This window comes from Clinocottus analis, unplaced genomic scaffold (assembly GCF_023055335.1).
Source record: "Clinocottus analis isolate CAN_PGR_092001 unplaced genomic scaffold, fCliAna1.0.p SCAF_15, whole genome shotgun sequence".
NCBI lineage: Eukaryota > Metazoa > Chordata > Actinopteri > Perciformes > Cottidae > Clinocottus > Clinocottus analis.
The window spans coordinates 3047968-3120056 of record NW_027175876.1 but is presented as its reverse complement, the minus strand read 5'-3'; the positions used below and the strand labels follow the sequence as shown (position 1 = coordinate 3120056).

General features: G+C 41.5%; 3 protein-coding genes and 1 long non-coding RNA gene across 8 annotated transcripts in view; all 4 read left to right on the top strand.

Moving 5' to 3' along the window:
- Positions 1–5650, top strand: part of LOC137785937 (triadin-like) — an 11144-nt gene extending 5494 nt beyond the window's left edge. Inside the window, exons 3-5 of the mRNA XM_068577512.1 lie at positions 965–1006; positions 5408–5437; positions 5562–5650. Of these exons, the coding sequence (XP_068433613.1) occupies positions 965–1006; positions 5408–5437; positions 5562–5650 (161 nt within the window). The remainder of the gene's footprint in view (positions 1–964; positions 1007–5407; positions 5438–5561) is intronic.
- Positions 5651–5720: 70 nt separating this feature from the next.
- On the top strand, positions 5721–7687 carry LOC137786057 (uncharacterized). Its single transcript, XR_011077546.1, has 2 exons — positions 5721–6062; positions 7221–7687. It is a non-coding gene; the product is annotated as an uncharacterized lncRNA (long non-coding RNA).
- An 11380-nt stretch (positions 7688–19067) lies between these two features.
- LOC137785728 (uncharacterized) lies at positions 19068–26413 on the top strand. Of its 5 annotated transcripts, none has more exons than XM_068577185.1 (14): positions 19068–19198; positions 19374–19442; positions 20191–20312; positions 20427–20487; positions 21054–21224; positions 22255–22332; positions 22541–22618; positions 22971–23009; positions 23483–23557; positions 23675–23752; positions 23930–23983; positions 24073–24150; positions 25058–25255; positions 25471–26413. In XM_068577185.1, exons 2-14 carry the CDS (start codon positions 19382–19384, stop codon positions 25782–25784), a joined length of 1407 nt encoding a protein of 468 aa, XP_068433286.1. In that variant the 5' UTR covers positions 19068–19198; positions 19374–19381; the 3' UTR covers positions 25785–26413. The 5 variants fall into 5 exon arrangements, with proteins under 5 accessions (XP_068433286.1, XP_068433285.1, XP_068433287.1 ...); XM_068577184.1 differs by having other exon boundaries at positions 23480–23557; XM_068577186.1 differs by lacking the exon at positions 24073–24150 and having other exon boundaries at positions 23480–23557.
- Positions 26414–26783: 370 nt separating this feature from the next.
- On the top strand, positions 26784–63455 carry LOC137785879 (A-kinase anchor protein 7-like). The gene is made up of 10 exons (XM_068577432.1): positions 26784–27211; positions 27343–27520; positions 28155–28304; positions 28383–28537; positions 29320–29456; positions 31453–31613; positions 33889–34001; positions 34886–34932; positions 35087–35187; positions 60410–63455. Exons 2-10 carry the CDS (start codon positions 27373–27375, stop codon positions 60628–60630), a joined length of 1233 nt encoding a protein of 410 aa, XP_068433533.1. The 5' UTR covers positions 26784–27211; positions 27343–27372; the 3' UTR covers positions 60631–63455.
- The last annotated feature ends 8634 nt before the right edge of the window (positions 63456–72089 follow it).

Below are 72089 nucleotides of genomic sequence, written 5' to 3'. Positions count from 1 at the left end.
ATGGGAGAAAATGAATTTCCCTTTGAACGCACGAATGCAGCAGTCAAGATCTCCTTCAAACGTGTTCAGTTCGGCCATAGACCGCTCATTCGCTGGCATCCCTGATCGGGCTTACCCGTTCATTTACATCTTAAGATAATGAGAAATGTGTGATTGTAGCACAACAGGAGAAATCAACAGAGAACGACCGCGCCGCACTCTTCAGCGCCTTGTTTTGATTTGGTAAACACAGAATCTGTGTCGTTAACGAGCCCAGAAATCCAAACACTGTACAAACATTTTTTTTTTTTTTTTTTTTACCTTTAAGTGATTATACTTTTGTTATTATTTACTTTACAGGTAAAGCACACATTTGACATTTTAGGACAAACTGAACACAAGTTATTCTCATATCTGTCTGCTAAACACAAAGGTATACAGTCAGCCAGCGGTCGGTTAGCTTAGCTTAGCATGATGACTGAAAACATGTAGTTTATAGCTAAAGCGATCTAAATGATATGTTCATTGTTTAATTAATTCATACACTAAACAATGTATACAAAATTCCATTTGGTCTACTGGACTTTTTTTTTTTTTTTTACAACTTTTGGTGATTTATTGAATTACATTTACTGAAATCATTCATAACTTGTATAGTAAAGGATTCCTTTGGTCAGAAGTGCATGATAATGCATTAGACCTGACCCTCAAAGGTCAGACTGCCGCACAGGAAATCGATCCCTTTGATTTTGGTCAAACACACAAACAGGTGAATTGACCTTTCCATCAATTCTACTCACTGCTGCGCCACATCACTCACGCCACACATCACCATGTTTTTGGACTGTCCGGCGCGAGGATTAGCCCCGCCCCACATCCAGCATCTCTCATCTTTAACTCTTCTCCTCACTCCCCCCCCCCTCCACCTACCTCTTCACCTCTTCTCCATCCTCATGCTGTCAATCACCTGCCATCCCATCCAAAGAGTACACATCATACTGTGACGACCCCGTGTGTTTATCTTCTGGTAAAAACAACAGCAACAAAACCACTAAGAGTTTGACTGCACCTGCTTGCTTAGAGCACGAGAGTGGTGTGAGACTATCAACATATACATGATTCCAGTATTTCAAATGTCTCCATTGGTTTTAAAGTTACAGTGTTTTCCACCAGCTGTCAACTTTCTGAACTTTTGTCCCTTCATTCATTGCTCGATGTAAGTTTAGAAGCTCGTTAGCTCAGTTGCTAAGTATAAATGGTAAATAACAAGCTTGTTAGCTCAGTTGCTAACGAGACAATGAATCTAAATGATCAATAACAAGCTTGTTAGCGCAGTTGCTAACGAGACAATAAGTCTAAATGCTAAATAACGAGCTTGTCAGCTCAGTTGCTAAGGAGACAATGAGTGTAAATGATAAATAACTAGTGTGTTAGCTCAGTTGTACATATATTTTGTATCAAAGTTACAGGTCAAAAGTTGAAATAGATGAAAATTTGGCGTTGTTTAGATTTAACATGACTGTTAGCTCACGTGTTCAGGGTTGTTTTTACCCGTGTGCACTTCTGGTTAATTGACATCTGTGTGGAAGCATCTGCTTTTGTTACGTTTAACTCATTTATGTCACCAGTGTGTGTGTGTTCTCAACACAGTCTGACAGCAGTTTGTGAAATAGCCACACAATTTCAATCAAGAGTTGTGCGGCCACGGATATATACGTGTACATTTTGTTTGTGTCGCTTAGTCTGCTTTTAAAACTAATTGATTTTTTTAAGTTGGAATATTTTGTTCCTGCGACACGTTTTTTTTTTCCAAGTCTGTGTGGACGACATGAAGCAATAAAACCACTTATTTTGGTTTAAGGAAAAAACATAATTATTAAAATAACGACGTCTACTATTGTGAAGGCAACACTTAAACGCTTCACTTCACTTTGGGACACTCGGTCTTGAACACAGGTGATCTTTCTCACTATTCAATATTCATTGGCATTTGTTTTCGTGCTTAGTGACGTGAAAAAAATAAATAAAGTTTGTGTATTTCTACATTTCAATTCCCCGAATATTTCACAAACCGCCGTGAGATGGTTGGTATTCTCCGACCCAGCACTTTAGGTGCATGACAATTCAAATTGTGTGCCTGTGTGACTTGTGTGGCATCGCATGTCGCCTATATCTGTGTTTCCTCTGAGCCTGCCAACAGTCGGCCATGACTAAGAAGCCTAAAATAGACATCTAGGTGTTGGGTTACGACTATTGTGTCTAATGATGGCATTAAATCTGTCGGCCTGTCGGGATTTTAAATTGAATGATTTGTGCAATTTTTGCAGATTGATTTTCTTGCGACGGCTGACATTGAAAAATATGTTCAACTTTACCATGAAAACTTAAACAGAGAATGAGATTTTAAATGTTTCATTCTATCTGAATGATAAAAAAAAAAAAGAGACTCCCAGGTTTCAACAGATGATGCCCTGCATACGTATACGTCAACTTCCGTTTTCTCAGGTAAATATTTGCAAGTTGACAATGACAAAATGCCGGGCTGCATTTTTAATCACAAAGCTTTTCTCCCATCGTGACATTTCAATAAAGGCCAGCGTGTGTAAATGAAACAGCAAGGAGACATTCACGGACAATAAAGAAGAAATGCAATACTCCCTGTCGCGAAAGAGCAGAGATAGAGCCGTGTGTGTGTGTGTGCGTCTGTGTGTGTGTGTGTGTGTGTGTGTGTGTGTGTGTGTGTGTGTGTGTGTGTGTGTGTGAGAAAGAATAGACGGAATAACACCAGAAAATTATACAGATATAGAAATGGGGAAAGAGGAGCCCACACTTAGCTACTATATAGAAAAAAAAGCATCTTATCAAACTTCTGGATGGCATGAGGCAACTTCCTAATGTATGTATGCATTAAAAAAAAGGTAAATTTATTTAGATTGAGAGACGGCTGCAAATGTTACAACCATCCAGTGTTTATTCGTTGAGATCCGACATCGGTGACGAGGGTGTTGCACTGCAAAACCACATTGTTCTCCTGTGTCATTGTGACACCGGCTGAAAGAAAGAAAGGAAGACGCAATGAAGCAAAGAGGAAAATATAATAAAAAAACTAACAAACAGAACTCTGAATCCTATTTGCTTTTGTTATCTAGCTCAGATGCATCTCTTGCAGCTACTTTATTCTTTTCTCCTGCGGGAGGTTTTTCAGAGTCCTCTGTTTCTTCTTTTATTTCTACATCTTCGTGGCCCAATTTGTATTTCTTATCTCTTTATCGCTTTATAATTGTTGATGTGGCGGCTAAACTACACATAACTAAAAGGTAGAGAGATGTAGGCGGAAGGAAAGAGTCACAAGGATGAGAACATAAAGGAAGAAAATAAAACGATAGAAAGAAGAAAGAATAACAAGGACATGGAGGGAGTAAGAGAGAGAACCAAAGAAAGAGAGGAGCGGCGTACGGAGGAGAGACTGAATGAATAAGTAAAGGCAATAAAAGGACGGGAGAGTTAGCGGGGGGGGAAATGTTAGCCTTCTATTCCTGGTGTCTCGGTCCGGAGTGCCAATCAAAGAAATGTCAGCGCATTAATCATCTGTTTATGAGGATACATTATACGACTCCTCCACACTTGGCACACACAGGCACAAGGCTTCATCCACCTGGGAGAGGGAATATTAAAAAGATCAACCATCGAGAGCAGCCGCTGGGAAGAAAGCAGAAGTGTGTTCCAATACAAACCAAAAACTTATTTTATCCCAGTTTTAAAGACGTGGTGAAGTGAAACACACGAAAACTGCTTCTGTCTTCACAACAAAAAAAAAGTACTTGATTAGCAAACACCATGGTTTTGGTTCAAAATGACTGCGAATCTGAAATAAAACTATATTTGAAAGTACCTGACTCACATGAGACAGGAACTGCGGTCTCCTGGGTGAGAGGCCATGTCTTTTTTTCACATTCCCGCCAATTTCTTTGCTATATGGGAATTTAGGGACTTTAGAATGAAGTTGTATTAGTTGTGTTTCCATTCACGTATAATTTTGTTTTATAACTGTTCTATTGTTCATTTATATTACTTGATCTTTATCTTTATTTACTGTGTAATCCTGTAATTTTCCCACTGAGGGACTAATAAAGGATCATCTAATTTTTTCTTATCTTATTCAGTCAATATGTTCATACATTCATTTATAAATTGTTCATAAGTTGTAGCTAATATTGTTAATACCATGAATACTATTTCTAGATTACTATTAAACCATTTATTAATTATTTAGATCAGTCATTGGTCTTAAATAGACAGAATTTTAGGGTTTGCAAAAAATAAAAACTCCTTCCTGGTGAGACATTTATTATCATGTTATTATTAAAATCATCAATCATGGAGTTGAGCATGTCTTTCTGAGAGGCCATCAACTCTCCAGATGTTAATGGTGTTAATAAGTCGTCAATAAGCACCACGGGCTCCTCACTGTCTAATGAGCCAACAGCAGTTAGTCAGTCATTAGTAATGTTAATGCCTTAATATTTTCATAATTATGCATTAAATCCGCAGTGTTTTAATTGTTAATAAATGGATTTCCTGCAGCTGATTCCCAGAAGAGCCCGAGGTCAAGCCGCTCGGCCTCCCTGATGTATTAGAGAGCTAAACAGACAGCTGCTGTATGAGGACAAACACAAACTCAGCATCATTACTGATCAAAACGCATTATTAAAGAATCTATTAACCATAAATAAGGAAATTAGTTACAAAGGTTGCCTAATTAGGAATTTGTTTTGTTGCAGTTTCTGTCTACTGGAGTGAAACCCAGAGAAAGTCATGACACTATGCTTTAAATGGTATAGTGTATATATTTGGCAGACAGTGGGACTACTGATAAAAGTGTCTCTGGAACGTTGAAATGTTGCTGAAAACTTGGTTGAGTCGTTGCCGTTTCTTGCCGTGTCCTCAGCCAGCATGTGTGTGATGTTTTTCTTTATTTTCATTTGCATCACGTTTGCCACGTTTGCAGCAAACCAATGACGGCTGTTGAAGGATTTTATGGATTCGCTCCTTTGTTATGTGTCTTTGCTTCTCTCTGCTTCTTTTCCCGTCCGCTCTTCTCATTCGGTGCCTCCTCGTTTCCTCCGTCCTTCTAGACTTTGACCCGGAACTAGATCTCTTGAAGGATGTCCAAGTTACTCAAATGCATCCAGAGAAGCGAGAAAGCTTGTCGCAGAAGCTCTTGCGACGTCTAAAAGAGGCGTCGCACACATCTGGAAGATACAAACATTACAAATTTACGGAAAAAAAAGTCAATATCTATGTGGTTGACACTATTATGCTCATAGCAACACAACATGCTCTATCATTGCTCGAACATGCACAGTCGTCCCATTTTGTTAACGCCTCGACTTCTCTCTCTTCCTTGCCTCCTCCGATCGCGTCTCAGGAGGGAGGGACCGCAACGCGAGGATGGAAGGTGAGGAAAGGAATCGAGGATGCGCAAACCGAGAAATGAGGAGAGCCGTTGGTCTACCTTCAACCTCTTACTGTTGGCTTCCCGTCACGCCGTCTCTGTTAACGCTGTGTCTGTCCCCCCGCAGGTCTCCCTCCGCCCTCTGCCATCGGCAAGAGAGGTTTGAGGGCAAGAGGCAAGCAGGAAGCCGTCGTACATATCACATTCACCCCTTAGCACTCAAGTTAATTTCATAATAGCAACCAATGGCGACCTGCTGTGAACTTTCAGTTTCCACATTGTGAACTTCATGTAGTATGCATGCTATTGAATACTGCAATCTTTGTATTAAGCACATTTTTTTCTGTTAAATTGTATGTGTGAACATATGGTAGTTGTCTGTAGGTAAGCGTTAAAATATCTTAAATATTTCATAATACCCTACTGTACTCTGATTTACATTTTTTAATAACCGCATTCCCTTTATTCTATTAAGGTGGGATTCGTCCAATACAATCGAGCCCCGCTGACGCCACGTCTCAGGAGAGCACTGATTGGTTGGAGGTGATGTGGACTTTCGCAGCCGGTTTGGTGGCTCCTGATGATGAGGAGGAGGAAGGTATTCACCAGCTCACTGAACCCCTCACATGTAAGAAAACATCACGCCATGCCGAGTAACCCCTTCACTGACGAAGATGACGACCATCATGACCGCACATTTCAATATTCTGTTTTCTAGAAGGACTATTAATCAGCACGGGAATGTAATGAAAAGCAAACTATATGCGCCGTGTGATAATCCACGCTGTGCAGATAATCGCATTGGTGGAGCTGTCGGAACGTAATCACTCACTGACTAACAGAGTAATAATGAATGTGACGCCCTTTTAACCCGCTAAATTGCGGGAATAAATCAGGCATAAAATAAACTTCCCATCGTCTTCTTTATTCAATTATCAGAAGCAACGGCCCGTTTAAAACGCCGCTAATTAACCGCAGTGAAAACTTGATCGAGTGCGCTTTATATTTACAAATACTTCTGTCACAGTGGGAACTGCGGGGAACGCTGCCAAATGCAGACAGTCAGATGATTTATTGTAAATGGCTTTCAGGCAGTGAGTCCACGTGGTAAACGGACAACCGGCAACCGGCAACCGGCAACAGCCTTGAAACTATGATCTGAGAGTGGAACAAAGCAAGTGGAAGTGTTGCTTTGTGTCATAAGGGAGTAGAGATACCACATCATTTGGTTTCCTTTTGATACCAAGTAATACAGGCCCAGAATCATTAATATCAATACCAATACTTTATATCATTATAAGCAGCTTAGGCTTGTATGTACTTTCATATTGCTTCCCTTTGTTAACGACTTAATCGCATGCTTGTTAAAACACAGTATGCTTCTTTTTTTTCTTTCTTCTGATTTGAAATTGAATTTACGGAGATGAAAAATATAATTATATTATTTATAAGCGAAGCAGAAAATGTGTTTTGAGAAGAGAGACAGTGAGACAACTTGAATTACACTTAAAGATGCTCTCATTCGAAAATGAGGCGCAGAAATACGTATTAGTCAGAGTTAATATAGCAGTTAATTTTGTAAAGGAAGAGGTTCAAGGCCAAAACAACGGCAGCATAACAGAAGAGGAAAAAAATAATGACGTGATGCAGGTCGCTTAATATTCATTTGTATGGTAATATCAGCCAGGAAACTGCAGTTTGGGGAAGAATATTTACACCTGCAATAACTGGGATTGATGAAGTCACTGGGACCGATGAACACCTCATTTTCTCCTCTGGCCTTCAGCTTTCCACTCCGAGGAGCTCTGAAGAGGAGGAGCGAGGAAGAGGAGCTGTGAAGAGCCGGAGAGAGGAAGAGGAGGTCTGCCTGAAGTGAAGGAGAGGAAGTAAAGAAACAGAGGGATGAGGAGGATGTACAGTTTGTTGTTTATTTCTGTTTGTCTGGAATTTGATGATTAAAACCTTTTTACAAAATTATGACACCATAAAATAGTGTAATAAAAATGCCATTATGGGCCTTAGCATATCTGTATTCTGCACATTTCTTCCTGGAGTTGCTCTTTAATAAGTACTTATATTTTAAAACCGTGTGATAATGGACTCCTCACAATGTTTCTCTGAGTTCTTCATCCCTTTTTAAAAGCTGCATCTTGTCAAATGTTGTGAAACATCATCAAATGAAAAATATCAAAACTGTAATTAAACACACAACACTGTTGTTAGACAATCATGAAAATAAAAAACTTCATCTGATTCATCTCAGTCTTCTCAATATGTTTTAGGGGATCGTTTTATTGTTCACAATTCTTTGTTTTCTTCACACATTTAATTTTATTTCCATTCCTCCCATGCTCCATTTCACATTGCCCTTACCTCATTTCCATTTTTTTTCTTCATTTTAAAGTATAAATATATTTGTATTAGTTAAACTTGTTGACTTGTCTGATAACTTTTCAATACATTTTCTTGGTTTGGGGGCTCCATAAACTGCATTAAACTTTGAACTTTACATTAATATTCTGACTAGATATACAATAACAATGTGTGTATCTGCAGAAAACATTTCCAAAAACTGTAAACCACCAAAACAAAGAAATAAAACATTTTAAAAATCACAAACACACAAAACGCAACTTCTTTTCGTAACTTTAGAAGAACTTTGCATTGACTTACATTCATCCCCTGGAGAGACTTAACTCTACAATTCGTACCACATTTTCTTTCTGCATATATGAAGCACTAATATTTTGACACATGATCTTGAGGACCTTTTTTTGTGTGTGAAAGAACTATAGCACACACTGTGAAACAATGTGGCAGCTCTTCCCTTCCTCCCTCTCCAGTATTTATATATTCGTCTGCGTCGGCGGTGGTCTGACTTGGAGATGACCAATGACTAACATCCCCCCCGGCTCCACACACAGGTGAGTGATGCGATACCGCGAGAGCAGGACGAGACGTTGAGCCGGGAGGAGAAGCAGTCGTGGACGCAGAAGAGGATCAACTCGCCTGCAGTGGCATCAGACCGGTGACCCCCGACAGCGAGCCTGAACATTAGAAGCAGGTGATGGTGGGCGACAGAGAGAAACACACACACGCACAGCGGCAAATTCATAATTCTTCTTGAAATAAAGAGGGCAGCGTGACCCCGCAGTTAAGAGGAAACAGGACTGAATGAAGGAGTGAGAACAGAAGAAAAAACAGGCTGTAAGTCTGAGCAGCAGCTCACCAAGATGTATGAATACCTCGTGTGCTGTATATAATCTACTATGAAATAAACATGGAGACTTGAAATAATGAGAGTGAGGGATTACTGCATGACAAGAAAACGTCTCTGTAAAAGCCCAGATGTGCGGTGGTATTATAATAATCTGCTTTAGGTAGCAAAAGTGGCAATACTTGTGATACAATGTAATATATCATTGGATCGTTATTTTTTGATGCCTTAACATACAAGCAGCAGTGTTCAATTTTACTGTTTGTTCAATGCATCATATTTTATGGACTGCTCATATGTTTAAATCAATGAAAATGTAAATATGAATCATTCATGGTCAGGTAAAACATAATGAAATCATGACTTGACTACAGCTGAAATGGATTTTGGCGCTGAAAAAGACCGCACGGGGGAGTTGATTCTGTCAATGTCCATCACATTACATCATCTGTTCAGACCCCACGCAGGTGATGGTTTGTTTCGCGGGCTGAGCCGCATCCAGATGATGATTTAGTACCAAATTATGGGTAAAATGATTTCATATTTTCACTTAAACTGTGTGTTTTGATTGTACAAACCAAATAAAACAAGCGATGTAGCATCGGGACACCCATGTCTACATGCGAACAAAGTCACTGTTAGCTAGTGACTTCCTGCAGCATTGTAGCTTTTTTTGAAATTCAATTCTTTATCAGACATCGCAGGTCAGTTTTCAGATAGACTCTTTCTAATATTTACAGAGACCCAACAATTGCCAGCATGGCAACCGTGACAAAATAAAAAAAAATCCTTTTGGAGAACGACCGCTGCAGCTCTTAGCGGAGCGTTCCTACTGATACTCATCTCTAATAAGCAAAAGCATCAAATTATATTTCAAAGACATTTTAGCTCACGTGTCATGGTTTCCCAAAGCGTCTGCTAGAAACATTTCTACCTTTTTTTTTACAATCGTGTCTTCGTCTGTTTACTGAAATGTGATTGCTGATGGAAATGAAAACCGCTGCGTCAGCTTTCAAACGTCGCTCGCGCTGGAATCGCTCTTTCTGATTACGGAGACGCGGCTCGGCATCCATCGTTGTGGTTTTCATTACCGGTATCAAAAAAGTAAATGGTATTCAGTTTCACCGACGAGATAATGTGATGGGATAAAGGCGGTTAATATTTGAATAATTGACCAAAAATACTGACACACACACACGCCCACTCACACAAACAAACACACCTGCCTTTAGATTCCCGGCAGTAAACTCAATGAATAATGGATCTTAGTTTTTCTTGGCCTGAGGGAGAGGCTTTTAAAAATAATTTGTTGCTTTAATTTATTTACACAACCTGGCAACCCTGGCCCCTCAGGCCACAGTAGGTGCATTACACAGCACTGAACCACCCAGGGAGGGGTATAGCACACACACACACACACACACACACACACACACACTATGACTCACACATCGTCACCAGGTATGACACACAATCTTGTCAGATTTTTATGCAAATTCAATCTCAGCGACAATTTCACAAAGAGACGACATCTTACGAGGGTGCGGCGACGACACATCACGTTTCAGAACTTTCCACAATATTTATTCAACAGAGAGTTGAGTATTGAGTCGTTTTTCTTTTTCAGTCAAGTGAAGGAGCGTCGTGCAGATGGTTAACGCCGGCCAGAACATCGCTGTTAGCCATCGACTGAGCCTCAGTGATATCAGTGAGGTGAGGTGCCCGCGCAGAACCCAAAGGACATTAAAAGACCAGAAACACCCCAAAACCGGCCTATTCACCCTGCTGCTGTCTGGCAAGCTATACAGAAGTGTCTGCTGTACCATCAGAATACAGAGCAGCTTCTTTCCTCAGGCTCAACTCATCCTCCGTACTCCACCATAAGTTTTTTTTTCTCGTTTTTTTTTTTCTTGTGTTGTGTAAAGGGACCTGCATTTGAGTTGTGCAACCCCGTGTTGTAGAATGACAATATTTCAACCTTGAATGCTCAAGCACACCTCAACATGAGTTGATCCACGCTATATGTACAAAATTAAACCGGCAAAACTCTCATTACAAGATCAGACATGCTAATAAAGTTGCCACTTAAAGCCATTTTAGCTTGTAGCATGTAGCAGGCAAACTGTCAAGAAAAAGGCACGATTTGGCAGTAAGAGGAGGATTTTATCTGGAACGGCAGGTGCTCTTGTATTTTTTAGGTTTTTTTTTACTGCAAGTGTCAGTTTTGATTATACATAGTTTGACAAAAACCTAAAAAAAAAGTGTTATATATTAACTTTACAAAAATGGATGACATTTGTTAATACCTGCTGTAGAATGCCGCCAGGGAAAAGCATGTATGACAGGATTATACTTGACAGGTGAAGAGCTAAGAACAAGTTACAAAACTCTGAAGGAAGCTGTACTAATGATCCGGCATCCTTCCTCCCCTTCTTCTTCTTCTGGGTTGCCAGATTTAGTTCTTAACCCGTCGCCCGTGCTGACAAGATTAGACAGCAGCAGCTGTGGAGGCTTGGTTGGGATGCCAGGTCCAAACTGTCTCTACAGCAGTGGAACATATGTTCAGTTTCCGTTTTATGTATCAGGAAAAGTGTGCGTGTGTGTGTGTGTGTGTGTGTGTGTGTGTGTGTGTGTGTGTGTGTGTGTGTGTGTGTGTGTGTGTGCTCTGACAGACGCCCAACAGCACAACTATCAAGATCACTGCATGAGCAGAAAATAACTGTTCAACATCCAGGACATATATCATGAAACCTCACATTTCTAGTTATGTTTAGATTTCAGGCAGCGGCCTTTTTAATATCTTGCGCCTGGAAAATCCAAAAAACAGGATCAGCAGTGCAACCAAGCTGTGATTACACTCACCCCATGATGTGTTTCATGTTGCCAAAAGTCCAGAGTGTGTTTCCTGCACCCGCCTATGATCCCGCTGAGTAATGATCATAATCACAATAAGCTGTTTACTGTACATGCCTCATCAGATCCCCAACATTAATAACTATTACAACCGGAAAAGGAATAAAAACACTAAGCACAACAGCCAACATTTGGTTGGATAATTTGTTTTTCAGGAGCTACTAGCCGGTGTTACAGTAGCACACTGCTGCTATTGTTAGCAGTAAGAATTTGGGAGATTTAAAAAAAAAATGTATATTGGGAAAATTGTTTATTTGCTTTATTGCAGAGAGTTAGATGGTAAAACCGATACCACCTTCACGTCTTAATATAGAACATGAGCTAACAGGTGGTTAGCTTAGCTGGCCTGCTTTGTCTCCACAAGTAACACAATTTACCTGCCAGCTCCTCGAAAGCTCACTGATGAACATATTGTATGGCTTTTTCTTGAACCATGTAGGATTGTGTTGAATACTGAACAGTAGAGACGCTGGCACGTGGACTTTGCGACCTTTGAACAGAGCCAGGCTAGCTGCTTCCCCCTGCATCCAGTATGTATGCTAAGCTAAGCTAACTGACTGCTGTCTCCCATTGTGAGAGAGGTTTCAATCTTCATTTCGCTCCAAAGGTATTTTCTCAATCAGTATGTGTGTGTGTGTGTGTGTGTGTGTGTGTGTGTGTGTGTGTGTGTGAGTGTCTCTGTGTGTGTGTGTGTGTGTGTGTGTGTGTGTGTGTGTGTGTGTGTGTGTGTGTGTGTGTGTGTGTGTGTGTGTGTGCGTGTGTGTCTGTTTAAGAAAGTGTTCACCACATACAACGACTTTTTAGTAAAACGCAGCACAGCATACAGGAACATTTGTAATACTCTGAATAAACTGAATTAAATGAGCTAAACTGAATATTGCTCAATACGATAATGTATCAAAGCACAGTCACGCACAGCCGATACTTTGCTGCACATGCAGGAACAACTAGCAATTTTCAACAAAAACAAGCCTCTTCCCCAATGTTTTTGGTCCGATTTTTGTAATTTTCCTGCCAACAATTCTCGCGCTATATCCATAGTTTGGGGACTCATTTGAATGTCCTCTTCTATATTTAATGTCATGGTCCAATCTTTTGAAAAGCACAACATGCAGCGGCGCAGCGCGGTATTCTCTACTCTCCCGGAAACGTAATAATAAGACAGATACTGTCAAACTATTTAGCATTATACTCACAAACAAATTCAATTCTGCTCCCCATACAGCTCCGTGTAACCCAGCGTTTGTCGGGGAAATGAGAGGGATATTAAATTTCCTCGTGGGGTTTGTCAACTTGAGAGCGCTTTTTCTGTCACACGGGCTGCGAAAGGTAATCTGTTTCTCCATGCTGCTGTCGTGATCAAAGGGATCACACTCCCATGACTATCACACACACACAACAACACGCACAGACACGCACACCTGCAGGCGTACGCACTCCGAACACACACGGACTTTGAACACAAACACCGCGGCTTACATTCGCACACACAAAGCAGATCTCACTGCCGCTTGATGTTGTGTGTTTTCTTTAAGGAGCTTGGCTCATGCTGGGAAAATGGCCATACACACACACACACACACACACATACACACACACATACACACCATACACCAGTCAAGAACACACATTTGAGCACACTCTCACGCACCAATACTCAAGGCAGCTGCACAGCAGATTCCAACAAGAGAGTGAATGATCAGTCGAAGCTCCCACGCCATTTGAAACGACATTGAGAGAGAAAATTGTTTCATTTTCTTACATGTTTTCCGCAGCCATCCCACGTCTGATACAGTACGAATAGACATGTGGAGGCAGCCGCGTGAAGACGTGTACCTCGGATGCGGCTTTTAATTCTCCCTCACTGGAAATAAATGAAGACGTGGCTCCAATATGCCGTCCAAATGTGCACGGTTGACAGCCTGAAATATTCAGTATTTCCAAAAATACTGAGTTTTCTTATCATTTAAGGCGGGAAGACTTCATTCAGCCATTTCAAAGCGCTGAAGTCGGCAGTCGAGCCGCAAGAAAATACGAGTCGAATTGCAGAAGGTGGTTGTACGCTGCCGGTGGTTTTTCGTGGATGTTGTCTGCCGGCGACGAGGCCCATGTTTGTTCCAAAGACGTACCACAGTAGATGTGCTGCTGCAGGTTTGCAGTCGACACCATCCACTGTATCAGACCCCCACCCACTCCCCCACTCCCTCTCATCTCTCACCCCCCCCCACCCCCCCACCCCTTCCTTCGCAAGGGACTCTACCCAACCCTCCTTTCATGCTTTAGTCATCCCGCCTAGGCTGCTGCAACATCCCTCCTGGCTCGACTCCCAAAGCACTCTTTAGTCCTTTACGTCCAGAATTCTCCCTCACACACACACACACACACACACACACACACACGCACACACACGTCCCGCGGTCCCCGCACTGGGCTGTTTGTATCGAATACAAAACTCTTCTGCTCAAACCTCCAGGCCGCGGTCTCGTCGCGCACGTCGGCCTGTGATCTGCATTCTGTCGTTAGCTGCCACTTAGCTTCGCTCTCCCTGCGGCACACTGGTTATCGCTCACCCTCCACTGCCCCCCCCCCCCACCCTCCCCTCTTCGTCATCATCCTCCCCTCTTCCTCTTCTTCTCTGAAAGGTGGAATAACTTTACTACGGTCAGATGAGCGGCGACACTCCCTTTCCATCATATGTAGCACATCACCTCTGACCTAGATTACATGTGTGGGGCTTGTAAAAGACAAGAACATGGCACTAACAGGTAAGACTGAAGTCATTTAACTCTTCCTCCTCACCTTCCTCTCCTGGTGACCTCAATCAAGAGGAAACAAAGAGAAGCAGGTGAGCGCATGCTGCAAGACGAGCGAGCATCAGACCAAATGAGGAAAAGGCATTAAAGAGGATTGAGACAGACGAGATGATGAGTATGAATAATGCTGCAGGCAGAGCTGCATTTTCATGCCGTTTATATCGAAGAAAATACATTTTTAAAATCGCGAGGCGTCCGTTAACTGTCAGCAGGCTCTTTATTGTGAAATTTAAACACCATGAATTATTTAACGTTTCGTTAACGTTTCAAATTTCTGTCGCAAATCTTTTATCTGCTGAGAAATCCTGTCAGAAATCTATTAGCGATCCTCTGATTTGTGATGTTGGCATTTAACTCAAAGCACTCAACAAATATGTCTCTGTTTCTTTGGATGAGAGACCGGATGAATAATTGAACATAATTAAAAAGCGTTACTGTGTTGTGTATCGGCATGTGAACAGATGGGGAAAAAAGAAGAAGAAGGAAAAAAAAAAAGCAGAGTGACAATGAGCCGCCAGTGTTTCTCTGCTGTTGCCTAATCCACCTCCCCGTCCAGCCGCCGCTCAGCAGAGCGAGGGGAGGGGCTTGCTATTTAATCAAAAAAAGTGTCACATTAATTCAGACAAATTCAAGCAATCTAGTTTTCTAATAAAGCTGTCATATTTGCATCCGGTGACTTACACTCACCATCGTTTTAGATTAATTCCCGTCACAACCTTTTGATTTATGAATGCATAATAACTGAGGGCAATGTCTGTGACTGTGAGCGAGAGAGAGAGAGAGAGAGGGTGGGGGGGGGGTTGTGTGTGTGTGTGAGTGTGTGTGTGTGTGTGTGTGTGTGTGTGTGTGTGTGTGTGTGTGTGTGTGTGTGTCTTTGAGTCTACAAAGCCCTAACTTTTAATCTAACATGTTGTCTGTGCCTCGATGAGAGAAAATCACATTTTGCAATAATTGGGCGTGTTAAGAGAGAGAGATGAGACTCCTGTGTGAAGGAGTTGCATCACTGCTTCTCTGTTTCACAGCGTCTCATCTCCCTTATCTCACTGCGGTTCATATCAGAGCATCCCAGACGCATGAGAACAACTTCTTCTTCTTCTTCTTCTTCATCATCTTCTTCTTCTTCTTCTTCTTCTTCTTCTTCTTCTTCTTCTTCTTCTTCTTCTTCTTCTTCTTCTTCTTCTTCTTCTTCTTTGTCTTCATTGCTTCTTCTTCTTCATCTTTGTCTTCTTATTTGTCTTCTTCTTTATCTTTCTCTTCTTCCTCCTCATCTTCTTCTTCTTTATCTTCTTCTTCTTCTTTTTCTTCTTCTTCTTCGTCTTCTTTGTTGTTTTTTCTTCCTCATCATCATCATCTTCTTCTTCTTTGTCTTCTTCTTTAACTTCTTCTTCATCTTTGTCGTTTTCTTCTTCCTCATCGTCTTCTTCTTTATCTTCATCCTCTTATTTGTCTTCTTCTTTATCTTCTTCTTCTTTATCTTTTTCGTCTTCTTCTTCCTCATCTTCTTCTTTGTCTTCTTTGTCATTTTCTTCTTCCTCATCATCTTCTTCTTCTTTATCTTCCTCTTCTTCCTCCTGCTCTTCTTTTTCTTCTTCTTCTTCTTCTTCTTCTTCTTCATCTTCTTCTTCTTCTTCTTCTTCTTCTCCTTCTTCTTCTTCTTCTTCTTCATCCTCCTCCTCCTCCTCACTTGACTTCAGCTTCCTATTCCTCGAGTAAAACATCCAAAGGTCAACATCGGCTCTTTCGATCATGAACACCCAGCGAGGAGGCGCATTGTTTTCTGTCGTCGTTGCTCGATAGCATTTTGTCTCTTTTCGCCAGCTGTGGGAGGAAATTGCAAAGTAATCCCTCATTTGCATAACGGTAGAGAACGGCCATTGTCTTTTTGATTTCATTGGCTGTCACATTTTTTATATATATATATATTTTGAACCAAATTTTATGGAGTTTTTGCAATAAATGGCAATAAAGACAGAATTCCTCAGCTGGTCTAGATTTCATCTTCCTTCAGTTCCTGTCGTTTTGCTTTCCTGCCACTCCATTCCACCTCGCTGAAGGAATATTATCAGATACACATTTGTCTCCTCCACTTTGTCATCTCAGGTGGTGTTTCCAAACGACTGTATCACCCTCCTCCCCCTCACCCCTTCTCCCTCACACACACACACACACACACACACACCTGTTACACTATTTGCCTCCACGCTGCTGTGTAAAATAACTGAAGAGCACACAACGGACTTCACAATGTGTAACATAATCCCGTCATCACGACTCAATCCAAACTAAACAACAGTCTGATGTCTTTCGATCACACTGTCGAAATCCTAAGCTCATCCACAAACACTTCCGCCGGTGTCAATTTGCTTTGCTGTTTACTTTTGCGTCGCAGCATTCACAGTAAACTCGGCGCAGCAGAACAGAAGATGGAGCGGGCGGAGGATATTATATCAACTTGACAAATAAAAGAGTGACACAAATAAAAGATGGATTTATGTCACCTCGCAGGACTCATGGAGGACTTGACCCAATAAGAGTAAAATTGCTGTAAAATTGCTTTTTTTTTAAGCAGGTTTTTATAATTCACTTTGAAGGCAGGATGGGTAATAATCTTGAAAAACTTTGTATTTCAATATTATTATTTTTAAATTCTCATTACTTTATGACTGCAATCAAACGCTCTGACAAAAAAAAGAGAACAATCTGGTATCTGTGTGTATCTTAATATTTATTGATTGTAATTTGTTGCTATATGTAAAACAATTTGCAACTTTGGTTTGGAAAAGCACACCATCATCATGAATGTGTTTCTCTCACTAGTACATCATCTTGTTCATATTCATTTAATAAAAATAAAAGGATGAATAATGTCCCGATTCAATCTGTGCTCTTTTCGTTTGATGTCATTACTCTTTCGTTAAATTGTATTACTCGCTTGAACGAACCAGCTATTATATTCTGGATGCTTTTATTGTGAAAAAGAAAAGCACCATAAATAGATCCTTCAGCCTCTTACTCGGAATGACACATGTTTGATATAATCTTCATAGTCGTGAACGAGATCAGAAAGTAGGACGGAGACATCTGTTTGTGTTAACCGTTGGCTCCGTCCTTAAAATCTGCCGTCGCACTGCAGAGCTGGCTTGATCTAAAAAAAAAAAAAATCAGGCTGGAGGCCAAATCATGGCCCCGGAAACTTCTCTATTAAGATTCCTCCATCAAACAGATGGACCTCTGATTTCTGATTACCATCTTCTGGCCGCTGCTCGTCACACGAATGCCACTGAACCAACAGTTGCTTCTACAACTTTTTTTGATCTATTCATTTGTGAAAGAGCGAATGATGTCACGAGGCTTCTTTTGCTGCACACGCTGCAGACGAACCTCTGACCCGCTCATGTTCGTTGTCTGTTCAAAGTTACCCCCGACCCGCATATCCAAACCATCTGTAGTGGTCACGCTCTCACCGCCTCCAACTGACTTGCACGCCATTACACGGAGAGCGCTGCGGTGCACACATTCAGATGCTCAGAAGACTTGTCTACTATTCCGCGGTCGTACATGAAGGAGACGAAGCGGAGCCACCGGGAGCCGTCTGGCCTCCAGCAGCGAGGCACACACTTCACCTACTGCCAGTGTCGCGCAACATGTCTGCTACGAGACTTCCAACCAACTGCTGACAGACACTGGACACAACAAACAAAAACACATTGGATTCTGTGTCTTTGCTTTCTGTTTTTTCTTTTTTTTTTCAGCTTTCTACACTACGGGTGACTGAAAAGAGAGAACTCGTCTGAGGCCACAACACTGAACTGCCATGTTGTTAGTGTCAGTCTGAGAGGCCCAGGGCTTCTGGTGGGGACGGAAAACAAGCAACAACAGATGTAATGTTTTATTCATTTAACTTCTATCTATCTATCTATCTATCTATCTATCTATCTATCTATCTATCTATCTATCTATCTATCTATCTATCTATCTATCTATCTATCTATCTATCTATCTATCTATAGACAAACAGATACAATGCAATGCGAATTTATTCTGTGCTGACTTTGGATGTTTTAATATATATATGTGTATATATATGTGTGTGTATATATATATATATATATATATATATATATATATATATATATATATATATATATATATATATATATATACACATATATATATATATATATATTTATTTATATATATATATATATATATATATATATATATATTTATTTATTTATTTATTAAAATACTAATCATATCATATTGTTGGTGAGCTTCAATAACACCTAAATGTCATCCTCTCATCCTCTTCAACTCTTTAAAAGCAGCAGAAAGGTCAATGTGCCAAGAGTTGATGTGAAAATGACCCCAAAATATTCATTCCCAATAGCCTTTTTTTTTTTTTTTACTGAGAATTGTTGATGTCCCATATCATCCACAGTTATTGACCCGCCCACAAAGAACATTGAGGATCAGTTTACCTAAAATCCAAACTAAAAATGAGCTGAATCACCTGAGCAGGTTCAGATTGTGCAGGTTCGGGGACAAAAGCGGGAGCGTGCTGCCCCCTGCTGGCGCAACATGAACATGCCGGGGAGTTGTTTCACTTAGTGAGAGGAGATTTCAGTTTACGTCCAGTAGGTGGCGGTAATGCAACATTTACAAAGAAGAAGAAGACGAAGACGAAGAAGAATCACTCGTTTTCTGAAAGTTTCACTTTCTGTTCACTGTAAACTGGCAGTATTACGAGGTCGGAGAGGAAACACTCCACAGACTTTTGTGTTTTAGTTGGTTAAATAACAGCTAACTAAACCACGAACGGTTGGTACTAATTTACTAATTCATCCTTTTCAGTCAAATTTCGTGTGCTCCGATCAGTTTGGAGATCTCTTTCATTTTCATTTTAATTCGTCTGCGCCACCAGGTTTGAGACGCGGTGCCGGATGTATGTATATATATATATAGTTAAAAGTGTTTTATCCTGCTTTTCTTTCAGGTGACATCATGTCATTGTTACTGAGAGAGATAAAGCAAGTCGACATACCCGCAGCTCTTGTGTTGGAAAGTGAGTGACCTTTTGTGTTTTCTTTATTTTTATAGAGGATAATTAGATCAAAATGAAACCATAAAACGTAGCTACAGCTCGTGGCTCCGCTGTTATAAACGCAGCTGACCGTTGAGCTGTCACACAGGCCCTTCTAACAGCAGCCATTTTGCCTTGTCATTAACAGGTGTAACTAATTATTCAAATCACTTAAGGTCCTGTTATATTAGCGTGCCACAGTATAACACACATATAACAGCCTGTGACGTTGACACTGGCTGCTATGAGGCAAACACAACTGTTTGAGAAGATGTCAAATACGTTAAATTTCCTTTCTGTCATCTCAAAGGTTTTCTTTATATTCATTTAGAATTGTTTATAAGGAGAAACTTTACTTTTTTTGTAATTACACTGTTTTCAGTACTTATAACATATAATAATGACAAATACTCATCAGATTTAGAAAGTTACATTTCTTCTGAAAAAAGCTGCAAAAATAAATTAGCCAATGCACATTTTCTGACACATTTATTGATTAAGAAAGACCAGGCTGACTGTCATAATTACAGATGTAAAGGGGTTTTAATGCACCTGTGTTTATGCTAAAATGACGTAAACTGAATTTAAACTTTAATCGGGGTTCCCGGTTATTTGAACATTCAACAAATGCATGTTACTCCTGAAAGTGTCATGGGAAAAGATCCATGTAAAAGAGTGTGAAACCTGCATAATGTTCTTACCAGACTTCTCACCTTGTTATCTATCGCAGAGGCAGGGGTATTCACCGACTCCGAGATCCTGGCTCTGACACGAGACGATCTACGAGATCTGTTTCCCAAACATGAGGATTTTCAACGGAGAAGGACCCTCTTTGACACGATCCACAAACAGGTGAGCCAACAAGTGTAATTGGAAAGGGATTTAAATAAAGATAAATGGCATGCATAGAAACTAGTCTCTAATATTTGCACAAAAAAAGATTGAATGTAATATGTGTCATTTTAGCCGATTGCTGAACGTCTCCTGCAAAATCTGAAGGGGTTCATCCCACATGACTTCCTTAGTGGTATGTACGGTTACTTTCACTTTTACATTTGACAGCTATTTTGTTTGTCTGGACCGTGTTAGTGGAGAATTTCCTGTTAGGTGAAAAAAAGCCAACACCACTGAAGCGCATGCACACTTTCTATCTCATAATTATGACTTTCTATCTCATAATTTCAACTTTCTATCTTATCATGTGTTTCTTTCACTGCAGGAAATGGGCTTCCATAGAAGGCAGTATATGTAACCGTGTTAATATGGCACAAGGACCAAATGTCCCGATTTGTCCGGGATAGTTAATTAAAATAATAGTAATCATTTTATACTGGTTTAAAGCACTTAAGTTTATTATTACCTAACCTAAATATAAACTTACATCTCAACTCTGATTTGTAGGTCAAATCAATCATTGTGTTGTTGTTAACGTTACTTTAGTCTGCTGTCCGTGGGGTTGAATGCTCTCGGTAGGTGACCTAAGTGCTGAAATAATTGTCCCCGATCCAGATGCAAACGGAGCGTGCATGAACGGTATGGGTTTGATATGGTCATCCAGATTCTAACACGCACAACCTGATTCCCTCTCTCCAGCTGCTCTGACTAAGGACGGGGTCCTGGTTGATTACTTCCAACACCTGAAGGACATGAAGACCCAAATGAATGGCCAAATGAGTTTCATTAATGCTCACATCAACCTTCTGGAAGAATTCAGGGAAGATCAGCCAGACAGTCGCCAAACCGACCATTCCCAAGAAGGAGGAGGTGAATCTCCCTCTCTCTGTTTAAAGAGTAGTATTTAAGATTTGGGATTTGAGACTTCCAATGTAGATGGAAAAAAAGTTGATTTTTAAGAAAAGAAACGCTCCTCACAGTGACTTTAAAGTTCCCCGACATTCTTGGAAAAAGAGGAGGGAGCTGAGGGGCATTCAGTTGGTTGCAATTCACAACCTGACCACAAGATGTCACTAGATCCTACACAACTGCTCCTTTAACCAATTGCCCTCTGGTGATAAGTACACAAAAGAGTTTTTTTTATATATATATTGAAGAACCTTTTCATTCGCTGACCAAATAACCTCTTTCACAGCTTTTATGTCTGGTATTTATGGGAGTTTCATATTTTTTTGGGGGGATGATCTTCTGCACACGATCCTCAATGAACTTCCTTTCTGCAGCCACAAGCTTCTCCCTCTGCTGTCCACCCTGCTACATAAAGGTGTGAAGTTAGTGTGGTTAATTTATATTTTTGCAGTCAGTAATTGCATTATGCTGTTTTCCCAGCAGAGCTTTGTTCAGGTCAAAGGGCTTCAACCACCGATGATCCAGTTGGGCTCCACGGAGTACCACCTCTTCCCACTTTCATGCCGTATAATAGTTTTCTTGTGAATCTCTTTCTTATGCTTCTTCATGCGTTTTAAAATGGGAACTCCACGTAAGGAGACCAGGGATTAAACCTGCTACCTTGTGGGTACTCTAACACATGAGCCACGCATCTAGACAGCAGTTAAGATCCACATAGTAATTTTTTTGATCGACCTCAACTTGGGCCAACGCTTGACTGTATTTATTTCTCCTCTTCATAGGAGTTTGATAGTTATAACAGGTAAAATAGCAATACAATGTCAAGAATTCTCTTTATTCTTGTTCTATAATTTCGTAAATAGAACAAACCTCCTATTCATGTTTTGAAGCTTACATACTGCAGGGTCTCTCTCTATTTCTCTCTTTGTCATATGTACAATACGTTTTGGAGTCAGTAAGTAAATTTGCGCATTTTGTCTCTCTTTGCTAGGTGCTGGTTCCTCATACGGTGATGAGCCAATGGAGCTCCAAGATAGTTCGACTAGTAACGATGCACAAAGAGCTCCAGGTACATCTTTCTTCATCTTCCCACTTACATGCCATTTCAGAGTTTTCTTTGGAATATTTTTCTTTGCGCCCTCTGTAGTCTACTCAGTGGTGAGAATAAATGGATCTAAAATGGGATCCGTCAGTCCATCGTATGTCCATCATCTGATATTCCCTGATCTCTCTCTCTCATTACATACATTTACGCATTTCATGTCACTCTTTGCTAGGTTCTGAGACCTCAAACGTCCATCATCACAAGAAGCACCATGCTGGTTCGACTGGTGGCAGTTCACCAAAAAGTGACGGTACATCTTTCTTCCTCTTCACATTTTTATGCCGTATAACAGTGGTTAGATTAAATGGATCTAAACTGGGATCCGTCAGTCCATTGCCTTTTCATCTGCTATTACCTGATCCTACTCCGGTGGCGCTAGCCATAGGCTAACCTCCTATTTATGTTTTCAAGTTTTAATACTGGCGTTTTGTTGCAAACCCCTTCAGCCACAATAATATCTGTTAAGAGGACTTTCAAAAATAAAGACTTCTCTCTCACCTTTTAAAAAGAATGAAAAACTTTTGTGGCTGGAGATTTACTACTTTTGACTAGTTGTGTAAATACATCTGACTGTTTGATAATGCTGTGTTTTGTATTTGCAGAGCCCTTCATCCATTTGTCTTTGCTGGACTTAGAGAAACGTAAGTCAAGTGTCTGATAATTAGACGTTTCAAATGTAGGTTGTTGTTCCTCCTGGAGTCTTTTTAATGTGTTAGCTCTGCAGTACAGTGTCCTAAAGAGAAGGGTTAACCATTGACCTTCCTTATAGCAAAACTGTACTTTTTCTCTTGTCAACGTCAAGTGTAACTGTTTTTTCTTAACCAATGTATCAATTATCTTTCTCAATGAACCTAAAGAGATGAGTTGAGAGTGTTATCTTTTCACTTTGCTATGATTTTTCTCATCTATCCAAAATATTTTATGAATAATTCGATCCTACTGTTGTTTTAAATGTTTTGAATCTGTGTCACATGATACCTATTTTTCTTTCTGTAGCCAAAGTGTTGTACAAGATGGTTGTCAGTGGTAAAACCTTTGGTGACCAGAGAGAAAAAATATATATATATGTTACATTTTTGCAGTCAATAATTGCATTATGTCGTTTTCCCAGCAGAGCTTTATTCAGGTCAAAAGGCTTCAACCAGCGATGATCAAGTTGGGCTCCATGGATCACTACAAAGAGCACAAAGTGAATCTCTCTCTCGTTTGATATCCAGTTTGAGGTTCTGTTAAAACTCAACGTGATGGTGTCTTTAGGGGTTGCATTTTTAGATGGTGTACAATACATTTTGTCTCTCTTTGCTAGGTTCTGGTGCCTCATACGGTTATGATCCAATGGAGCACCAAGCTGGTTTGACGAGTGGCTATCCACAAGGAGCTTCAGGTACATCTTTCTTCCTCTTCCCACTTTCATGCCATTTAAGAGTTTTCTCTGGTGGTGCTAGTCCTAGACTAACCCTCTATTTATGTTTTGAAGTTTTAATACTGCAGGGTAAACATATTTCCACCCTGCTACGTATAGGTGTTTTTGCCATCAGTAATTGCATTATGCCGTATTCAGGTCAAAGTCCTTCCGTCATCGGTGATCCAGTTGCCTCTTCAAAACGAACACGAGGTGAATCTCTCTTTCTGCTCTCCCTCATGTGTACAACACATTTTGGAGTCAGTAAGTACAGTTGGGCATTTGATGTCACTCTTTGCTAGGTTCTGAGGCCTCAGGCTTCGATAATCAAAGGAAGCACCGTGCCGGTTCGACTGGTGGCAGTTCACCAGGAACTGACGGTACATCTTTCTTCCTTTTCACATTTTCATGCCATATAGAAGTTTTCTCGTGAATCTCATTCTCATGTTTGTTCATGTCTACAAATATTTTAAAATGCGTGTTACGCGCATAAATATTTGTGAAAATATGAATGGATCTAAACTGGGATCTGTCAGTCCATCGTATGTTCATCTGATATTCCTTTTTTAATCCAGTGAGTATGAATTCTCCGCAAAGCCCACAGTGGGGTAAAGTTGTGTGTTGGGGAATAATATCCGACTTTAGTTCTTTGCACAGCAGCTGCTTGAAAAATTTTGGACTTTTGATAAACATACGCCGCTGTTGAGGAATCGCTTGTTATACTGATTGTTTCTCTTCTTTCCTTCAACAATGTATTTATAAAAAAAAAAATATTTATAAAATAAATGGGTTTTTGCGCCCTCTGTAGTCTACTCAGTGGTTAGAATAAATGGATCTAGACTGGCATTCGTCAGTCCGTCGCCTGTTCATCTGCTATTACCTGATCCTACTCCAGTGGTGCCAGCCCTAGACTAACCTCCTATTTATGTTTTGAAGTTTTAATACTGGCATTAAATGCAGTAGTAGTCTAGGGCTAGCACCAAAATGATTTTGTTGCAAACCATCACCTTCATTCACAATAATATATGTTAGGACTTTCGAAAAGAAGGTCTTCTCTCTCACCTTTTAAAAAGAATGAAAGACATTGAAAAATATAGAGCAGTCCTTTGTACCCAGTCACACTTTTGTGGCAGGAGATTTACTACTTTTGACTCGTTGTGTAAATACAGCTGACTGTTTTAATAATGCTGTGTTTTCGTATTATCAATCCAAAATATTTTAAGAATAATTCGATCTGTTTTAAATGTTTGAATCTGTGTCACATGATAACTATTTTTCTTTCTGTAGCCAAAGTGTTGTACAAGATGGTTGTCAGTGGTAAAACCTTTGGTAACCACATGAAGCTGATGACGAACGTGGAGGAACAAGTTTCGAACCGGATGCAGCTTTGTGGTGACAACCAGGACTACGAGCTCACTTTTGTCTACTGTCCGATCAGTTCACGCATTGGCACAGATGTTGAGTGGGCTTTGGCTAAAATCAAAGGTAAGGGAAGGATTTTTCAGATTTTTCAGTTTATATTGAAATACAAATTCAATTTTTGTTTACAATTTGGCTTTTTTAACTTTTAATTGAATTTTGAATTAGAAAGTTCTTTCTGACTTAAATAATCGCATTTTAGTCATCAACACATTGATGTGCTGGTCAAAGAGAATATCTTGTTAACTCTCGTTCTACCTTCTCTCATTTGGTGTCCTCAGATAAAAAACCTATCATTCTGGTGTTGATGCACCACATGTACGAGGTCAAGGCCGTGACATCTATGAAGACATGGCCTGATGACGCTAATGTTGTGTTGCGTGTCAACGTTTTCTACCATGAGACAATGGGATTACTGACGTGTGAAGAAAATGATGCTGCTGTCACTGAGATAAAAAACAAATTACTGGCACACTTCATCAAGGGGAGTAACGATACCAGTGAAAACGCCCAGGCTGGAGCTGGGGTTCTTGCCAAAATGAACAAATTCGGATCGTCCATAGCCAAGCATTTCCCAAGAGTCACTGGGTCTTAACATTTTTTTAGACTGGTATTTATTCAGTTCATGTAACGGAGTGCATCAACGGCAAAAAATAAAACGCATTGCAGAAAACATTATTTGACCCTCCTTGGTAAAATCATCTCGGCTACTGAATATAGTCTAATGATGATTATTTTCTCACATTTTCTCATTGATAAATGATTGTTTAATTATTTTATGTAATTAAATAGCTAAACAAAGAGTTCTCTGCACATTTTCTGGTGTTTTTAAAATTCAAAAACTTACATATAACTTGCATTATATAACTTGCATTTTGTAAATCCTTTTTTATAGATTTAAGGAAATATGTTGAATTGAGTACTTGAGTTGCTATTGATCATTATACTTATAGTTATTACATTCATTTCATACCTTTTAATCAAATGTCAAAGAATCTGTTATAGTTGCTGCTGGTTCTGTATATATTATGACTTAATTTAAGTGATTAAAGAGTGCCATAAAGCTCAGTAACTGGCCAAAGGATGACCTTTGTCTCTTTTTCTCAACACCATAATCAACAATTAATGCAAAAAAAAAGCTTAAATACATGGCTTCAAAGCATGAGTGTGCAATTTTGCTGTGCCTTACTATTTGTAATTGTGTTGTATAACGTGTATGTAAGGTGGGATGGTTAATATTCCTTATACTCAAATAAATGCAATTAAGTGTGTAATCATATAGTCTGGGGTCCTTTTTTTAATGTCATTGTAATTATGATTAAAAACCAAGTTTTTCTGTATAACTGTAAAATACAGAACTAATGTTTTCACGGACAATATTTCATATGCAGTAGTAATTAAAGATTAATGTTTTGTGTTGAATGAATTAAAAACCCAATGGGTAACAATTAAACTTAATGAAATTCTTCAAGTCCCAAATCACTTTTAGCTCCGATGCTTTTATTTTGAAAACAAGAAAAAGCTATCTTGCTCTGAAAAACACACACCGGAAGTTGGACATTGTTTACAAACTGCTTCCAGTCGGCGTTCCAAGTTAGCGCGTGCGGTCCGGTTCGACGTTATTTTCCGTTATTGGTTTGCTTTATTCCAGCTGGTGTTCCCTACAGGGAAGCAAAGGAAGTGCGTCTCTCGAGGTTTCTCGCCGGTAAACTTCCTGAAGAGAGTTTGAGGCGACACGTATCTGTTTTGCGGCCATGTTAGCTGCTGTTAAGTTAGCCGTTATGACGGTTCACGTCAGACGAACGTGAGCGAAAGTTTGTCTCACCACGCTGTGTGTGTGTGTGTGTGTGTGTGTGTGTGTGTGTGTGTGTGTGTGTGTGTGTGTGTGTGTGTGTGTGTGTGTGTGTGTGTGTGTGTGTGTGTGTGTGTGTGTGTGTGTGTGTGTCACGCTCCTCGGCTGCGTCCCATTTCTAACCGTCACTATTGTGACTGGAGCTGTCTGCACACCGGGTCCGACTCAAGGTAATTAAATGAAAGAAAAGAAAATTATGCTGCGCGAACCTCAGCTAACAAAAAGTGCAATATGATGATGATGATGATGATGATGACGGTTGTGTCCTAGGTTACACTCTTCCTCTCTGTTTTATACCCAGTCCTGTCTGCATCAGCAGAACGTGTGTGGTATGCAGCCGGCCAGTGTCTCCCATGGCAAAGAGAGCACACTTGTTCAAGATGAGGAGGAGGAAGAGGGTGGTCGTGAAGGTGTGATTAGAAAGGAGGGTGGGACAAAAGATAAGGTCCAACAAGTCCCCGCAGCCTGCACAGTGCCAGGTGAGCACAGCTGACTAGTCCAGCACCTGTTGAACTGTTTGAACAAGTTACGAAAGAACCCAACACACACACACACACACACACAGTGCCACTTTGCACCGGATGGATGAATGAATGGAGGTTACACTAGTGATGGAGCCTCTTGAAGGCGCTTTTGTTCTATATGTGCTGAATCACCTGGTGGTTTGTAAAACATTGAGCAGCCTGTCGAAACACCCAGCTGGTTATAACAATTGGCGTGCAAGAAAAGTCCAAGGAGACTGTGTGTTATTAATAAATCTATAGATGTAGATGCTATGAAAAAAAAGTAAAATATGTTAATGCTCCTCATTGGTGTAGTTTAAGCCCTGTTTCCTTAGTGGACATTTCAGATGCGTTGCAATGGGATGGAGATTAACTTACTTTATTACCTGGCGTCATGTGGATATGTTCCTATACTTCCATATATATTTCTCATTTATTCTCTCTTATATCCCCATTAATGTGCCTGTCGCATAGTTTACCTGCAAAACTTTCATAACTCAATGAATCAATAAAGTGCCTTCTGACACTCCAGGGACGCTTGAAGCTCCTATTCAGCTTCATACTTATATAATATGTGTGTTCGTTGTATTGTAATTCATCTCTCGAGCAGGATCAAGCGAGAGGAAGACTCGGACGAAAATGTGGAGGGCGAAGAAGAAACTGATGAAGAAACAGCTCAAGTCGGCTGATACTTTGGACACTTTAATGTCGGAGCTTCCGTTTTCTCTGACCAGCCCCACGACATGGAAAGAGCTTGGATGTATGTATATTCTTAATATTATGTTTTGATGAATTCCTAAAAAAACAATGTAAAGTTTGCTTTCCCCTTTTTCTGTAGTCTCCAGCTCAAAGTCAACCCAGAAGGAGAGGAAGAGGAAGAGAGGAGATAATGGAGGGCGAGTGGACAGTGAAGAGGATGCTGAGATGAAGAAGAAAAAGAAAGAGAGCCAACGACCCAACTACTTTGTCTCCATCCCCGTCACGAACACACAGGTGATGAATCACTTTACTGTGCTTTAAAGAGCGTGCTGAGGTTCGTGCACATTGTGTCCCATTTATTACATAATTGCAGATACTTCTCTATCTGAGCTTCGCCAGTTATTTCGCAATCATTGAATTGTGTATAAATATGTAGCTACCAAATTCACAATATCATTCCTGTTTGCAACTCCACCACCTGATCAAAAGACTTTATGTAAAAAGGTGTGCTTCTGTAAACGTAGCATAAATAAATCAAGCTAACATTGTAATGCAGTGTATGTATCATAAGCACATTCGAGTCTTTCAAGTTCATCTTGAATACATGGAAATGTGCGGCTGCACGGGAGGTTGTGAAATGACATTGAAAAGTCTAAAGTTATGATATGCTTTGGACAGCAGGCAGTAAATTGCGAAAGATTTGTAGTGAACTGACGAAGACGCTTGTGTCATCCTTGTGGTGTTGTTTAACTAAACCAGAGAGAACCTGCTCCGTGAACCATTTGAATTATCTATTCGTAGAGAAGACTTTGATCTGTTCTCCGGGCTTTTTATGAATTCAGTATTTGACTATTGTGCATGGTCAGTGTCGCTCCATCTACAAGGGGACACGTTAAAGTAACTGACAGGTGATGACACTAAAATCTCAAAAGCTCCTTGATTCCCTCGACGATAATCATTTATTTACTTATCATTTGGGATGTTGAACCGCAGAAGTTGCCCCAGTTTCTCCTCCGTTTAGTCTTACCTCGTCCTTCTGCCGGCTGCTGCTGCTAACTCAACGTATCCAATGACAGATCAGTTCAGCTGTGCACGAGGTCCAGGAGGCGCTGCTTCAGCAGGAGCCCCGATTGGCCAGAGCCATGATCCCGGTCCCAACTCTCCACATCACGCTGTTAGTCACTCATCTCGCCAGTCAGGAGCAAGTGGACCTGTGAGTGGACGCACACAAACAAACAAAGAGACAAACAAACCCAGCATACACACACAGCGTATAGTACGGTCTATCTGAAGAAGAAAATGGAGCCTATAATTTGCAGAAATCCAGATGACCAGCTTTTCAATATGACCGATTCTTTTCAGGTCAGCTGAGATAAAACGGCTTGCACCTCATCAGCTTATTATTAGAGCGTACATCCACAAGCACAACAACACGAACGTGCGTCACGACTTGTACGCCAAACAGTTAATGAACTGATAAAGTTAAAATATTCAAACAACAAATTTATTCGGATGCTAGTGTATCAATCAATGTGATTACAGATTTATTGCTTTATTGATTTGTCCCCCTCATTATGTACACACACATGCATGTGAAGGCTGATAAGCTTTTTGACGGACGGACACACGCACGCACACGCACAGACCTCCTGACAGAAAATCCCTCAGTCTAAAATCCTATCTTATCCTAGTTTATGAGGACATTTAGGATTGTCGGTATTACAAAAACATTTTTGTAATTGCATCTAGGGAAAAAAAACCCTCTTATTTTAGGATAGGAATTTAGCTTTTACAGAACCGTCTTAATTAAGGGAATTCCAAGTTAGAAAAGCTAAATTAGGATGACATAGAGCCTGTCTTAAATTTAAAATAACACTAATAATATATATAAAATTAAAAAAAAATTGTCTTCATCAATATTATTAGTTCCTCCGACTGAGAGCCGTTGATTTTATGGCCTAATGGCACATTTTAATTTGATGTATGACGAAACGAGTGTCAACTTAAGAATTAAACATACAGGTATAGTTAGGTTTTCTTAAATAAAGGAAAGGTAAGACGTCTGAGTTTTGGATTTTGAGCAGTTCGTTTTAACTTTTTATTCCAAGTGACATGAAAGAAGTCTTAATTTTAGGAATTGCTGAGTTGAGGAAGATGTATATGTTTCTTCTCCTGCCTTTTGAAACTTAAGTAAGATAAGACAAACGGTTTAAGATATTTTTCTGAGCTGCACATTCAATTTCTTTTGTGAATAATTGTTGTGTCTATTCCCTGATAGATAGCATAGAGTAGAATAAATTATATTTTCTCTCCAATTTGCTTATTGCTCCCCCCAGAATACAACAGACTGCGGCTAAAATACTGAACTTCAGAGTACCCTGCGAATTAGCTCACTGCCACAGCCGGACATCCTATTCAGTCTCTGTGACCATGCGCACTACCACAACACCACGTAGCCCAACAACGTCACTCACAGCTTGTCGTCGTAATGAATGTTCAGACTCTAGTGACTGCTTGAAGACGGGCGAGGGGACGTGGGGGGGTGCAGGGTTCTGTAGTGACTAATTACCAGCATGTCACTTCTGTCTCATCCCTTCCTCTCAGTACTTTCAGGAAAACCTTGTGATACGCCTGGAAATGTTTTCGGTTTAGCTTCCTAGAATAAAACGCTGCTGAATGAGGATAGCGCCTAAGGATTTTATGTATTCTGAAAGGTAGTCCAAGGCTTTTATTCCAGTTAATAATTGGAATAAGACGTGAAGTGAATAGGCATATTGTCCCACTTAAGTTAATCATCTCAGCGCTTATATTTGTGATGGTATAATCGCGCATATAAAGACAGAAATTACCAACTGAAGTAGTGTCACCGTTGAGGAAAAACGTGACTAATTTCTAGTATTTTCGGTAAACTAAAAAAGAACTGTGAAATACTAATTCCCCACATTGTATATAACGATAAAAAAAAGGATATTTCACATTTTGAAGTTCTCTAACATTTTGCAACTCGGTGCATCTCTGGGAAGTGTCAGCCGTGTTATGTGGCGATACTGACTCTTAATCTGCATCATGCAGAAGATTGTGTCATTAGTAATCACTAGATTCACTCGTTATGTAATATGAGAGGAAGCGAGGGAGAGGATTAAGTTGTGATTTGGAGAGTGTGTGGGGGGGTGTTGTGTCTGTTGATTCATGTGTATATTTCCTTATAGGGCAGCAGCCGTGCTGGCTCAGTTCGAGCCGTCATTGGCTGAGCTCCTGGGTGGGCGGGACCTGGTGCTGCCCTTCTCGGGGATCGGCCACTTCAGGAAGGAGGTGGTGTTTGTTGGTCTGGCCCCCGGACGACACAGACACACACTGGACAGTGTGGCAGGTCGGTGATGAACTTATCACTCTCTTTGTCATTTTGTCGTTCTTGATCCTTCCTCAATTGAATCAATAGCATCTTCTTTAATTAATTTCTTAAATTAATATTTCTGCTCTTTTTTTATATATATGTATGTATGTATATATATATATATATATATATATATATATATATATATATATATATATATATATATATATATATATATATATATGTGTATGTATGTATGTATGTATGTATGTATGTATGTATGTATGTATGTATGTATGTATGTATGTATGTGTATGTATATATATATATATATATAATTAGCAGAGCAGACTTAATATACTTCATAATCATTTTCTGTTTACTATCTAACATGCTTGCTGCTGCCACAAACAAATTTCCCTCTGGGGATGTATAAGTATATATCTATCTTTCTTTCCTCTGTACTCCTTATATTTATTCATTCCAGCTTTGTTCATCACGTAGTTTTCTAAGTGCTGCTCGTGCTGTATTTTACTCGTGGAAACATTTCATCAGAGGGTGTTAGTGTGATACAGTAGTGTCTCTTGTGTTCCTGTGGAGGGAGGTCTGAACTTGGGGTCAGCTGAGGAGCGCTGCAGCTGGTCGGAGGATTTGTAGTCTTTCTTGTGGACACTTTTTAATAGAGTGGATGCTTGCTGTCGTGGGGGGATTTGCTATGTGAGGTCACAGATTACTGCGTTAGGAGAGCGTAGGGTATATTCTTGGCCTTCAGTTGGATCCTGCACTATAATATAATGCACTAAGAACATAATGGATGTCAATGGATGTGAGCTCTAGTTCTTGAATAGTCAACCTCTTGCACTCCATTTGATATTGAGTGTAGCGACATCCTCTTTCTTCAAGTTGTGTAAGTGGATCTGGTGAAACTTTATGGTACTTGCACGGTTTTCTATGTATGTGTATACCTGCATAGATTGTACAAGTGAGGGGTGTGTACGCAGAAGCATTTACGTGTGTTTTTGTGTTGTTCCTTTGGCAAAAACACTAATCTAACATTTCTAAGCGGATTCTCTGCTCTTGCAACACACACACACTCATAATTGCTTAATAAGAAATATGCAGCCAGGGATTTGTAAAAGTAGACAAATGCATTTCTGTGCACAAGCTCAACAGCCGCTCATCCAGTGTATTAACTGCTTAGAGCAGAGCAAATATTACATTTGGCATTTTAGTGATGGCCGAGACAAATCCCAAAAGACATTTCATCTCAGGGCATGATCAAAATAGGAAATGCAGTAAATTAATCTTGTGAAGAGAGAAATGAGAGCGAAGTAAGAGTGTCTTACTTAACATAAAACATGCAGCATCAAAAGTGTTAAAATCTGGATCCATCCCATTAATCTGTGCCTCTTCGCTGACATAAACCCAGGCAGACCCTCCATAATTGACACAATCAAACACAATCATCCCCGACCCTCGGGTGATCGAGTGCGAGCGGCAACAAACGTGAAGTGTGTTGAGCAACTATTAATAGGAACAGTTCTTCTGGTTTCATCTTCACGTCTTGGCGGTGAACCATTTTGCCTTCGCTACCTTTGGTGTAGCATTGGCGCTAGTTGTTGCTTTAAAACAGCCCCAAAACCACAGCAAACACCTCTGTTGAGTCTCCTTCTGAACACCTGGTAAAAACCCCACATCAAACAAAAAAAGAGCGCCCATAAAGAATGGTGTCATGTAGTTTCAGTTTTTGAATAGTCCCCAAAGTTTCATAAATATTCGTGACTATGGAAAAGGAAACGGCAACAGCAGAAGATGAAAGTCCACATTGTTACCCTTGGAAAAGCAATATGAGGATACGGCATGAAATCCGACTCTCCCGTCCTCTCGTCTGCTGCCTCCACCGCTCTCATTGATTATATACTAACCTTTCTATCCCTGTAGAGCTCCTCGACTAAAAATACCTCCTATGGTTTCCCTCGAAACCTCATCAGTTGTTGTGTGCGTCTTTGTTTGTGTGTGTTTGTCCTTGCAGGTTGTCTAGTGTATGTGTTCATGCCCTTGTTTATAGGACATGTTCAAATGATATCCGAGTAAAAAGCTTTTTTTCCCAACTTCTGACACACATTCTCGGTTACAAAGTTTTGGGAGGGTTCATTTGAGGAAGGAGAAGGTGGATGTACAGCATGGTCATGATGTTGCAGGCTTCGGTCCATCTTATGACCTCTGTCACGCGTCTCATGACTGTTTACGGCGTTCCTTTTTGGCCTCATCAATAAAAAGAATGGTTGTTTGCATAACTTGTGTGTTGCAGAGTTGTTGCGCAGCCATTTTGAGGAGCAGGGTCTTCTGCAAGAAGGCAATCGTGGGTTTGAACCCCATCTCACCATTATGAAGCTGTCCAGAGCGTCAAAACTACGATCACAGGTATTGAGACTCAAAGTATATATTGGCATATATTATATTTGGGAGCCAATATTGACTTGGTTATCAGTCCAACATACATAGGTTAGGTTACTTTACTTGTACCTGTAGGTACACTTAGTTAGTATCAAGCTTAGTTATAGCAAGCTGATTGTTTTTTAAAACGTATGTACATATGTCGTAGAAGCGCAACACATTGTACTTTCTAGTGGAAGAGAAATAAAGTGTGTCAAAAGCACTAACCTGATTTCTTGCATTCATAATTATAGGCCCAAGTGGTGCAAACAAAACATTATGTGAAATATTAATAAAGAATACAATCACTTTAATGAACTAATAAAAGCAGAAGGTTGCACTGGCACAGCACGGATTTGTTTTTAAAGGTTAACGTCAACATAGATTTGCATTGTATTACTCCAATTAGGCGCTCATACCAAATGATTGTTACAGCCAAAACTATTACTGGGAATAACACAGCTGCTGTGGCACTTTAACATAAACGTAATGTATATGTTTTTATAGATGGTGAACCGTTGTATTAGGATGGATTAGGGGGAGAAATTACACAAAAGTATAGGAGAAAGGAAAAGGATTTGGTGAAGGGATGGGTATGAAATGGATAAAGTTATAAATTAGAGGGAGAGGGAGGACAGAAAGATAAGCACTCCGGTCAGGAGGGGAGAGACAGAGGAAGGAGAGCATCCGTCTTCTTTTTCTTTTTTATTTGTTCTTTTGACACCTGGTGACTGATTGTATCCTGACTGGCGTCTGTTGGCCGGCATCTTGTCCTCCCGTGTCTGTGTGTGTTTGCGTGAAGGATGAATGCGCATGTTCCAAAAAGTGTGATGAACATGACATTAGCAGTATTTCCTCTTTGTGTCTCTCAGGGTATAAAGCGTGTGGACCCGGCCCTCTACTCCAGCTACACAAACAAGTAGGTGCTTGTTCCGTCGCGCTACAATTCACACATCCAAGTACACTGTCTCGTTTCAGCGGGACATTGTTGTTAGACCTACTGCACTGTCTGTGTTTCAACCCAGTGTCTCTCACCCTCACTATTTCTGACACTTTCTCTCTGCCACACCCAGGTGTTTTGGAGACCAGACAGTTGAGCGGTTGGATCTTTGTTCCATGTTGAAAAAGAAGCAACAAGATGGATATTACCACACTGAGACGTCACTACAACTTGGTTAGTACACACACATACACACACCCTTACACAGGGCCTTGCTGTCTTTGTGTGTGTACGCTGTCTCAGGTGCAATGTTGAGCCACCAGAGGGAGCTTTCTGCTCACATACAGAACAATGAGTCGCTCTTGTTTTCTGTTGCAGTGGCACAGGAGAAGCATATTTTGGGGTCATTTGTTGCTTTAATTGTTGTGTGTTCTTTTTCCTGCCAATAGTGTTGCTAATATCTTGGGTAGGTTGGTCGCTGCTTGTGGACATACGTCTGTAAAACACCATAACACTCAATGTGCTTATCAGAAGTCTAAAAGAGAATAAAAACCGGCCTGATCCAACACAAAGCTCATTTTCATAATATCATGGCAGATCAGTTTGGACGTTACCACCTTGCCCGTTCTTTCAACAGTTAAAATAGCAGCTTTATGATGGCTGCGGCATGAACGTGACGCTAATGGACCTGAAGTTGTGGCCGTAATAGTTTAAAATGAATGTGAGTGGAACGTGTCTGTGTTCTGGCGAGCATTTCCTGAGGTCCAGTCGTGAAGCGTGGAGATAATAGTTCACTTTTTGTCACAATTTAATGTTGACCCGATAGATATTGTGACTGTGTAGCCCCACATGAACTCCAGGTGGCACTGTTGACCCCTGTCAGACTTGGGTTGAAGCCAGACGGGGGCGATGTCAAAGTGCTCCTGATGTCTATCAAATACGAGAGGCTTATATGCCGTTGCTAAGAGATCGTTTTTTTTAATCTTTTTAAAAGAAAGATCATGAACGTATCAGTCGGTATCTGATTTTGTGAAATCGACGGCCCTCACCGGGATGTGAGATGCAACAAGTGCTGGCGCTGTGAGGCTCTTGTAAGCCAAGATCGATTAACCAGGATAATGGCAACTGCAACGTCGACTGTTTCCCACGGGTCTGGAAGAGATGCACAAATGATGATTGTTTGTAATTACAATTAAATAAGTAAACTGCTTTGGTATGATGATGGAGGTATTGTTGCTTCTCTGAGGCTACACGGTTACATAATATATTGAAACCTAAGGACTCTGCTCACAGTTTAAATAGCATGTTACTAACATAGTGCACATAGATTGAAGGAAATCGTTTAGGCTTTTTGTAAAAATGTTGAAAGAGAGGAACTATGCTTTGAACTGCTAGCTAGCTAGTCTTCTGATGTTGAAAACCCAACGTACTGACACACAAACCCAAACAAATATGCTCCCTTTAGCCAAAATAAACTTTGATGTTGTGCTGTTATTAGCTCTAATCAGAGTACCCTTTTCATAATTTTTGTTTTAAAAGGTGCAATGTGAGAAATCTAACCAGAATTTTTTGTTTCAAACATTAAAAAAGACAATAGTGTGACCATAGCGTCCAGTCTGCTCCCCTAAGGGCTTGTGAGTCACGTTGATGGAGCCCATCAGGGTAGAGTGCTCTCAAAAGTTTCAGCTATTTGTTTTAATTTTGTGTATTCTTGCCCTGCTGTTAGTAAATAGTTGGCTTTTCTTTTTGTTTTTTTCAACTGGTGACTGTACATTTAGATTATAAATAGCTGTTTATAGAGGCCAGAAATTTGTTTTGAACATTTGGCCATTATGTAGCCATAATGCATCTTTTTTTTTTGTCAAATGAAACAAATACATTAACATAAATCATGCCGAACATGACATTTTTAATCTTGTTGAGGAAAACGGGGTTAATATGCATTTTCTGTGTCTGTGGATTCACCCTCAGTATCCACATGATAACGCATGAGTACATCATCACACTGTGAGCGTGGGTTACCATGACATTAAAAGGATCGGCGTACACCTCCGAGTACACGTGAGCCACTTGACAGGGACCCCTAAAATCCCACTGGCAAGCAGCTCCGCTGATTGCCGTGCGAGTGTAAGAGGGCGACGGAGGCTGTCGGCATGGGTGGAACTCGGCTGTCACAATGTTTTGTGGATCACTGCGCTCTCTGTGGGAGACAAAGAGCGACAGTGTGTGTGTGTGTGTGTGTGTGGGAGTGAGCGACAGAGCGGGAGGATATTTACCTCGCACTCCTTCAGCTTGCGTTTTCATCAGGTGTCCTTTGCAATGATATATAAATTTGATTTTAGAGGTAAATCTGACCACTGCGTCCAGTTCTCTGGTGCTCTGTGGAGTTTATTTATTATTATTTTTTTGCGGCCGAGACCAGAGAACATTTGGTTGAAACGGATCTGTGATGTTTGTTCCCGCTGTTCTCCATCAAGGTTGCAGGAATTGATGTGATGTGGCATATTTGAAGCGCTGAGCCAGACTCCGTTTGAAAAGAGAGCCTTTTTTTAACGCTGCATTGTTTGTCTGCAACCGGCCATATGGTAACCTAGGAGACAATTTGGCCTTGTCTGCGCTGGTTAATTTGCCGTGCAGTCAACACACACCAGTCATGATTTAGTTTGAAAGAATTACCAACTATTTGCTTCTGGTGTTCGTAGTAAATATTTGGACATGAAGTAACTGATGTATCTTTTAAAAACCCTTTCAACAAACTTACTTTTGAGAATGTACTGTGCAGTTGTGTTACCCTGTATGGCTTTTTTTCTCTTAAATAGCGAAATACATTTAGTAGTTCAGAAACTTTGTACATTTTAGAAGAGAAAATAACAAAATCATCCTTGAAGCAGAACTTCAAACATGTTCTGGTACAGCTATTTGTCGATGATTGTTACTGTTTGCAACCTTAGATAGACATTGTTGTGTTTCACAGTCGGTTTGATAGCCTTGTAGACCCTGCTGCGGTACAATTAGAGGATTTCTAAAGGGAGTCTGGCAGTGTCTTGAAGACATAAAACACTCCCGCTTTTGTCCACAGGGGCCGCCAACGTCAAAACAAAGTTAAACTGTCGAATTTAAAAAGTAACTTTTTGCACCCTTATTAGTAACCTTTGCACTTGTCACATGTGCCTTGAAACAAAAATAAAAACTAAACGCATCAGCAAGATCGACGTTCACATCCCAATCTCGTAGACCGAGATGTATTTTTAGCTCAACTAACTGATCGAATCACTACAGCACCGGCTGACAACATGAAGAAAAAACTGGCAGAGCTGGTTTAACCAGATGCACTGCACAAATTAGACTACCTCCCGTAGATGTTAAACTAAATATGTCCTCAAACTAGTAGGGACGGCTGCCAAAGCATACAGCCGTTTCTTAAATTGATCAAGACGTTTTTCTTGGATGGAAAACAGCGACTGCATGGAAGGTAGGAAAACACAATCAATCACAAAACCTATGTTGGAAGAATGATGCAGCTGTAAATATATATAGAATAAGGCCATGATGAGCGGTACCGTAGCTTCACTGCCAATTGACTTCTTGTCAAATGTAGACGTTGATGCAAGTGGGTAATAAATATGTATTAATGTAAATAAGATATCTTTTTGTTAGTGATTGACTGGTTTATTCTCCTCTACGTCCTTGTTCCTCACAAGGAGGTTAAGAGTGCTTTTTCTGGTGGTGCACACTGGTCAGTGTCTGATTATGTGAGTGTATATGTTAATCCTATAATCCACTGGACAACATAATCCACAGCAGAGCCTGTGATACACAATCTAGGGTATCACTGTGTGTGGGGGCGGGAGGGGAGGTGCCAGAATATATATGGATGGTGAGAGAAGACAAGTGTTGGGGGGGAAAAACAAGACAGGAGTTTTCCTTGTATGTATTGGATTTTCTCATCAAAGTTATGAGTGGATTTGGCGACACCTGTGGCTAACCGTGGTATAGCAAGTACGGTTCAATGCTAACGGTGCCAGAGATCTGGGGACGGCAAACAAAACGCTGACAGCTCAGCCAACAAAAAAACAGCAAAGTAGTTGGTAGTAAATAAGTTAAATGTAATGACAGCGTCCTGCTACGTCTGAAATCTGTGCCGTGAGAAAACCCCCGCCGTTGAATAGCTCACTAATGTGCTGAAACTTAAACTGTAAAGCCACACCGTGGTCGTCGCATCCTTCGTGTTCTCTTGTCTCCTTTTTCTCTCTCCTCTGCTCCTAAGTGCTTAGGAACGAAATAGTGTGAAATATGGCGGTGCCACTTCTGTTTAGACAGCAGGATGAAAGTTTATCTCTCAGAACAAAAACACACTCTAAAGTCTTGTCTCGCTCTGATCCCACACGCTGCTCTGTTTGGCCGTACGCAAAAAGAATGGAGGTAATTAAAGTGTGTTTATGAGATAGATAATGGTTCCAGCGCTGTGATGACATGTCCTCCTCGCTTGTCAAGTCACTTCTAAAGGACTTCTGGGTAATGTTTAAACTCCATTCACTTAGCAGGGAAAAGGTTTTCTCTGAAAAGCCGTTGGGTAGTTGAAAGGCCCAAAAAATAAATAATGAAATGTTAAGGGAGGACTTTCAAAATGCCGTGGCATTAGTAACTCCTCCTTGCCTTGTTTGTGTTCTCGCACACACACACATGATCAGTGTGACATTTCCAGCTGATCTGTAAAGTGGAGATAATTATTTTCAGGTAGACCGGTACGTCTCCTGTGCAAAGTGCAACATTAATGCATGCATAAATATATTCACACGGACGCACACCAACACAAACAACGAGCACTCAAACGGCGGCGTCCACAGATGAAGGTGGTCTGTTGCTCTGTGACCTTTTGGTATTTTATTGAGAGAAGGTCGCTCACTTCCGTGCAGGCCGTGCCGCTCGGCTGCTTCCTGTACGACGAGTCCTCTGCAGAGCTCGTTTCCCAGTCGCCGGCCCAGCGTGCCAAATGACGCAATTTGCTAATTTGCATTTAAGTGGGCTAATTTATTCCTGGAGAAATATTGTAATGGGAAACTGCAGCATTCGGAACGGCATTATTCTAGGAGTTAATGGTCGTTGAACTAGTATTTGAGGGTTGTTGAGGCCTTTGTTTTAAAATGTGGTGTAAAAAGTCTTGATGGAGATATTTGGAGTTAACACACACTGGGCTGCTGTAAATGGGTTTAGAGGGTTTTGGAGTAATAATGATGAAAATACCAGGAACTATAAACCTGTATGGATGGGGTGTAGTACAAAGAACACAATTAAATATACATTTACTCTATTTTTACGGTATAAAATTATGCTCTTAATATTTGAAGAAACATGGCTGAGGGGAATTGGAACAAATGGGTTCAATTAATTTGATTAATACAAAACTGCATAAAAAATGCATTTTAAAATGTAATTTCGAGTGCGAGCAACTGTTAATTATTTATTGGGGCTCTCTGCAGCTCATTCCCCCCCCCCCCCATTTCTCTTCACTTTGTATTTACAGCGTGTCATTGTTAAATTAGGACCTCTTTCATCGTAAACGGCGGTGATCTGTTGCCTCGAAAGTGAACCGACTTCTGAACACGGTCGAGCTTGACGTCATTTCACAGCTTGAAAAGAAAGTGCTCCTCTGTGGGAAGACATATTAACGGCAATGTAACAGGCATAGAGCTATTTCCAAACAAACATGACAGAGGCTTGATTAGATGTTCATTGCAATGATTACAACTCTCACCTGTGTCATCGCTTGGCCCGACGTCGGGTTCAGTCGAATCGTTTAGAACGTGATTTAAGAGTCAGACGTGTTTCCGACTTAGTGAAAAGAACCTAAATGTCAACAAACTGTTGGAAATCATTTGCAAAGCCTCCCTCCTCCCCCATTATGTGCATCTGCTACACTAATGCAATTAATTCAGCTAATTAAAAACATTCTATACACAGCGTGATGTGATTACGCGGCTACCGTTGGGGCTATTCATCCAATAATACCAAATCGGAGAAAGGGAAGAAAAAAAAAAACCTTTTCCCGTCTCTCCAATTCTGCCGACAGTGAGTGTACGTGGCATCTAAATTTGAACTTCTCCGACCTCGGCGGCATCGGGCCAGCTGCGTCACACGGCGCTGCAGCCGGAGCTCGCATCATCAGCCCAACGGTCACAGGTGTGACTTTTTTGTTGTTGCTTGTTTTGTCTTTGCGTCGCAGTGAAAGACAAGCCGGCACATCTGGGAGGATTTCGTCATCACGCATCATTTCGTCTTCGGAGTCACGTCCGCCGACGCCGGCATCCGTACGGCTCTGAAGACGTCTCGATTTTTATATATTCGTAAAGCAATGAGAGCAAAAGCCTGTTATGTCACGCCGCATCTGCATTCAGCACCTGACGACGATAAGTAGCCGAGAAAATGGAAAAAGCTTGAGAAGGACAGCAATAAAGCGGCGGTGACTTGGCAAGAGGGGAGGATGGAAGGACAAGTGAGAGAGATTGTAGAGGATAGAGCGCGGAATAAGTGAGATTAAACGCAAATGACAAATGAGTACGGGGGAGAGAAAGGAGAGGAGAATAGAAGTGGTAGAATTAAACCGATCGAGGAGACGAGACGAGCAGATAGGATCGCCAGACGAGCGGCGAGAGAACACCGAGAGTCTGAGTGGAGATGACATTAAGCAGACGAGCGGCTCGAGGTCGGATATTAAAGGGAGGGCCGAGGAGGCCGACGAAGGCCACGACAGACGGAGGGAGATCGGGGTAAAGGTTTGGCATTGTGATGAGAATAAACCCAGCACAATATATTTCCTCCATCTGTTTCTCTGTCAGGCTACACATTTTTATTACAGCGTTGATCATTTTGTACATTTATTTTGAATAGTTCTGTCAAACATTTTGATAGAAATTAATTATCCAAGACTTGTTTTGCTGCAAGACATGGAAACTGCAACTTAAAACAAGCCCAGCTGTATTAGGAAACTTAGACCTGCATCTTCTAATATGAAGATGTGAAAACTAGAAGTAGAAAAACTATTAAAAAAAAATTTAAAAAAACAATCCCCAAAATAATCATTGTTTCCGGTTGTCTGATTTCCAATCCAATTGGAGGCTTGTGTAAATAATGCAAACCACCTCGAGATGTGGTAGAAATACAAACCCACAGCCCGTGAGCTTTATGATTGATTCAGAGACGCTTTAACGACCTGAACAGCCGGGATGAGCGACTAGAAATACCACCGAGCCGGCGCAGGCAACCCCAAAGCCGACTGAATGGATGGTTTGTTCACCGGAGTGTGTGAGAGGACGCCAGCGGGGAACCAATGCATGTTCACCACATCGATTCAACGCAACAAACCGGAAAACCAAAGTAGTGTGTGAGTGTGTGTGTGTGGCGTGTTAATTTAGGCTGTTAAACAGGCTTTTTAGATGATAAAGCTAGAACTAAAATAAGACCGTTGTTCAAGTTGTCTGGGCACAAAATGATAAATAAGACCAATTCATGATGACTTAGGAAAGTTTCACCTGTTGCTGAGCTCCTTAAAATGTAAATGATGGAACCACAACACTGTGTAATACAATGTTGATTTGTGTGGTTATAAACCGGGCCTTCTACTCTTGGCCAGCAGTTTAAACAATACGGAAGAGTTGCACCTCTTGTGATGCAGAATTGTTGCTCAAAGGTGAAGGTTTGAACAACTACATTGGGATATTTCTCTCACTTTAACACAAGTGTGGTTTGTCACATGTTCCCAGCAATCAGAATGACTTTCTGTGTGTGTGTGTGTGCGTGTGCGTGTGTGTGTGGTGACGGCGGTGGATTGGATAGACAAGCTGTGGTTTAATTTGTGTACATGTGGAATACATGACCAGGTATGGATACCAGCACCAAATGAACATTTGATGTCTTAAAAGTACACGGTGGCTGTTCTGCATGCAGCTGCACCCGTCTGATTGTCACCGTTTCCCGATGCCCCGCCTGGAGGGCCACAGCGTGGCGCGTGCCTCCCTTTTGCGTTTGTTTTCCTATGTGCATACACAAGTGTTACAATAAACAGTGATGCGGATCACCATAGCAGACTAAAGTCCCCGTTATCTGCAACATACAGTCAGCTGTCTTGTTCTCTTTGTGTGCATAACCTGTCTTGTGACTAAGTACTGAGGCACTATGAGTTGACCTTCACCAAACAAAGTCAACACTGTTGCAATCTCTCTCTCTCTCTCTCTCTCTCTCTCTCTTTATCTCTATCTCTCTTCCCCCGACCCCTTCATGCACTGTAAGGTAATTTATAAAATTGTGCCGCATGAATGTGGCTCTTAAGCATGTACTCATTTGTCTCTTCTATCAGCTCGATTAGTGTTTTCGAGTTAAACGAGCAGAAAAAGAAAATGTGCACAAAATATTTACAAATAACATGTTTATTAAGTCGCTACCTGGTTCTTATTTTTGATGGGTTTGGAGGGTAAACCTGATTCGTACCTGCCATTTAAAAAAAAAATAAAAAATAAAAAGCACAAATCAATTAGATGTATATCAGTGTTGGTGCAAGGGGGTGATGCGTTCATGTACACATATGGGAATAGTATGATTGACGATGGATAGAAATCCGGCCTCGTCGATGGATGACGCCACTCGGCTCGATGCAGCTGCGTGCCCGTGCGTGTGAAAAGTGGCAGCTGCGAGCTGAACGCTGCCGCCGGGACACGGGCCACTCGCACAGCTGAGCTCGGCGCGCGACATTGTGTGGTGTTTGTTTGCGTCAACGTCTCCATCACTCTTCACACTCGCATCTCCTCCTCCCTTTGTTATCACTCATTAGCGCTGGAGGGTGTGAGGCGCGTTTAACAAGGCCTCTCCTCCAGGGGCCCGTATGCACATGCGGCCCCGAGAGAAGCCTCCCTGAAGTTTCCTCCATTTCCGTTTAAGGACTCGTCAGCGGAGCCGGTGAAGGTCGAGGGGAGCGTGAGCCGAGAACATGCGTCGCTCATCACCGCTCTACCCGCATCCTCGCCGTGCTACACTTTGAAACAAATTCATGTAAACTACTGATTTTTAACAATTCTAAAATGTATAGAAGTTTGATGATTTTTTTTCTTTTTATTGATTTCACACTGGATTTATAGCCGCACACGTAGAGGGTGCTAGAGGCCAATATCGATCCTCTTTCATTTGAGTTGAGAGTTTAAAGTTATCTGAGAAAAATGTGTTTTGGTGTTCAGCATTTTCTTTCATGAAAACCACAGCTTACCTTTTTTTTATACAGTTCCCTTGGATGACTCTTTTTGTATGCAGATCTATAGATGGAAAAAGAATGGTGACTGGTTGTTTCAAAACACACCTGTGGGGCATTTCTGTACTACATTTATCAGCTGATAACAACCATAAATACATCTGCGACGAGCTTATAGATGAATGCATCGTTCTTTTATGAGTGATATAAAAAACCTTGTCCATTTTCTCCAGAATGTGAATGGTGTTGAAGAAAAGTTTCTTTCAGAGAAGCTGAGTCGTAACAAGCTGCCTTTTACAGCAACTTGAGTAACGTCATTTCATTAATTTAACTTGTAAATGAAGTATTTTAATGCAGCATACTTTTCCACTCACAAACCAAACCGCTACACTCCTTGCTGGCTTTTTATTTTAAATCCAGTCAAACTCACAGACTGACGGTCTCTTTTGACTCTCATCATACCTTCATTTCAGCGATAGCAGGAAAAATGGATGACGCTCAGCATAATGTTACTGTTGCTCTCCTTCTGTCGATGAAGCTTTCAATCAGCGCGATCAACTCCCGCTGCCAGACTCAACCGGGCTCCGACCGCGAGCGCTCGTTCGAGGCCATGCATCACAGTGCGCCGCTGAGAGAGCGACAGAGAGCGAGAGAGAGCAGGAAAGCCTTTTGTCGGCACCACAACATATATATTGCATTGGAATCGGTCCCCTGCTTTCCTTAAGCAAACAACCGAGTTATTGCTGCCAACGTTGCGCAGCGGGATGAAGCCTGGATTGACGTATGGTGATGAGGATGAGAGAAAAGCTGCTGCTGACTCGTCAGTTCTGGCTGTTTTTTTTTTTTTTTTGGAGCGTATGGCTCCACCGAAACACTGAATTATTCACCGTTTACTCGGAGCACTTTGCCGCTCCCGTGTTTTAACAAAGTGTGACATTATTAGACTCTGAATGAACAGTATGAGCATCACTCTGATCCTGATGTGAGACTTGGGAATCTCTTATTTTTTTAAATGTATTTTTAGATTTAGATATTGAGAAGAAAAGAAAGCTAATATGTCGGTTTGATGAATGAATTGAATGATTATTTAATTAGGGTTGATGACCATTATTTCTCCACCAGCATTAACCTGAGTAGACATATCAAAATCTCATCTGTAACTCACTTTATTTACAGAGAACTAAGAAGTCAAAAAGCACACGCGTAGTAAGAAGAGTACAAAAGGAACCAGAGCTCGTTCAAGGCAGGCGTGGGGTCGGGCTCAGTGAGCTTCAGGATGTGAATATCTATTATTCATTACATTCGCAGCATTTTTTTTGAATGACTGCACCATAGAAGATAACAAAATAATACTGACCCAGAAATGTGTCTCCATATTCCCTCAGCATTCACCTTGGGATGTCTTTCTCTCCCCCCTCCCCTGACCTTCCATTGTCTCGACCTTGAAATTGACCTGTTTTTTATATGGAATTTTAATATTTTTTCTTCTTCTAATCTTTGGGAATATTTGGCCGCCAAAAAAGAACATTACAGGTCTCATAAATAGATCAGACAGATGCAGCAGCTGCTGGCTATATTCTACAACCATTATTCAAGCTGCCATAATGAGGGGAAGGTGGCGCCTGGAGCCCCCCCCCCCCCTTCTCACACACACACACACACACACAGTAGTGTCTCTTCATATACACACATATACACTGCTCCCTTTTCCTCTTCCACACACACACACTTGCCACACTGCTAAGCATGCTCACTCTGTCTAGGTCTTGATTGTACATTTACTGAAGCTTGCTTGCACAACACGCCCCTCCTATTCTGTCTTCTTTCAGCCACACACACACACACAAAAAGCGCACACATTTTCTATTTTATACATACCCCTCCTCCGCGTTCCCTACTTCACACACAAACAAATTACACTCTTTTTGTCTTCCACACACACACACACACACACACACAAGCGCTCGCGCTCTCTCCCCCTCCCCCTCCCTCTCTATCTCTCTCCCCCTTCTATCTCTCTCTCGCTGAGACACACACACACACACACACCCCTCCTCCCCGTGCCAGTGCAAAGTAGAGCGAGAGCAAGGAGCCACTCGTTTCATTTTTTCCTCGTCTGCTGACTTGCTCGGTCTTCTTCGGGCTACACGGAGGAAAAGGGAGTTTTTTGGGGGGGGCTTTTTTTTTTTTGTCGCCTCCATCCTCACCGGGTACGTTTGTCTTTTGAGGGTGGGGGGTGGGTGGGCGGGGGGGAGATAAAGAGACTCTGTGAGAGACAGAGGGAGTAAGCGGGACCCTCGCTCCATCAACCTCTCTTAAGGGGAGAAGGAAACAGAGGGGAGAGGAGGTGAGGGAAGGAGGCGCCATGGGTCAACTGTGCTGCTTCCCGTTCTCCCAAGCGGAGGAGAAAATCAGTAAGTGTCTCCTTCTCCTGTCACCATGCGTGGGTGTGCATTGTTGGAGAAACCAATTGGAATGATGTACTCGGCCGTCTGTGGAGAGGGACTGCATGCACGTAGCGTGGGAACACACCGAACACCGTGTGTGTCACTTTGTGTCGGCTGTGTCTGTGTGTGCGCATCCATGATCGTCTGTGACCTGCAGACGGACAAGGAGTGTTTCGTGTGAGAGAGGGTGACCGCGCAGTTCCCTTTGTGTGCAGTCTCGTGTTGTGTACGTGTGTCTTTGTGAAGTGGCGGTCATAGGTCAGCCGTCTAATTCAGCTCTCGTTTCTTGAGTTGCTCTGTCCGGCTTATGAATCATGAGCTTCGGCCACAAGATGGATTAGTTGCCTTGTCAACTTTGTCATTTCACGGAAAATGTCAGCGGTCAGCGCTAAACTTAAAAGGTGTTCTTGAGCCTCGCCTCCACAGACTTAAAGGGGCTCTTTAGAGTTTTCTTTAAAACAAACAAACATGTTTGCATTCAGTGTTTTTCACCAAAATGAAACTCTCCTTGGGGTCCAACAGTTGAATACATTAAACATAAATCGCTTGTAAAGCCAATTTTCTCAATACTTCCAACCATTTATAATGCTTGCTAGCTTTTCTTCTTTCGCCACCGTTCGTTAATGCATTTCTTCGCTTCTTTACATGTCCCTGGCGCCGATCAGCAGAGCAGTGTGAAACCGCTGACAGGCTGTGAATTGCGTTCCCATGCACACGTACACATGACGCAGACAAAGCAGGGATTTTCCTGTTTAAACATTGCTCTATCGTGCCACGAGTGATAAAGAAGTTCACAGGGGAACTTTTAATCATCGGTGGCTTTTAAAGGTGCTACATTCTAAATTCAGAGCATATCTGTTGCCTCCACAAGGCTCTCAACATGGCGATGGCTAAGCAGGTGGCATGGAGCTTTAATTGCTAACAGCGCAAACATCGCCGACTGAACTAACAGTGATAACGCCTAGGGTGAGCACAGTGCTTCATGGGGCATGTTCACATGCACTTACAGGCTAATTAAACAAAGCGAGGAGACGGCAACACAAGGGGAAGGCAACTTTATTCTCCCTAGAAAACAGTGTTTTTATGCAAATAATCAGCTTCCAATAACAAGCGTGTCATGGTTTGGTTGTTTGCTTTGTTCAAAATGTTAAGACATGACATCTGAAATCTTAAATCTGTGAATTAGCTGATTATCTTTTCCTTTTTAAAAGATGTCTCTTACTTTTACTAAAAAAAAAAGGCCTTTTTGTCCATGTTTGCTACTACTGTGTCAAAAAATCCTGCTCATGAGAACACGTTCCCAACATGTGAGCACCGAGAAACTTTCCTCCTCCAACAGATGACTGTGAAAACCATCCTTCCAGTGTCAAACACCGTGACGCTTAAAGGGACTCGTAAACGGCTGCTCACGGGTTGTCTCACCACTCCGCTTTGGTTCACGACCCTGTGGCACCGATTAGTCAGATATCAGCACACCCCTGCAACTAGAGTACCAGTTCTGGATGAGTGTGGTCTGAGTACTGATTGCACTCTTGTTCCACTATATCGGTGGTCGGTGAAAGGGGGAATTAAAATGGCTAAATAAGAGATCAAAGTAAGGGCGAAGTAAGTCTCCCACAAGATGACGACCAGGGCGACAACTTGCTGCTCTGCTTCAGCTCACACGGGATGAAATGAGCTCGAGAGGATAATTACGGACGTGGCTCTGGGTTTAAATACGTCTTTTAGAAGCCATTGCAATCTCATTGTTCGGGAGCAGCTGAAGTCTGGATTGATTTTGTTGGTTGAATGATTACACAATGTCGTGGGAGTCAAACCGATCTCACGGCTGTTATTATTTACTTATGACTACTATAATATTATCGTGAAGAAAATAATCGAAAGATATGCAATCTCTAGATAGATGTAGTCTTTTTTCTGTGCATCCATGCAGGTAACATTTAGATAATGATCATTACCAGCAAAAATATCCTGTTATTACAGTATCAGGCGGACATGTTGACTGTTACTGAAGGTTTTTTTTTTTGGAGCGTTTGGAATATATTATCTTTGGTGAAAGGGAAGGCTTTGGTTGATTGGGCTAGAATTCAGTATCCCTTGTTATGTCTGGCCGAGTAAATTGGATTAGTTGCGTGTCCCAGTTTTCATTCTCGTGCAAGAAATGTATCTTATGAAGATACTTCAACCGAAAGATGAATAAACCTGCACCCCGATGCAACTGCCAGGATGCTGTTTTTGTTTTAATCCAACAAACTAAATGCACTTTTGTCATTGTGTAATTGATTTTCTGTAAAAAAAAAAAAAAAAATACAAAAAATAGTTTCATTCTATTATCACTGCAGCTGTTGGTTGGATTAATGATTAAACAGTGAGGCAAAGGTCTGCGTGTGTGTGTGTGTCTGTGTGTTTACGTGCTGTCAAAACGATCGGCACCGTGCTGACCGTCCTGTCATAAACGCAGACTTTGACACTGGCTGTCGTGGCGATTCTGATGAGAATAGGAGGTGAAGACAGAAAAGACACATTGCTGTGTGCACTCTCTTGCTGCTTCTCTTCCTCCCTCCTGTGTCCCCTTTCTCTCTCTCCCTCTCTCTCTCTCTCTCTCTCTCTCTCTCTCTCTCTCCCCTCCCACCCCCCTCTCACTACCCCCCTGCAGCTGCATTGCTATAAACAGTCAAGCCACTGTGCCCTACTTCTAAGCAGAGAGGGAGAAGGGGGAAAGAGTGATGCAGGGCATGAAGACTAATGAGGGGAAAAGGAGGGAATGAACTTTAAGAGAAATGGTGATATTGAGTCAAACATAGAGGAAAAGGGAGGTGGACAAAGAGTGTGTGTATGTGTGTCTGTTTGTGTGTGTGGGTCAGCTGCTACCTCCTTGATGTGCTGGCAGGCTCCCTCGTGAGCACAGCAAGACGTGTGTGTGTGTGTGTGTGTGTGTGTGTGTGTGTGTGTGTGTTTGTGCATATGTGTGTATATGCGTGTGGGTGTGTGAATTCAACCATGACCAACATGACACGGTGTCACACAGTGGTGTTTGCAGTCGCTGCAGAGAAACACACTCGGGCACACGACCTGTCACAGCCAAGCAAATTGAATGCACGCACACACACACATGAATGGCCGCTTCAGTGTGAATGTCTTTGCATGAGAACGCCTTCCACTTGCATTCCAAGAAAACGCAGGCAGTCACACAATTGATTTGCCCGATTCTTTCTCTCATTGCAAACATATTAGGATTTTTTTCATTTTTCTCTGTCATCGTCAAACGTTTACTGTGAATGTGAAAAGCGTTGAAGGGAATATGTAAACTGTGAACATTAGAGTGGCGTGTGAAGAGTGTATACGGCTCATGACTACAGAGTTATGGAACGTTTTCCTCTGCTATCGCACCACATATTCACACAGGTGATGTGTTGATGTGCACGCGTCGTTCAAAGCTGGTTGCCACTGCACTGAGTGTGCGTGCAAGGATATTACAATGTACTGTAAGTTTGTGGACAGTTGTAGAAAAACGATAGAAAGGTGTTTGCTAGAAAACCATAGGGGGGAGTGTGTAGGTGGTGTTTTGGGCCAAAATATGATGCTTCTCATGTCGGACTGGAGCTAACAATGACGTATTGTCTATTAATCTGTTGATGTATATTATTATTTGTATTGGTAAGTCTATAAAATGTCCAAAAAAAAACTGAGAACATTAAAAGCAACACATCTCACCCTCCCCATTATAGAAGCTGAAACCAGAGAATAATTGCAATTTTTGCTGGTTAAAACAATTTTATTGATTTATCGGTTTAGCTTTTTCTTTCTCTTGACAAAAAAACATGCAGCGTGCCTTACACGACCCCATGAGGTCCAGATCTGCATCAAAATCTAATGAGTTTGCACCTAATTTAATTAAAATATGTTTACTGCCTAGTTTAAAGTTGCAAACACGACTTAATACGTTATCATTACTTTGTTCCATCATAAAGCTGAGTAAACAATCCAGCAACCGTTTGCTCTGATGTCCTTTCACGCTCCCTCGCTGGAGCTCTTTCAGAGATTTAGATGTTTTATCTTGTATACCACCTCTCTTTTCTAGTGAAGCACTCCTCGTCTTCCCTCACTCAGAGCAGTCAGATTTCACACCTTTTGCTTTGAAGTAGTATTCCTGTGACTCTGTGTGCTAATGCACGTGGATAGATGGCTCTGTTGCTCCTTGGGATCTTCTTGAACAAATGTACACTGCTCCTTTCACACTGTTGGTTTTGGTCCATTCCCTCTATTCACCCTCTCATCATCGTGTATTTTGCCCTTCTTATAACAAGTCAGATAAAGGCAGCTTTACCCCTCGCCGAGTGACACAGCTTGCAATAAGCCAATGAAGGAAGGGGTGGCTCAGCCTCTGGTTAGCCAGGACATGAGCTGCTCACCTGCAGAAACAGAACAGAAATGACCTTGACCAGACAGCAATCATATTATTTTTTTTCTTTCTTTTAGCTGTCGAGGTTTGTGTGAAAAAAATAAACGGAAGCTGTTAAAAATTCTGATTAATTCAGAAAGAGAGAGAGAGGTGCACAAAGAAAAGGCGCTGGTGAAGACAGCAGAGGCCACATGTGAGGAAGAGGGGGAGAAGGATGAAAACAGAACAAGGAGGAGGAAGGAGGAGGAGGAGGAGGAGGAGGAGAGCGAGGGGAAAAGATGCATGCAGCTTAATCCATCCTTTTTTCTCTCTCCCGTACAGTCCTTTTATTCCGTTGCCTGCTGTGTTGATTATTTCTCGTTCACCTTCACTACGCTGTCTCTTTTTTTAAGAAATGTAAATAAAAATGCTTAGCCTGTATATTTGCGTGAGTGTGACAGCCAGATAGAGCTCAGTGAGTCGAAGCGCTGAGCAGAAAAAGGCCAAAGCTCGGAGGAGGGGAGCCACAGCTGGGTTTAAATCACGGCACTCATGCCTTGAAGCCTGTTCAGGGGGAATAATGGACTGTGGTTTTTGTTGTGCTAAAGACAAATAGAAACAGCTCTGTGTCTGCTTTTTGTAAAGGTCCAATCAATAAGCGACTTCTTCAATGCTTCGTCGGCCCGCTGTTTGATCCGACTCGCTCACAGCCGGTGTCTCTGTTTGACCGGTCACTGGTCAAGCGAGCCAGCGCTCTTTATGAAGATAATCAGCACATGGTTAAGATGCAGTAGGTCGCATTTGTGTTTTTTAAGTCATAATAATAAGCTTGTTTGTGTCTGAGACGAGGCGTGGACACGGGATCGATGCTCAGAGGGAGAGGCTTGTGAGTCCACGTGTGGCCTTATTTTCTGAAACGATTTCGGCAGAAACCACACTGTCACACCTCGCCACAGTGGAGCCACGTCCTGACTTGTTCTGCGCTTGTGTGTTAGCGAACAGACTAGGTGGTGGTGCGTCGTGACACCGGACGAGAGGAGCGAAAGGTGTCCAATCAAAGCGCGGCGCGTGTTTCAACCTGTTCTCAGTTGTCGCTGGAAAGGTCACTCGGTTTGTCGAGCGGCGTTGACAGGCCACACACGCCTGTCCGGCTGCACAGCTTTAATGTCTGCATCCCCTCTCGTGCCTCTGATGCTAAGAGAGCCAGTGCCACACACTCGTTTTTTCCTTTTTTGAATTAAAAGAAGCAGTGCTGAAGCAAATTTTTTTTTTTAGCCATTTTAGCTTCATGGCAAAGTAGAAATTTGTTCTCTCTCTTCTTGGTGTTTGTCAGTATCAGTGGCGGTTTTCTCTAATGGTTTCATCAGGATGGCCATATGTTGTTGCTTTTTGCCCAAATGAATTGGTGGATTTTCATGCGTCCGTCATCATGTTGCGTTCAGAAAGACTGATTCAACCAGAAATTGTAATCATTGCCAAATCCATTCACTCTGTTCAATGTCAGTGTGATACGAAGGCGCACTATCAGGTGGCTCATTGCTCTCTTAAAGCCTTCAAAGTAATTTGATGGGGATGATGACGATGTGAGGAGGGACGAAGGCTTTATGCGCAACATCCTGAGGGTGAGAATAGAGCTTTGATTGTGTTCGCCTCGATTGAGGAATATAGCGGCCGTGAAATTAATCGGATCAGAGCATCAGCGCGCTGGTAAAGAGGAACCGACTCGCACACTTCTGGGCACCAACACCCAGAACGCCATTGTTCTGGTACAAAGAAGAGATTGTCAGAAATGTAATTTATTTTTAGTCTGTTCTAATTAAAAAGAATGTACACTCATTAGGCCAAAAGTTTAGGAAATATTGGAGAAAAATGAGTCGATTACAGAGCTGCAGAATGAGCTACTCTCCAGTCAAAGGATTCCACTCAGGTTTATTGATCTGACTTCCTCCCTCTAGCCAATCGTTTAATTAACCGGATTAATCTCCATTAAGGTTACTTCTGAGCACAACAGTGTCCTGATGTTCTTTGGCATTCGGGCAGCGTTTGTGTTTGCTTTTAAACAGCGCATATTTATCTGACGAACTCAAAGTAGTCTTCCTGGCAGTGATGTGCACATCTGTTTTCCTGATCTCCATGAGGTTGGTTTCTTCAGTAATAATTCATAAAGAGCTCTCTCCCTTAGTCACCCCGTAACCTGAATATGAGCTATCTATGTACAGCGTGAATATGAATGGGTTGAGCTGGGCTGCAGTCTGCAGCTCGTGACTGAGAGAGTCTCTGGTATTTCCTCAGGAAACCACTTCACCATCAGTATGCCCCCCCCCTCTTCAAACCTCACTGTCCTTTTCTTTGACTTCTTTTCCCGGGCCTGTTCTTTCATATTTCTCCTTCTCATCAGCACTCCCACTCTGTCCTCAAAAACCCTGTCTCCCTCATTTTTGCTGCGTCCAGCAACCATTAAGGAGATCTCCATGTTGTGCACATGCGCCTTTCTCTTCCTTACATACACATGCATCGTAAATCTCCTCCTCTTTGCCAAACCCCCCTCTTCATCTGCCCATTTTCCTCTCATGTTCAATCCCCATCCTCTTACCAGATATGCTGCATTAATTATCTGTCCAGACCGCTGAGTTTTAAGGAAATGTGTTCATTTTAGAGCACGAGGAAATGAGTCACAGCAGCAGATTATTAGGATGGATGTAAACCTAATCAGTTGGTTCAAGTCTTTAACAGGGTTATTGAGTCATGTTGATACCGCATACAGATGTGAAGTGCTTGTGTAGCATCACCGAACAATATAAAGTGCACCCTCCATCGTGGGTACAAGTACAAAGTACTAAAGCGGCAGGCTAGAAAAAAAATATTGGCAGACTTGTCAGCAGAATGTCTCCTCTGCTCCAACCAGGAAGTAAACTCTATTTGTTATCGGCAGAAAGAAAGATAAATAAGTGCCTATATGGGAGTTTGACGCAATGATGTTAAAAGGTTCTTGCATAGCAGAGCATAAATCTCAGGAGAAGACGGCCGAGTGAAGCAGAGCGCTGACGCTGGGAATGAAATAGAAATAAAAACAAAAGCCGACGCTAAGTAGTTGTCACTTAACGTTGAACAGTCCCGCTGCTCGCTGACAGAACAGTCGTATTCCCTAATACAGCGCCTGCACACCGACGGCCGTTGCAACCTTTTTTGGCCGTCTGAGCGACCACAAACCCAGAGACGAAAGACAGAGGAGGCAAGGGTGTGTAAAGAGGAACCAAGTGGAGGAAGGAGATATATTCACAGCCGTGCTAGCAGCTCTGGTGGAGGAGCTAAATGCTAATATCAGCAACATGTTACATTACCTATGTGTTAAAAGGGTTTTTTAATTAGATAATTTACAATGATATAGAAATACTAACTGATAGATAATATGTCACGTTGTTTTACGATTATTTTAAAAATATGAACACGGCTGAGAGTCCCCCGCTCTGCTAGCATCTCTTTCGGCAGTACGGTGAGCCAAGTGCTAACGTTAGCATGCTAACATGGTGACTTATAGCAAGTATAACATCTACCGTGTTTACAATCTTAGTTTAGTGTGCTAACCTGCGTTAGTTAGCACTAAACGTAAAGTACAGCAAAGAGGACAGAAGGTTTCCAGCATTTAGTCATAAATATATTTGTTTTAAGGAGACTTTTAGTTCTTAACAGTCAGGTTCTTGCTGCTTTATTAATCTGTAGATTACACAAAGACAATTATCATAAATTGCAGCCCTGGTTGAGTCATTTCTGTCAATTGACAGACTTAGAGCCAAGCCAGGACTAATGCAAACACAATCTGGTGGGCTAATTACTTTCGGACAGAAGACGGCATATCCTGGACTAATCTCATTTCCCATATAGGTTTAACCAGAATCTTCTAAGTGGCTTGGCTTGCACCATATGGACTGTGTGAAAGAGACTGAGACCGATTCCAAGGAGTGCATATTACGATCCTGCACCTTTTTTTTTAATCTTGTTTTGACATTAATCAAAATCTCAAATTTAGAGATTGGTAATACATTGATAGTTGCATTTTCCTGGTTTTTAAGGCTTATTTTATAAAATATCTGTTCTATTATTTGCCTCTACTCAATGATGATATTCATTGCTCATGTGTCAAATATCTCATTGTGAAAGTATTTTGTTAAAACACCAATGGTCAATTGAGGTATATGGTCCAAAACACAGTAATATTTGAATTTTCTCCATATTGCGCAGCCCTTAAACTCCTTTCACACATTTGTTCTACTGTTTTTTTTTTCTTTATGTCCAATACGCAGCTTTCAGAGGGGGAAAAGACATATACGCCCACGGGGAAAAATCAAAAGAGATATTTGAAAACAGATCTTGAGACACGGCAGTCAATAAATATGGAGAGAGAGAGAGAGAGAGAGGAAGAGGGAGAGAGAGACGGAGAAAGAGGGAGGCAGAGGGGAAAGAAAGAAGAAAGAAAGTCAATGCGCGAGAAGAACACATAAAACCACACAAACACACACACAAACACAAGAGACAGGGAAACCTGCCCCAGAAATGGATGTTAGTCAGTACAACCTCCTGTGTTGTTAAAAGTTGAAGTGCCTCTGTGGTTCTTATCTAGTCACCATGACAACACTGCCAGTATGAAAAAAAAAAAAAAGTAGAGAGAGAGATAGTGTGGTTCAGAAAAAGTGGAGTCAGTCGTACAAATGGAGGGAGTATGAAAGACTATAAAAATACAGAAAAAGAGTGTGAGAGCGAGGATACAAGCTCTGAGATTGTGCACCTGTGATACTGTTGTTGGACGAGTGTATTTGTGTGAGAGAGACAGATATCCATGTCCCTGTGAGCCATGTTGACGTGGAATCAGTCTATCCGCAGTGAGAAAGGCTTATCTGTGTGTGTGTGTCTGAGTGTGTGTGTGTAACCGGTATAGAGGGCAGCTTTACTGCCATCATAAAGGCTTTAATTTGGTCAGCCCAACATTGAACAGGCAGATAGATGAAACTCATTCTCACACACACACACACACCTTTTAAAAGACACAGACACAGAACAGACCTTTGAGTCGCACAGACGTCTGTTAATATCGGGTCGAAATGACGTGATAATATTGTATCGTATCTGAGTAAGAGAGCGGATGTCAAAGGAGGGCAATACAATCAGCCAGCAGTTCATTTTCTGAAGCGTTTGTTCACGTCTGCATTCCTTTTGGAATGAAAAACAAAGTTCTAGCACCGGACAAAGAGTTTTTTCACTGTACTAAGTAGTAAAAAATAATAAAATGCAGCTCTTGTGTAATAAATTATCTTGTGTCGACCGTGTCTCTCGCATTCAGCCCCAAAAAGTGAAAACCTGCACTCTATTTATACACTGCGGAGTCTTCCAGCTTTTGGCAGGATGACAGCCAGTGGACTTGGATAACAACATTCCTTCAGAATATTTGTGCGTCCATTTTAATCCCTGTGTAAGCGAGGGGTCCAAACCTAATCTTGAAAAGAAATCACTGCTCTGTGGCACTAAGAAGCATCTCCTTTGTGTGAACGGACAAAGAGACATTCATAGCTGTAGTGTAGGAAATCCACGAGACATCAAAATATTTGTGTCTTCATCTAATATTTGATGTTTGTGTTGCAGATTTGAACCCTCTACAAGCCAAACGGTTAAGTATGTGTCCTTCCTCACATGAATGGCCGGGTCTAATTAAAACCCGATCTAAATCTGATTATAAACTCTGATTATAAACTATAAAATCGCTCAGATCCTGACAGAATGAAATTCCGGATGAATAATCATGTGATTTACTTTAAGCAACCACTGAATCACCGTGATTATATTGATTACCAGCAACGATCCAAATGATGTGTAATCACAGGACTATTTTCCCAAAAAATGATGATGAATTATCATTAGTTTCTACTCGTATTGGTGGGAAATCGTATCACATCTGGTGCGTTGCTCAACAGTATTTTATCAATTTTAGCTGATGTTATATTCCTCATCCATAATCACCACTATCATCAGTTTGAATTCACTTAACCTAAATGATCCAAGCAACAGCGGTCCTGTCTGGTTTAAGGAAGCAGCACAGGAAGTGATGGAGGACTCTGTCCATTATCCCCTCCCCCCTACCGCTGTATCTTCCTTCAACGAGGAAGACTCTTAGGGACCTAAACGAGGATCTTCTTTCAGAGATCAATACAGTATCACATTATTTCTACGTCAATACGAAATTGTATCCATAAGCTTGTGTGTCTGCACAGCCGGAAACATTTTGAATGCAACAGCTTTACTTGCTGATATTTGCCTTCCACGTGTTTACATACAAAGAAGGCCACGTCACCCCACGTTACGCTTTAATAACTTCCTCCACCACGCGATGAATTATGTGTGAATAAAGTATAAATCGTGCAAACAGGGTTAGTCCATTTACCAATCTCTGGCGTTCTGTATGTGCAAACACTGCCGCGCTCTCATCTTTATGGGAGTTACCACCACTTTGTGGTTCGGGCCAACTCCCTCACTAGAAAGTCTTTGTTATGCACGCCAATATGAAACCATGTAAAGCCGCAGCTCGTGCTTTGGTTCTGTCTAATTAATCAGCCGCGGGTTCAGCACAGTGAGTTTTATGCTACGCGTACAGCGTCTCAACAGCGTTCACAGAGATGGAACAAGGAGACCGCAGTTTAACCAACAAACCTCTTGATGTATGTTTTTAATATTGCCGAGAGTGGACCTTCAAATTGCCCCCTCGCTAGAAAGCAGATGGAGAAACAACAAAATGAGCTTCTCTTTGGTTACACAAACAAGAAGCCAATCATGAAAGATGATTGCATGCGGCTCGACCCACAATTTGTGTGCGTGTGCCGGATCTATATACCTCTTGCTGATGTTTGTGGACACCAGGAAGACCGGTTTCAAAACCCCTCCAGGGCCCTAAATATGTCTCATTAACATGGAATCTGTATCTAGATGTCCTTTCTCGATAAGGAGGAAAACACGTTAATGCAGAGCCCATCGGATTGGCCCGGACCACATCTGGAGGAGTTCGGGTTGCGTTGTGATCGGATCTCAGCCAGGTGTGGATCCAATCTGTGCAGCATCACCACGCAAAAAAGGTCCAGCCTTTTTAAAAAGTCACCTCACGGCGTCTCTTCCTGTGAAATACAGGTGCCGGCAAGAGCCACAAGTATAGCAAGCCTTCCGTTGCAAAAAGTAGTGTGAAAATAATTGCATTTTATCGCTTCCCTGGAACACAAATCCACAACACCCTGGTGTATATCATTTAAATGTCTCTGAAATGGTCCGATAGTGCCCGAAGCGCGGTTTCAGTTGACTCGGCTCGATGGGAAATAGTCAACATCTGAGGATTTCCACATACTCGCGTGTACAGTTTGATAAGCAAGCCAGATTTAGAATAAAGTCAGTGTGGAGCTGACCCGAGGGCAAAACTACCTCATCAAACAGCGGTCAGAGGTGCGAGTCACTCAAACTGACAGGCAGTCCGCAGGCGACGCATGAAAGCATCTCAGTGCTGCAGCAGCTGTGCTTCTCAGGAAAGCACAACTCAATAAACCATAAATTAGATGTACTTTTACACCACGTTGGGTTGACTTCAGCGGGAGCATGAGAAAGTGAAGCTGATGGGAGCCCACAGTGACCGTAATCTAATGAGTAGTGTTCATGTGCTGGCTGGTGGGATGAATCCTGCTTTCTGTTTGGCATGCTGTACCCAGGCTGACTATATGGCCTGAATAACACAGATCCATGGATGCATAACGCATGTGTCAATAGTACAAGCTGGTAGAGATGGTGAAATTTCCGCCGTAACGGTGACTGCAATGTGTATCGACCGAGCAGAAAACCTGGAGGAGACAAAGGGTGATGAATAAAATATCCACGGCGTGAATGTGCCAACAAGGGACTGAGATCCCAGCAGAGCATGTGCACAACTTATACAATCCATTCTGGTTAGATGTGTCATGTATGGCAGCTTTACATCCAGTAAAGAGAGAATACATCAAAGCTGAGCTGCACCGCGTTTTATTTAATGACTATGGGTTCGATGATTTAAGAGTCAATTTGCCGTAAATGTTGATGACATTTTGTGTCTGAAGGCGCAAACGAACTGAAACCATCAGTCGACTTAAATGGCCAAACACATGGACCCTTCAACCGAAGCTGTCTTTTCCTTTTTTCTGCAGCATCCTGTTTAGAAAGAGCGAAGGGAATAAAACGCAACAGTTTTTTCCACAAATGATGATATATTTGATTTAAATGAATACATTGTGAATTAATAATAATCCCACTATTGATTTCACTGCTTAAAAAGGACGAACCTCACCAGTGGTGGGTTGCCGCAGCTCTCACTACTTAATGTCATTAACCTGGCGGCCGGTTCGAATGTGTTTACTCAGCCGAAGATGGTTTATGACGCGAGGCGAGCTTCACTCTGCAGCACCAGCGTCATGCATTCTTTAAGTCCCAAGAACCCCAATAGAGGGATACATCTTCCAACCAGCGGCTCGTGTGACTGGGGTTGACATTTTAGAAACTGACGCCTGCGGATCACGCGTCAGATGGGTGGTGTCATTTATCGCTTTGGTTTGGGCCTTTTAAAATCGCCTTACTCCCCCCAAAATAGCATGTAGTAACACTAGAAAACTACTGCACAATGCAGAAAAATATCCATTACACTTTCTGGAAATAATTCTGACCTCCTCATTCGCTCCAACTGGATGAACCGTCTCCTCCTTTGATGAATACTGGAGCAGCAAACTGCTTCCACATGGAAACACGCCTGCAGGCCCAGTGGGATTTTGTGCATTTCTTTTGGGGGGATTTGCGCTTGGCCCTGGTAATCTAGCGTTGAGGTAGGTGGTAGGTGTGTGTATGTCAGGCAGAATGCATGGTTGAGTGACTCTTTATTGCTTTCTCTCTGAATGGCTGCTTAGTGCAGGCTGCCAATCTTAAGAGTCCCGTCTGCCTCAACTGTCTTTCTGTATGAATCATTGACTTTCTGGCTATCTCGCTTTTTTTTTCTCCAATCATTCTTTATGTTTGTCGGACTCCTCTTCTTTCTCACTGTGTTAATTTGGTCTGTGTTAAATGAGTTTCACTCCAGGAGGTTGATTAAACCCAAACTGCATGTAGAAGAGCTGAGCGATGGTATTATTAACTCTACTTGTCACATCAATCTGTTGTCGCTGGATTCAGTCTACGATGAGTAAGTGTAGACTCCTTCATCACTGTCGGATTAATAGTTATTCTCATTTTGAACATATGGAATGAGAATAAAATAGGAACGGCTGACTTTCACCCGTCAGGTGTCCAGTTGAATGATGATCTTGTGAGTGATTATGATAATATCGTTCTGTTGTGCTTGTTCAACCCCAGGTGGGCGTCGCCGGTCTGAGCCCGACGAGGCGGAGCTCCTGAGGGTGAGCAGGCGATTGGTCGAGGATGCCGTCAACCGCGCCTTGCAACAGTACAAACAGGAAACTCTTCAGAATGGGGGCGGGCCTAACGCCACGGCGCCGCAGCCCCCGGGAAACACTGAGGACACTGCAACAAAGACGGACACTACGGCTAACGCCACGGCAGACAACAGGAAGTGACATCATCGAGACTGAGGTACAGAGACTGACGAACCAGCCGCCCAGAAAACATCAGCCGGGCCACGCCGAACAGGGAGAAGGGTCAGTAGTCCCTGGGCACAAAGCCTGAACCAGCCAACCCGTCGGCCCAGTTTGCTGACTAGCTAACCCGCTGAGCCACCTACAACGGCTAGCCAGTCATGCTAGCTACCTGCCCAACTGACCTAGCGTGACACAATGCTATTCAAATAGATAATGTAGCTTGAGTTCAGGTGAACGTCTCAACAGGCCAGCTAGCCAAGACTGTTGGTTAGCTCACTACATCTAACAGCAAGAACATTGTCCCCTCGATCGTCACTCAGCTGTTGGTCTGCGTTCGCTCATCAGACCCGGAAAACACGTGTGATGCACTCGTCCAGAGACACACATGTCGGGTTCACTTTGACCTGCCACTCACAAACTGCCCTTTTTTTTTTAGAACAAGATGAATCATTCTTTGTCGATTGTTTGGTTTTTATCATCACCTGCACTAAAAATGGGACCTGATCATCTTAAAAAAAAAAAACACACAAAAAAATAAACTTTTCCTTAACTTTATTGTCACAGGTGAAGAAATGTTGTACTTTTCCTTCAGCATCGGTTTCTCTTTAAAAAAAAATCCATGCTGTCTCGATTGACACGTCTTTGTGGTTGAATGGTGTGACTGGATTCTTCAAACTTCAGGATGAGATGTCGGACTTTGTCCGTGACCGTTTTTTTTGTCGTTTTGTCGTATTTTGCGACGAGTCTGGGTTCGAAGCCCCTTTCAGTTCAGTTTCAGGAACCTTTAAACTTCCAGCATTTACATTCACTTTTCTCATAAGGTGTCTGACTGCATACCACGCTGCATCGTTGTCTTTATCCTCAGCCGTTTATAGAAAGTAATCTGGCCTCAGCTGTGCTTTAAATATCGTACATTATTGTTTAATTAACCTAAAACTGTGTCCTGTCGATGCAGCATCGAGACAATCAACTTGAATTAGCTATGAATTCTGTGGAAATTCACGTTTTTTTCCAAACAGAAACTAAAATAAATTGGAACTTGATGTTGGTCCACAAACTGCAATCCCTCGGTCACTTTAACGTACCTCCACTAATAGCACTAACTTTACGAAGAACGACTTGGAGATACTTCATTGCTGACGCTAGTGATACAATAACACTCCAACAATACACTACAAGTTGCCACGAAAGCATTTTCACTCCAATAATGCCAAAACCTCCATGAATGACCTGCGTGCACGTCTCAATGAAAACCTATCTGAGAGGCTGTCATCACTACTGTCACGCACATGCATCACTTCCATAACTCCTGCTTCCTGCCTGATCATTTATAAATGAAGTGGACTTTTGTTTACATACTATATTTCCATTTTTTGGTCCGTCAAATGAATTTAAAGGCGGTAGCAGCAGCAGCAGCAGCATGCACAGATGACGGACTGAAGCCGTTCGAGGCTCGCTGTTCACTCCAGCTGATCTGAGGAGCTTTTATTTTGTAGTACTGTACGTGTGAGAGCATTTACAGCCGAGCGAGTTCTCTTCAGATGGCGGCGCTGATGTCGAGGAGGTTAACTCAGAATACTGCTGCTGTCAGCTGAAAGCCCTCCGGCTCTTGATTTCAGTGTCTTCCATCTATTTGTTTCTGTTCAACCGCATTTGACCCCACAGCTCATTAAATCCATTCAGAAACACACAGGCGTACAGTGTGAACTTAAGGGGATTGTCTGCATTGTTTTAAGCTGGATGATGATGATTCAGCTGTGATGAAATCGCTTGTTTTACTCTCTGACATTGAATATGTTATTTTATCCTCTCTAACTATTATTTATAATGCGTTGCTGTCCCTCTTAAAGAAATGAATTTCATGTGAAAATATACTTTATTTTGGGAAAAATTTGAAAAAACGCTTTGTTTGCATTCAAATGTGGCAAAAGCACAATGATGATTTTTTTTTTTAAAAACATTTTTCTTGTCTTTGCTTTCACTTTTTAAAAAGCAGATAAATCAAATCACCTCAGTTCAAAGTGGCCTTAAGTCACAAAACCAATAGATTTGTCTGTAAGTGTTTAAGGTGACAACAATGCATAACTAACTAGCATAACATAGCTATGTTTTAAGCCAATGTAGGGTGAGGATGGCTTTGCTGTGAGATTTGCCAAAGTCTCTAAATGTAAACCTGTGGCTAAAGAGTTTTATTGAGTTAAATGTCAAACCATGGTCCACCGTGACACACAATTCATGTAAGTTGTGTTATAAGATAAATCCCTGAGAAACAGAGTTCGTTCAGTGGCTCAGATTTCCAGCTGCGTGAGGTTTATTTCCTTCTAGTGCGAACAGGTGGGAGCTGGAAAACATGGCCTCATCCCTGTGAAATCCACTTCAGTCCCGTCGCTGTGGGCTCATTGAAACATCGATAGCAGGTGAATTCTGTCTCACGGTGGACTTTGATCGTTTGTTGTTTTGATCTTTTATTGTCACCGGATCCTTAATCTCCTTAAAATCCCCTTTAATACACAAATTGTCCTGTTGGCCTGTTTGGTTAGTCTGTCATCTGTCTCTGAGAGCGAGAGAGAGTGTGTGTGTGTGTGTGTGTGTGTGAGACGGTGAGATGTTTGATCAGTGACTCTCCAGAGAAATGCTTGTCTCCATCAATCTGTGCGCGTGTGTGTGTGTGTGTGTGTGTGTGTGCGCGTGTGTGCAAATGTGTCTTTTCTGTTTGTCTTTCCATGTGTACGTCTGACCGTGTGGGAGTGATGCTGTACCATGTTGTATATCTTGTTCTGCCATATTTGAACAATAAAACAGGATATGAGATTCAAAACCAATATCGCTCTTGTCGTCTGCTGATTTCAGTCTGGGTGAACACGTAGGTCCATGGTGTTCACACACTGTGTGTGTGTGTGTGTGCGCGTGACACACACACACGTGCTACAGACTCCCTCTATTACCATAAATGCTCAAATAGTATTTACCTAAATGGACTTTGAACAGGCTTATTATATTAGTCTTTTTATATCTGGTGCAAGCTCAACACTTCCTCTGTGTTTCCCATTTAAATATGAAAAATCTGCAGGAAGTCGATTGGTTTAAAAAAGTTACTGGAATAAATTGGTGTGTGCTGTGTTATGTTAATAGATCGTAACAGAGGGAGGTAATTCCACCTCTGAGGTTTTTTTCTTTCTTTTTACACGCAGGTGATTTCACTTTCACCTGATTAGTCCTCTCCTTGATTGACACCTCCCTCAGTCTCGGGGGCGACGAGGGGGCGGGACAAACTTGCAAAAGGACTCGTCAACTGTATTTTTCCCTTTGTGGCTAATTGGCTTCGCAGGAATTTTGTAAAACAAGGACAGTTTCACATGAAGCGCCGCACTCAGAAGAGGTAAGTGAATTATCCGTAGAGGTCAAGAGGTCATCTTGACCTCCCGTGGCATGGCCTCTTATTGCTATTTGGAGGCAGATAGGTGAGTAATCTTTTTTCTTTTTTTCAGATTTTTGTCAACAGATGTGACCGATAAGACAGACTAGTTGTCAGAACTGATGGCAGAATGAAACATTTGCCAAACAACAAATGACCTTTCTCCTCCCTCCGCTGACATTCAGCAGGTCCAAAGCCGCCTCACACCTGTTGACCTGCGTTGAAGCGAAGGCTACAGCGCTAATGCATCTTTCCTCCCATATAAAGATAACCTTTTTAAATGAACGCGGAAGAAGTCTGCGGGAAACGGTGTGAAACGGGGGTCATCGGGGTGTTACTAACGCGAAACCCCCGCCAGCTCTTTTTAGTTCACAGTTTCCCTCCATAATGTGAGAATCTGTTGAATCACGCGGCGTAATGCCGGTGATTTAGTCATCGGCTGACCTGTGCTTGATACGGTGCCACGATGGGCGAGTGATTCATGGAGAACTGGCTGAGGCTCCTCAGTGTCTCTGTGGGAGGCGTTGTGATGTAAATCATGGGCTGAGGGTGGACAGAGGACAAATTTGCAGTCACCTGTCCGACATGTTTTATATTATGGATGACGTCGGCTTGAAAGCGCGTCCACCTGGAATTTGTCCTCTGGGTGTCATCTCTGGCAGGTGTAACATTTCAGCCGGAAAGATAACGTCAGATTTGTGTAACGGACCCCAACCCACCTGGGTACCCTGTCTCCAGCTCGCACTTTCTGGCATAGCACAGAATGCAATTAAAAACATTTCAATTTTGTCTTTCACGCGATCCATCTTTATATATATATATATATATATATATATATATATATATATATATATATATATATATATATATATATATATATATATATATATATATACACACATATATATATATACACACATATATATATATACACACATATATATATATACACACATATATATATAAATATATATATATATAATTATATATATATATATAAATATAAATATATATATATATATATATATATATATATATATATAAATAAAGAAATCTTTCAAGTTTTTAATAATAATGGTTTGAGTTTATTTACACAGGAATCATTCACACAATGATAAGAGCAGCTACCATGCAAGGTGCCACATCAGGACTATCTAATTTTCATACACCGTAGTCGCAGCTACGGGAGCATATTTAGGGTTAAGTGCTTTGCTCAAGGACACATCGATGCGGGACCGGGGATCGATCGGCCGATCCTCTGATTGAAGGACGACCCCTGTTCACCACTGCGCCGCGGTCGCCCTCTTATTTAAGATATTTACATTTACAAGTTTGCAAAACCACTAACAGCGAGCCGAAAGAGCGCCGACTAAAGGTCAAAGCGCATGCATAAAATGCATTTTATGTAACAACGGTGTCTCATGCTGAGAAACTAAATCATAAATGATATTGTTGCAGTAATTACTGCGATGAGGAGCATTGTCCTGGACAATGTGTCAAGGGTCCAAGCAATCTATTCTTTAAAAAAAAACTACTCTGGTGAAACTTTAGAGGTGTAATTTTGACCAGCACATTGATTAATTCTCAGCAAATGGAGTCTAATGGAGATGGGAGACGTTATCCAATCTCCAGAAGTATCTTTTGAGATGCATATGGATTAATTCTTGTGTTACAATTACCGTCTGTGTTGTCAGTTTTTCTGGTTGACGCTGCTGTTAGCCCTTCACACCTGCTTTGTCATCATAAATGCAATTAAATAGACTTGTGCTGACTATTTATAAAGCCCATGCCATGTGTTTCCGAGAGGAAGCTGATGCGCTTACTGTCTGTTTTAACCTTGTTAATGTTCTATCATAAGAGCAAACGACTGCACAGTGTGACCGTCAGCTGGCAGAGCGTGTCACCTCAAACATCACTGTGATTATTGTGTCAAAATCATCGCAAAATTCAAAAGTCAGTGCAATTAAGGGGGCGCTCCACAGATTTCTTTGACATTAAAATAAAATTGTTACTTTTCAGCCCGTCTGTATAATCCATCATCCTGATGATGCTGCATCAGAGATTGCAAACCATGCACTACATACTCAATATATGTACCACCATTCAACATACTTTTGTGAATAAACAGGGTGTTTTTTGACACAATGACCTGTAATTTCTGTCTCTTTCTGCGAACAACTCTGGTGTTTTGAGACCTCAATAGATGATTTGTGGGCTGAACTAATACAAAATACAAAAATGATTGAGCCTTGCGAAGGGGAATCTTACGCTTGAAGTGTTTTTGACGTTACAGAGCTGCCCGCCATCGTCTGTTGAGAACAGTGTTGTCACTACCGCAGTGCATTGTGGGATTCTGCTTAAGCGTACCTAATAGCATCTTAAGCCCAATCCCAAACTCTTCCGGACTCACGATCCTTGAGGGTTTAGTTTAGCACACCGTCGAGTGCTTAAGGGCTCTGTGGCAGACATCTTGACCCCTTTATGAACCCTTTCCGTAAGTCAGCATTAGATGCCGACTTTGCTCAAGGGAATTACCCAACATTCATAGCAATGTGACGTTAAACACCTAGTTACCAATGGAAGCATGGAGACGTAAAAATGAAAAAAAAAATGTAAACAAAGAGGCCCGATGAAATACCTTTACACTACAACATTACGGATTAAAGATGAAACATAAAAACACGTGAAATCAGAGAAACGCAAGCAGAAATTTTATATAGATATAGATATAGATATATCTATATATATATAATATTTTATTTAATTATGTAGTCACTTGATGTGTTGTGTGTACACCAACTCAAGCCCTCACAGCCCCTTACACTCAATTTAGCAGCTGTCAGTAAATCGCTAAGGGGATTTTAGGGGTTGAGGGTTGAGGGTTTAGGGGTTGACATTAGGATTGGGATTGAGTCTGGGACTTTGGATGCAACCTGAGAAAATAACCTTGACAATGTCATCTGCGTTATCTCAATTAAACAGGAAGACACTTGAGTTGCATTGTGGGAAGTGTAGGATACAGCGTTTTGGTGGTGCGAACCAAACTCGGAAGAAATTGCACTGCAGAGAGTCCAGCTTGAAATAAACACACAACCACACAGAAACAGACACACTGAGGCTCGCTGTCACAATCCAGAGCAACAAATGCGACTATTACAATTATTTTTTGGGGCATTTTTAGAATAATTCAATGGAAAAAATAAAATAAAATACAAGGCCGGAACAAGCGTCCGCATACAACCGCGTGCCTCTGGTGTGTTCTGCAGTGTGTTTGTGTGTTTGTGTGTGTGTGCGCTCGCTGAAGCCCATAGGGTTGTTCTCTGCTTTTCCTCTGAAATCTTTTCCTTTTTACCCTCTTTTCTATTTCTGTTTTAGTCTCTGTTCCATCTGGCACCGTCTGCCTTTTGTGTGTGTGTCTGTTTTTCATAAAGATATATACTTTTGCTCTCATAAGTGTACTTGTACACTTGTACTGTAATAATACTAATAAAACATGAAAATAATCTCACTTGGGTTTTGGGCTGGAAGCTGGCAATTATCGAAATAATAATTTAAAGAAACTGAAGGGCAAGCAGAGGGACGGGGGGGATGGGGAGTCATTTATTGTGCTGAAGAGCCTTGGCTGCGAGGTGACTCAAACATGACTGGAATATGAACAAGCTAATCCCCCTCCAACCCACACACACACACACACACACACACACACATACATACAAATGCATGCAGATACACTGACTCAATTAGGGAGAATTATCCTGTCTGTCTGTCATTAAAGTAAAAAATTACAGCTCTCTCTTTCAAAACCAGTAGGAACTCTTATCATTTTCAACTGAAGAAATGTGTGTTTATCTCCTCGGCTGACATGATACCATAATTAGAAACTGATTGATACAGGAAATTTCTACTTGAAAGCACAGCGGGAGGGGGATATTTGAGCAGAAATGGAATATAATATTCATAGCTATGTTTTTATAGGCTCTACACTCGCTTTGAGATGCGACTTCAATGGTCATTTTTATCTCACTAATAGGCTATATGGGTCTCATTTGAGAAATGTTTATTTTAACCCTGGAATAAGTGAATAAGTTGAAAAGTGAGTCATTTTCACTCTTTGTGTTTTTCCTGTCTGATACCTTTGTATGTATAGTTACCACTGCATAACAGTCGCATGTATTACTGGACAATCTTTTGGGGATTTGATGTTTATACTTATACTTTTTTATACTATAGAGGCAAATGTTGTACTGCTGACAGCTCCATCTGGACACACGCGCACACACACAATCTTGTTTTCATGATTTTTCTGGACATTACATTTACTTACTGTCATTTCCTGAAGACTTACCCTAAACCCTAACAACAACTGTGACCAGCCTCGTCCTTGCTCTTATTTTTAATTTAAACATAACCATACCTCAACCTTAAACCAAGTCTTCACCCTAAAAGGTAATGATTTACATTATGGGTGGATTTGCAGTTGATCCCCAAAAGGAAGTTGAGTCCCCACAATGTGACTGTGTAATCAAATCAATGTCCCCACAAGACTGGTTAAACAAGCCATACACACATATACTCTTTACAAGTATTACATTTATGTATAGCTACATCTCTATTTAGTAGTTTTTTCTAGCCTAAAGATCTGAAAGCGGAGGAACGGATGGTTTACATCTCATCTAAAATCCAAAATGTAAAGTACAACCATATTACTTGTGCTGCTCTGCAGATGTTGTTGTCTCGACGGAGCCAAGCTCGCCATTTCCTGTCTTCACACTCACGCTATGCAGCTGCTGCCTCTAGCTTGAAGGAGGCTACCTTTCTCTGACGCCATAATAAAGCTGTACTTTTATAGTCAACATTTTATATTGGATTTTTTTTCAGTTAACGACAGATAAGGTGATGCAACAATTGGCCTCCCAGCATGCAGCTGTGATACACTACTCTGTCACTTCGCATGCTCCGCAGCATTGGAAATCACTCTGTTTGACAAACTGTAAAAACACTCTCTAAATTACCTTCAGAGGCCATTTTCTGCAAATTTGCTGTGATAAACACCTGCTGTCGGCCACGACTGAAACACAAGCACTGATTCATGCTTTGAATAATGTATCTGGGTAGTTAGCATGTGCAGAGCTGCAATGGCCGGCCATCTGTTCCCCGCTGCTGCTTGATTGTCTCTTTCTGGTTTTATCATCCCAGCAGAGGTTGTGTTGTTTGTCAGACTTTGCGGTATATATGTTAAAATTAAAGGCGCATGGGGTTCCAATCAACATCACCATTGTATCTTCAGGTTTTTAGTGATGATCCAGCTGGTGCAGCATTTTATTTTCTTATAATCAGCTCATTTTTCAGGAGACCAACGCACACATTATACACATCACCGGGCCGTTATAGATTCACAGTCAATTAAGCATGAAAAGCGGAGCAGCGAGTCAAAGTGCAGACATGTAAATATACGAAAGCAGCGCTCGTTTTTAATTAATTCGAGCAGTTCATCCAGTGGTTGGAAAACGCTGTTTATGAAGCAGCTTGTGTGAGTAAAGGAGAGTGCAGGGTGGGTAGAGTCAGGAGTTGATTATTCTTTTGACTTTAACTTTACTAAAGTAACAGTTTTTTTCTTTTTTTTAAACAGACTACATTAATAACAACATAACGTATTCCTTCTCAAAACGTTTTGCAATGATTGTTTGCTACAGATTGTTTCCTAATGTAGTTTATTCAGCCATATTCCTTTTATGTTAAATGTGTTGTTAGGATAATATGTGAGGGTTAACGTACTCATGTGGGTTAGTGGACATGGTGTGCATGTAAACACGGTGAGGAAAAACCCTTTAGGTTTCTTATTGAGTCACATGAACAGATTAAAGGACCCTCATGAAGACTTTGTCTGAGTCCATTAACGACAGATGGATTATACTTTTAACGTCACTCTATCGATTTTCTACCTTCAGCGTTGCCTTGGGTTGAGTTCATGGCAGTGAAACATTAAGATCAGCTAATATAATCCATCAAAGTGAACATTTAGCTGCCTTTTTTCTGGTTTTACTCGGGCAGCTAATTAACACAGGAAACTGTTAGGAAAACACGCCTTTGTTGGCGTGTCCGGGGGCTTATGGGAAGCTATTTTTAGAAATAATCCCTTCAGCAACAGCAATAAATCATAATAATATAACGCTTTACATGCACGCCTTTTTAATTTGTTGTCACTGTGATTGATTGCTTATCCAAAGCAAGTTTTAAAAACAGGCTAATTTTCATTGCGTCGCCTGGAAGATAGACTCAGAAACCTGCTCTTTGCTTTGGGAAATGGTTGGTCGTTGTGTAAAAGGATTTAAAATACATTATCCAACAAACTGCTTATATGTTCTGAGCCCGAGATAAGCTGTGAATGTTGCACTTTGATCGAGTGTGTGTTTGTTCACTGTGGCTTTTTGTGGTGTGCCCAATGATAAGAAACAGGAAGATGGTTACATAGAAAGGAAACGATTGATTTATTGACGGCTCGCCTTCGTGTCTCGTCCTCTTTCCGACGTTTAATATTTTATGTCTTGACGGCTTCAAATTGTGATTTACGTCGACTCGGTGTGTGAATAAGCACTGCAATTTACAACGTCGCCAGCAAATGACTCTGTGAATATCCTGTGTGTTGTGTTACTGACCAGGCATGTCTGTGGGTGACTGGATGTGTACATGTGTTAATGAGCAGCAGAAACTCACAACGAAAAGCAAGAACATGAAGGATATTGTATCCTATTAGGAGCTCAAAGTCTGATGTTTTTGTGTAAATGAGGCCTTTTAAGCAGTTGGGAAAGCCAGACTCCTTTTAGGTTTCGTATCAAGCCACACAAACAGATTAAAGGACCCTAATGAAGACTTTGTCTGAACCATTAACAACAGATCGATTGTACTTTTAATATCACTGCATCGATTGTCTACCTTCAGGGTTGGGTTCAGTTCATGGCAGTACAACATCAAGCTCAACTTGCTAATATAATCCATCAAAGTGAACAATTAAGCTTCCTTTTTTTCAACTAATTATGGAACTAATTAACACCGGAAACTGTTTAGAAAACACTACTTTGTTGGCGTGTCTGGGAAGCTATTTATATTTAGAAACAATCCCTGCAGCCACAGCAATAAATCATGAAAACGTAACGAGGTAATTTTCATTGCGTTGCCCAGAAGGTAGAATCCAATCAGAAACCTGCTCCAAACTCTGGGAAATGGTTGGTCGTAATGTGAAAGGATTTAAAATACATTATCCAAGAAACTGCTTGTATGTTCTGAGTCCGAGATAAGCCGTGAATGTTGCACTTTGATCGTGCATGTGTGTGCGTTTGTGTGTGTGTGTGTTCATTCATTGTGGCTGTGTGTGTGTTTGCACAATGATTAAAAACAGGAAGTGGCATAAAAAGGAAGCTGATGATTTATTGACGGCTCGCCTTCATGTCTCATGTCTAATATTTATATCTGACGGCTTCAAATTGTGATTTATGTCGACTATCCTGTGTGTGTGTGTGTGTGTGTGTGTGTGTGTGTGTGTGTGTGTGTGTGTGTGTGTGTGTGTGTGTGTGTGCGTGTGTGTTGCTGACCAGTACATGTGTGTTAATGACCAGCAGAAACTTCTCTTCCTGTTAAATGCTCAGTCTGTTATTAGTTTTTCTTTCTGTAAATGAAGCCTTTGAAGCGCTCTGCTTTCCCCTTAATCATCCCTATTAGTAATGAAACACACTTGTAAATGTACCCAAACATTGCTGCCCACGCAGAGCACGCGCATGAAAGTATCCACAAAGATCAGCTGCTGCCTTAGCCGAAGACGCTGACGAAGAAACTTCCAATGCCACAAAATGGGCAGACTGCACCTGCAAGGAAATATCTACTGGAGTCCAGGAGGCTTCACCGCGCGTAGACACCTGACTGAAGACCACTTCTAAACCGTAACCGCAACCAGCCTCATCTTTACTCTTATTTTTTTTTTAAATTTAAACATAGCCATACCTCAACCTTAAACTAAGTCTTCACCCTT

Bases quoted from the DNA above. Each gene is read 5' to 3' on its own strand.
- LOC137785728 (XM_068577184.1), top strand. From the start codon at position 19,382: ATGTCATTGTTACTGAGAGAGATAAAGCAAGTCGACATACCCGCAGCT. The intron at 21,225-22,254 runs GTGAATCTCCCT...TCTCTTTGCTAG, and splicing joins CCATTCCCAAGAAGGAGGAG to GTGCTGGTTCCTCATACGGT. The intron at 22,619-22,970 runs GTACATCTTTCT...TTGTATTTGCAG, and splicing joins CAGTTCACCAAAAAGTGACG to AGCCCTTCATCCATTTGTCT.
- LOC137785879 (XM_068577432.1), top strand. From the start codon at position 27,373: ATGCAGCCGGCCAGTGTCTCCCATGGCAAAGAGAGCACACTTGTTCAA. The intron at 28,538-29,319 runs GTGATGAATCAC...ATCCAATGACAG, and splicing joins TCCCCGTCACGAACACACAG to ATCAGTTCAGCTGTGCACGA. The intron at 31,614-33,888 runs GTCGGTGATGAA...TGTGTGTTGCAG, and splicing joins CACACTGGACAGTGTGGCAG to AGTTGTTGCGCAGCCATTTT.